The sequence below is a fragment of the Typha angustifolia genome, chromosome 10 (assembly GCF_048772165.1).
Source record: "Typha angustifolia cultivar Huaian chromosome 10, ASM4877216v1, whole genome shotgun sequence".
Lineage (NCBI taxonomy): Eukaryota > Viridiplantae > Streptophyta > Magnoliopsida > Poales > Typhaceae > Typha > Typha angustifolia.
In genome coordinates, this window is record NC_133248.1 from 7,265,377 (window position 1) to 7,337,465 (window position 72,089).

General features: G+C 35.1%; 4 protein-coding genes and 1 long non-coding RNA gene across 10 annotated transcripts; 1 reads left to right on the top strand and 4 right to left on the bottom strand.

Annotated features, from left to right (window-relative positions):
- Positions 1 to 3,631: 3,631 nt before the first annotated feature.
- LOC140768716 (uncharacterized) lies at positions 3,632 to 5,400 on the bottom strand. The gene is made up of 3 exons (XR_012105801.1): positions 4,825 to 5,400; positions 3,930 to 4,120; positions 3,632 to 3,828 (listed from the first exon to the last, which is right to left on the bottom strand). It is a non-coding gene; the product is annotated as an uncharacterized lncRNA (long non-coding RNA).
- Positions 5,401 to 6,120: 720 nt separating this feature from the next.
- LOC140769093 (protein farnesyltransferase/geranylgeranyltransferase type-1 subunit alpha) lies at positions 6,121 to 11,175 on the top strand. Of its 2 annotated transcripts, XR_012105850.1 has the most exons (6): positions 6,121 to 6,504; positions 8,336 to 8,445; positions 8,688 to 8,808; positions 9,109 to 9,204; positions 10,283 to 10,839; positions 10,938 to 11,175. XR_012105850.1 is itself a non-coding variant. In XM_073109655.1 (5 exons), the coding sequence occupies exons 1-5, from the start codon at positions 6,265 to 6,267 to the stop codon at positions 10,715 to 10,717; spliced, it is 1,002 nt and encodes a 333-aa protein (XP_072965756.1). In that variant the 5' UTR covers positions 6,121 to 6,264; the 3' UTR covers positions 10,718 to 11,175. The 2 variants fall into 2 exon arrangements, 1 of the variants encoding a protein (XP_072965756.1); XM_073109655.1 differs by having other exon boundaries at positions 10,283 to 11,175.
- Positions 11,176 to 11,637: 462 nt separating this feature from the next.
- LOC140769092 (ATPase family AAA domain-containing protein At1g05910) lies at positions 11,638 to 22,145 on the bottom strand. Of its 3 annotated transcripts, none has more exons than XM_073109651.1 (11): positions 21,988 to 22,145; positions 21,534 to 21,782; positions 19,532 to 19,636; positions 17,592 to 19,388; positions 17,321 to 17,509; positions 17,068 to 17,210; positions 16,268 to 16,513; positions 15,403 to 15,589; positions 15,135 to 15,200; positions 14,791 to 15,040; positions 11,638 to 12,216 (listed from the first exon to the last, which is right to left on the bottom strand). In XM_073109651.1, exons 2-11 carry the CDS (start codon positions 21,741 to 21,743, stop codon positions 11,810 to 11,812), a joined length of 3,600 nt encoding a protein of 1,199 aa, XP_072965752.1. In that variant the 5' UTR covers positions 21,744 to 21,782; positions 21,988 to 22,145; the 3' UTR covers positions 11,638 to 11,809. The 3 variants fall into 3 exon arrangements, with proteins under 3 accessions (XP_072965752.1, XP_072965753.1, XP_072965754.1); XM_073109652.1 differs by having other exon boundaries at positions 21,534 to 21,758; positions 21,988 to 22,136; XM_073109653.1 differs by lacking the exons at positions 21,534 to 21,782; positions 21,988 to 22,145 and having other exon boundaries at positions 19,492 to 19,633.
- Positions 22,146 to 33,598: 11,453 nt separating this feature from the next.
- LOC140768220 (protein SEMI-ROLLED LEAF 2) lies at positions 33,599 to 60,416 on the bottom strand. 3 transcript variants are annotated; one of them, XM_073108405.1, is made up of 20 exons: positions 60,276 to 60,416; positions 59,682 to 60,090; positions 58,412 to 58,486; positions 55,055 to 55,170; positions 52,147 to 52,261; positions 44,658 to 44,786; positions 43,470 to 43,517; positions 39,109 to 39,317; positions 38,821 to 39,017; positions 38,395 to 38,687; positions 38,139 to 38,288; positions 37,583 to 38,020; positions 37,317 to 37,466; positions 37,083 to 37,158; positions 36,525 to 36,652; positions 36,079 to 36,279; positions 35,830 to 35,967; positions 35,615 to 35,743; positions 34,161 to 34,361; positions 33,599 to 34,069 (listed from the first exon to the last, which is right to left on the bottom strand). In XM_073108405.1, exons 2-20 carry the CDS (start codon positions 59,814 to 59,816, stop codon positions 33,923 to 33,925), a joined length of 3,075 nt encoding a protein of 1,024 aa, XP_072964506.1. In that variant the 5' UTR covers positions 59,817 to 60,090; positions 60,276 to 60,416; the 3' UTR covers positions 33,599 to 33,922. The 3 variants fall into 3 exon arrangements, with proteins under 3 accessions (XP_072964506.1, XP_072964505.1, XP_072964507.1); XM_073108404.1 differs by having other exon boundaries at positions 33,599 to 34,072; XM_073108406.1 differs by lacking the exons at positions 58,412 to 58,486; positions 59,682 to 60,090; positions 60,276 to 60,416 and having other exon boundaries at positions 33,599 to 34,072; positions 55,068 to 55,170.
- An 8,183-nt stretch (positions 60,417 to 68,599) lies between these two features.
- Positions 68,600 to 69,454, bottom strand: LOC140768833 (uncharacterized). Its single transcript, XM_073109260.1, has one exon. The coding sequence runs from the start codon at positions 69,281 to 69,283 to the stop codon at positions 68,903 to 68,905; it is 381 nt and encodes a 126-aa protein (XP_072965361.1). The 5' UTR covers positions 69,284 to 69,454; the 3' UTR covers positions 68,600 to 68,902.
- Positions 69,455 to 72,089: the final 2,635 nt, after the last annotated feature.

Sequence of the window (72,089 nt, forward strand, 5' to 3'; positions counted from 1 at the left end):
TAGATAAAACTAATTATAACTTAATCTGATCACAGATTTATTTTTGCATTTGGATAGCGTCCGTATCACGCATATAAAGACTACAAGGCGGGTGCAAAGAGAAATTTTGATATCCCTCAATTGGAGGCAAGGATGTCTCGGTACTGATCGCGACATGCAACTCGAGTGCGATTCTGAAATCACTTTGTATCTCCAAGAATATGGCACGCTAATTTTTAGGAGAACTATGAAATTCTTCTAAAATTTTTTTCATGCTCTTTCCCGGTAGGATCGCTGAAAACCTCCAGTAAGGTGTCTCGGCATGATAAGGAAATGCAGATGAAGCACGTCGCTTTGATGTCGTTGGCTTGCATTTTCACTAGCTCAAAATAAGATGCGCGATACGCATATATGCGGCATCACTCAAGCATCATAATTACATTACTATCCCCAATCGCACACGCTTAATCAGCATACCTTTGCATAAAGAGTATCTTAACACGCTAACTTTTGTCACATGTATGCATACGGTGTCATGTTTTTATATCTACACAGTTACGTCTAGGAAAGAAGGATCATTTTAGCATATACATACCTCATACATAAACCACCATCCCGTCGAAGTGTTGGCGGTATGTCAGGTAGACCGATAAGAAAGGGGTATTTGGGTAATTTCATTTACCAAAGGGCATTTTGAGTGTACACCTATGACGTTTAATTTCACTTTGTATTAGACGAACCTTTTTCCCGAGCAATATATAATACTTGTCCTACACTATAAGGGCGGTTTGGAAATTTCATCCAACCCATGGGTATTCCCGAAATTTTATTTCGCATATGTCTAGACGATGAAGGACGATACCATGCATAATCTTTATCCTAAATTGTCCAATCAGGTGATCATCAGGTGATACTTAACGTTCGATTGCCGAATTTGTCCAACCGGGTAATCAGGTAACCACACTCGGTCACAGCATGTCTGAGTATGCGCTTTGTTTATCCGCATGGGAGCTTGTGATCATGCTGCATGCCGGCACTATCATTATGTAAACGTAGTTACATTACTACCGATTCCGTAGCTATACATTAATTCCCCCATTTGGCTCAAACTTCTCACTCCCCCGTAACTATTGGTAGCTACATTTTAACTTCCCATTTCTCTCCAACTTCTTAGTCTCCCATAACTATTCATAGCAGCTACCTTTTAACTTATGTCTTAGTAGGATTGGTCCGGTTGGCGAATTTTGTTACGTACAAGGAATAGCCCATTTGTCCATACGGTTTGCGTACGGTTGGTACAAATATAGATACTAAACACATAGACTGACAGCCTATGTACCTAACTAATTATTTCTATATATGCCCCAACCTTATGGCATATATATATGTATCCGTGAACACGACCACTCTTAGTACCGACCCGGTGATCCCAGCCATTTTCTAGCTACATCTCTCGTTCTCCATCAGGACATCATCACCACCAAAATGTCCATTTCCCTACGTGGATGGTTTGCTATTCTCGTGCTGGTTTCTCCCCTTCTCACTTTAGCTCGGCCCTACGGGCCGCCCAACGAGATGGCGCACCCAGCGGGATCGCCTTATTCCGAACCTTGGTGGAGCTCCTGGTTCCGTCAGAGCTTGCCTAAGTCGATGGTGCCACCGTCCGGCCCCACGAATTGCACTTTTAGCCCTCCGAGGGTTGGCAACCCTCCCCCTCGAGAAGCCGGAGAGCATCGCAGATATACCCCTCCGTTAGCCGACGTGCCGGAATGCCCATCAAAGAAAGAGTGATCCAAGTCGGGTGCGCCGTAGATGCATGCATTGATTTGTGCGTGCGTACCAAGTCTCCGCAAGTCCTTTGTCTTACCGAGGGCATGCAAAAACATGCACGGTGCTGACAAAAAATTTGCGTCGACCCAGTACTTCTACTGTACGATGCGTCCACGTATTTGTTGTAGCAAAAATCTTTGATTTAATGGAAGAGTATGGAATGATATCTTGCTTCTAAAGAACTTGACTACCGCAAGTTAAGGCGGTCCAAAATCGAAGAGTTTAGATAAAACTAATTATAACTTAATCTGATCACAGATTTATTTTTGCATTTGGATAGCGTCCGTATCACGCATATAAAGACTACAAGGCGGGTGCAAAGAGAAATTTTGATATCCCTCAATTGGAGGCAAGGATGTCTCGGTACTGATCGCGACATGCAACTCGAGTGCGATTCTGAAATCACTTTGTATCTCCAAGAATATGGCACGCTAATTTTTAGGAGAACTATGAAATTCTTCTAAAATTTTTTTCATGCTCTTTCCCGGTAGGATCGCTGAAAACCTCCAGTAAGGTGTCTCGGCATGATAAGGAAATGCAGATGAAGCACGTCGCTTTGATGTCGTTGGCTTGCATTTTCACTAGCTCAAAATAAGATGCGCGATACGCATATATGCGGCATCACTCAAGCATCATAATTACATTACTATCCCCAATCGCACACGCTTAATCAGCATACCTTTGCATAAAGAGTATCTTAACACGCTAACTTTTGTCACATGTATGCATACGGTGTCATGTTTTTATATCTACACAGTTACGTCTAGGAAAGAAGGATCATTTTAGCATATACATATCTCATACATAAACCACCATCCGGTCGCAGTGTTGGACCACCGTGGCTTGTTTTACTGGAGCAGATAATTAATTTCACTGCACACACGAGCAAACTGACCATGTGTTCTAGCTTGAGTATAACCGCTATTTTGAGGGGACACCCAACGTCAGAACATTATTCTTCACATGCTAAAATGGGATCCCACATTTTATCAGTATGGATGCATGAGCGACTGAGAATCGGATATAGACGAGAACCAAGAACTGAACCCAAACCGAAGCAATAAAGATTTTCTCACTGAAAGGTCGAAACTTTGGCCTCCAAGGAATAAGATTTAAAAAGTACCTAGGAAAGTCCAGAGGTCACTGGTGAGCACACTCATCATGTCATCTTCGAAACTAAACTTGAAGGTAAAGAAATCAGTAGCCATATCAATAACATCAAGTTGCCTAGCCGACTTTCATCTCGGAGCTGTTTTGTTACTTAGATACTGCAACGGTGGTGGCCTGCCGAGAAATTTGCCAATAAGGCTGAACCACCACTCAGCTCTACTATCTTTCAACCTTTCCGGATCAAGAGTAACTGAACTAGAAGTAGTGGCTTATAATTGTTGAAGGATAGTGTGCTACATGAGGACCTCGGGTTTGTGCGGTCACCAGGCCCTAGACCCTCTAAACTAGGGGTGGCAATCGGGTCGGGTTAAGCGGGTTCGGGTCGGGTCAAATTCGGGTCGGGTCAATTTTGCCTTGACACGAACACGACCCGATTAATAAATGGGTTGCATTTAGTAAACACGAACACGACCCGACTAATAAACGGGTAACACGACCCGACCCGCCTAACCCGTTTAATAAACGAGTCGGGTTAACGACACGCTAACACGACCCGTCTAACCCGTATACTTAAACGGGTTATATTAACCCGACACGTTAACACGACCCGTCTAACCCATTTAATATAAATTCTATATAAAATTTAATATTTACTGATTTATTCTATATAAATAATATATTGTATAAATAAAATAACATATTTTTAACTCCAAACTCATACAATATTAAAATTACAATTCACCATGACAAAAGTATATACAATGGAGTTTAAACTACTCTTAAATGATGTATCATACAAACAAAAAAAAAATATTTTCAAAAATTAATACAACATCAGAAATGCAATTCTTGATCAAATACTCTCAGCTCCTTCCTAAGTTCAGTTATTAGACCTTCCTTCTGCTTCTCCTGAAGAAATTAGTGGAAGCCAACTTATGATTAACACTAGAAAAAGAAATAAAAAGAATGTACAGGAAAAGTATTTAGCTCAGATGATGCGGGATGTATACCAAAGTAATGGCATCAGGTTGAGACTAAAATGTTCGAAGAACAGAACAGTATGCTTCTTGCTCAAGTCGTTGGACTTGGATCTCCATATTATTTTGTACCCAGGGGTATGAAATACCACCAACAATAGCTCTTCCATATGTCCTCTTGTGCCCCTATTCTGATGTGGTGGTGGAAAATCATCAATCAGTTCCTGCAAACAACATTGAGAAACAGAATAAACATCACAAAATTATACAAATTTAGCTGAAATATGGTAAACTCCTAAATTATTTTTGTAAAGTATTAGAGGGATTGAAACTTTCAGTAGTCACTATAATATGGCTTCAGTCAGTATGAGAATATAGGGTGTTGAGATAACAGAAAATGCAGGCAACATGGTACTAAAAAGTTAAACCCAAACATGGCAAAATTATGGGATCCAACTGCTGGTATGTTTCTAGCCTGCTCTTTACTCAGAATGCAAGCATTCACCCCTCAAATGAGTTGGTGCCAAAGGCATCTATCATAAGAGAGAACAGTCAGATGCTAGTCCCATAAACACTGAATCTAACTCATCTCCAAAAGAAACAATAACTCTCCTTGATCATTTACAACAGCAACGAATAATGGAATAGATCGGCCCATCAAGAACTGAAATGTCTTCGAGATCCATTAGATCTAGAAGGCTTCTAGAGAGCGGAACAATAAACTCCTTAAGAAACAAATAAGATGCTGTTTAAATCTAAACATATCTCCCATAAGGCATGGGTAATCTGCTTTCACAGCCACATATAAATACATATGGCATATTACAAATGGAACTAAAAAAGTTATTGTTAAAGGAGAAAATTCTGAAATCAGTATCAGCGCATATCAATCAAAATAACCATTGTAGACAAGCTTGGTAAAGGAAACCTTTTCACAAACTCCAGATGTGGGAGAAGTTACATGTGCCAACATGGCAGCGAAAAGTCATATCGACTCCATATCTGGCAATATGATCCTCCCGTCCCCCACATGAAAGGAAACACAAACCTGTATAATTTCTCATAAAACCTCCAAGAAATCCAGATCACCAGAATAGAAACCCTAGGGTCACCTTCGTGTTGCAAGGACTAGCGTTGGCCCGGTGCCATCCTTTTGGCGACGGTCCGACCGATGAAAAGGATGAACTCCTTGGCGGCGTTCCTCTTGAAGTAGCTGAAGTGGCTCACGTCGGAGGCGTTGGCCAGAACTACCGGATCCGTCGATCCGCCGGAGCAAGAGGAGTCCCCGGTGCTGGAGCATTTGAGGACCAGGAGAGATCCGACGAGGGTGAAGGGCTAAGCGCAGATGGTGAGGAGATCTGCCGGCGAACTCTTGGGGCAAACGACATGCAAAGACGGAGGTGGGAGGCACCGCGGACGAAGGCGATTGGAGAGATTCGACGGTATAGTGACTTAGGTGAGGCGGCTGGAGAGCGGAGAGCAGAGAGAACGGGAGATGAGTGATTTAGGTTTTAGTTACTTTATATATATATATGTATGGGTTGGCGGGTTGGCGGGTTTGACCCGACCCGACCTAACCCGCATACTTAAACGGGTCAAACGGGTCAAAACGGGTCAGCTATACAAACCCGAACACGACCCGATTATTAAACGGGTTAGACGGGTTAACCCGTTTATGACCTGAACCCGATTATACTAAACCCAAACCCGATTAAGAGTCGGGTTATCGTGTCGGGTTATCGGGTCGGGTCAAGATTTGCCACCCCTACTCTAAACAGCTGCGCCACGAGGCGAGAGCAGCGCATTCTTTTTTCCTTTTGGTCCCCTCCTTTGCTGGGAGACTAGGCCAAGAGAGAATCTTAGCGGTACAGGAGCAGTAAACTCCTTGAAGAGGAATGATAGTTACTCCTCCAGGGAGATTAAACTCTTCTAGAGGAAGAGGAGGCAATTGGTGGATTTAGTGGAAGGAATCGCCGGGGAAGCCATTTTGTTCCATAAATGTTGCTGTTCAAGCCAAATTATAAGCCAACTTTGTGTGTTGCAAGTAACATGTAGCTTGCATATAATCTAGATTCTAGATATAGATGTAGCTAATAGCTTCTTCTTTTTCAGTACGTGGCTTATATCCATTGGTTCAAATCCCTGCGCTGACTGCAACATCGAAGGTATCCATTGGTTCGAAACGCTGTTTGCTGGTTATATCTCAACATTTGAACACGGAAAGATCCCGTCCAATCTCACAGTCTCCCACCTTTCTCCCTTTCCTCTCTCTCCTCACCCTGCGTCTCTCCCACTTCTCCCAAAAGTCTGATCGAACCCCAAAAAAACTTTAACCCTTAATCCATCCTCAAAACCCTAGCTCACGTCAATGTCCTCCTCCGACGAAGACGATAACGAGCGAATCCCCATCTCCCAGCGTCCGGAGTGGTCGGATGTGGAGCCCGTGCCCCAAGACGACGGCCCTCATCCGGTGGTCTCCATCGCCTACCGCGACGAGTTCCGGGAGACCATGGACTACTTCCGTGCCGTCTACCTCGCCGACGAGCGCAGCCGCCGTGCCCTCGATCTCACCACCGAGGCCATCGAGATGAACCCGGGGAACTATACCGTGAGATGATATATTTATCATTCCCTTTCTTTGATCTTTGATTGGTTTTTTATTATGTTTGGATCTGGAATGTGAATGATTTTGCTTTCCCGATATCCTCAACCTTGGCATTTGACAAAATTAAAGTGAGAACTTTTCTTTCGCAAGAAGGAAAATCTAATCTAAATTTGTAAGTTACATCTAATAACTATATGCTGCGACCTTGTCTTGCGGTCAAATCAGTCTTTTGAATTGAATTGGGTCAAAGGATAGACACACCCATTTTAAAGAAAAGTAAGATTCAATTACTCTTATATATAGGTTTATAGCTAATTATCATTTTATCAATTTGCGGGGTAATCAATTTAAATGTATGGGAAAATAGAAAAAAATGGTTAGTGATGAATCACTTTCTGGTACATTGACAATAATTGTGATCACATTATTGTACAAGCATAATTGTGTATTGCATTGCATTTACCAGGTAGCAAAAATAAATAGTTAATAGCCATACATTGTAACAATTCATGAGTTGGATTTCGGAACATGATTAGAGATCATTTAGCAGAAGGATGACTCAAACCTCATTTCTAGTGGCAAGATAGATATGTTTATGATAATACTATGCAATTTGCAAACTGATGGGCTTACTAATATTATGTAAAGATGTCAAGGGCTTAAAACATGCACATTGAACAACGCTTAGAAGTTTCAAAGTAATGCCACATTAGTGAAACCATGTAAAGAGAAACCAGAAAATATGAATCACCGGAGGAGCTTTCAAAGAATAAAATCTTCTGACTGACAGTAGTGCTGAACGACAATCTGTGTGAGAATTTTGGGGGTTTGAGATTGGGATAGATGACTATAGATTTAGACAAAGGGCTTGGGACAAGATTAAGGCATACAAATAGATAGGACTAGTCCTTGTTTTGATGTCTTCCTGGTGAGGTTTGTGTGCCCTACAGAAATAGGAAATTGTGAGGACTTACGTTAAACCTATAATCTAGGATTATCTATTCTGGTTTTCTTTCTTTCCTTGTCTGCTGCAATTTTCGTTGGTCTCTTCTAGAGAGAACAGTTCTAGGTTTAGGTGGGAACAGTAACTCTAGATAGGTGGAGTATGCCTAGTTCATTAGTTGGAGAAAGTGATTGATGTTCGTTGGTCAGTGGGAGTGACTAGATGCCTTCAAATTCCATTGTCTTTGAGTTGTGAACACTTCAATCTAGAGATTCCTATAAAGAGAGAAATTTTCTTTTATCTATACTTCTGTTATTGGTCATTTCAAAATGATCAATAGCGGTGGATTCTCAACCCTTTGAGATAGGGGATAGCCAAAACGGAGTTGATGGACAAAGCCAATTGGTTTGCAATAACTGGGAGGTTTGCAATAACTGGGAGGTTTGCTTGCTTTTCAATTGAGCCACCACAAGAGATGATATAGATGTCTGCTAACCCATCTGGGAATGATGAATCGTCTGGATAGGCTGGCTGCTGTCTCCTCTTCTAATAGTTGGATTGAGTCGTTTCCCAAGTTTTTGAGGTATTTGCTAGGACATTTTATGCTAAAACATCTTTCTTTAAATGATCACTGAGCTATATACTTGAAATCTTTAGTATTCTGTAGAAAATGTCCACTTCTTTTTTAAGTGAAGAGTTAAAGTCCATCAGTTTCCTAGCTAGGACTCATGACAAGGTAAAGTGACAAGGTAAAGGATCATTCTGCTCTTTACTGCATTTGTCATCTTCGGGTTTTCCGTTTCTTCTTTAACTTCTACCTTTTTTTTCCCCACATATATTGTAATATTTTTTTATTTGACATTATTAAACAGTGTGTATCCATTTTTGTAGATTTGGCATTTCAGACGACTTGTACTTGAGGCGTTGAATGTTGATTTACTTGAAGAAAGGAACTTTGTTGACCAGATCGCTAAGGGCAATTCTAAAAATTATCAAATTTGGTGAGCTCTTTTATAGAAAATCTAGTGATTTTGCATAGTGATTTTGCATTATTAGTCAACAATCAAGGATTGTCCTATTACTGTCTTTGGCACTGGTTTGTTACAGCAAGTGAACTCTTACGTTTTATTGCTCTCCTTGTTCTGACTATCTAGCTGCAAGGTTGTAGAAAGCATAGCTGCATTCAGTTGACTAAAATGTTTAGCAGTTTCTTTGCTTATTAATATTAGGAGATACCTTGTAGGCATCATAGGCGGTGGGTTGCAGAGAAATTGGGACCAGAAGCTGCAAGTAAAGAACATGAATTTACAAGGAGGATACTTGCATGTGATGCGAAAAATTACCATGCCTGGTCTCATAGGCAGGTAACTTTCATTTCCCTCCACCTTATTCCACTAGTAAGTAATTACAAAAGATTTTTCAAATAACCAAGTCAATCCAGCCATCTAATGTGATGCATGTATACAGTACTTTGCCTTAATCTTATTTTCTTTTTCATCTACAGAACATTGATATCTACAATATTATATTTGAAGTAGCCCCTTGCTTTTCAATCTGTTAGCATCCTCCATCTAGATGAATGATTAAATTTATGGGGTATGACCCAATAATCTTCCTGTGGCTCTCGTTAAAAGTGAGAGATAAGATGAAATTCTTTGATGCAGTGGGTTCTTCAAGCTTTGGGTGGCTGGGAAAATGAGCTTGACTATTGCCAGAAGCTGCTTGAAGAAGATGTTTTCAATAATTCAGCTTGGAATCAGGTATTGTTGATTTTTTTTTTTTTTTTTTTTTTTTTGTGCTTGAACTTTTCTCCTTAAGAATTTCGAGAATTAGTCATTCCAAAGTATGCTTGAACTTTTTTCCTTAAATCTTTTTGTGTCAGACCTCTGTGTTCATGTTTTACAAGGATAGTCCAAAACAAAAATTTTAGTGTTAGAAAACAAAAAGGATGAAATGAATAATTTTGGCTTGGGATTCAACATTTTATGCTTCAGTATTTACACTATTGAAATCGGCAATGTCCAGCAGATTTCTTTATCTGTAACTGCTTGCAGTTAAGAATTCTAGTATGATTTTCCATGTTATATCAGTTGTATTTTACAGATACAAGGTTGTGCTCTTTAGTGTAGTGAATCCTGCCATTGATATGACTTTTACTTCAAAGATCCTGTTTATATGCTTATTTTTTCTTTATCTGGATGATGGGCTTTACTTGGTTGTCACTTTTGACCATTATTCAAGCATCAAAGTACTATGAAAAATTGAAAATCTAATGGTAATTGCCTCTGAATTTGTTCACCTAATTTGATTGAGTTTTTCGACTTTATATCTCAACTTTTTCAACCTTTTGCTAAATGATATTTGGTATTCAGGATATTGCAGTTGCAGGATTTCAGGATTATTTAACATGTTTTTACGTTCTTCAGTGATGTTCCTTTGATTTCCCGTGACTAGCTGGCTAAGTTACATTGAGCTATCTTTGCTTTTATTGCATGTCTTCACAAATTAAAATTATTTTCTTTCAATGGGACTATTAGGACTCATATTTAACCAAATTAACTTTAACGGGTATGATTTTCATGCTTTAGGTGTCATGCTAATACTCCATAGCAAGTGCCATCTCTGTTAGTCTCTGTCAGCCTGAGGATTTTTTGTTTTCACATTCATTTCATTGAGTTTAGATGTACATATGTTTGTAACAATTTAGTGATATTGTGTTAGGCAGAAAAAATTTATGCAGGTTAATGGACTCATATATATCTTTGCAAGTTTTGAGATATTCATGCTCTTCTTACATCAGAGAAAAATATATCACTAATTAATTCTACTTTGAACCAGAGGTACTTTGTTATTACAAGATCTCCGCTTCATGGGGGTCTTGAAACCATGCGTAATTCAGAAATTGATTACACAATTGAAGCCATCTTGGCACACCCTCAGAATGAGAGCCCCTGGAGGTACCTGCGAGGTTTATTCAAGGGAGACATCAGCTTGCTAGTGAGTGACAACCGAGTCTGTGAAGTATGTCTGAAGGTCCTGAAAAGCAACCAAAGCTATACGTTTGCATTGAGCCAGTTACTGGATCTTCTTTGTTACGGATTTCAACCTTCTAGTGAACTTAAAGGAGCTGTCGAGGCTCTGCGAGACTCCAGGTCGGGCTTGTCAGATGCCAATCTTGCAACTACTATTTGCTCAATCTTAGAGACTGCAGATCCTATGAGATTAAACTACTGGACGTGGCGGAGAAGTAACCTTCCTTCTCAGGTGTGCTGAAGGGATGAGATTAGATATCTGCCAGCTCCTATTCTCATATGGTTATTTCAGATATCTCCAAAGATATTGGTGACTGTTAATGACCAGTTCTCATCAATTGAGTCCTGAACTGGCAAGTATATGTAAGCTTTATTAAATTATTGTCGCTGTTGGTTTTAGGATTTGTATCTCCAGATTTAATGGAATGTATTGCCATAAGTTATCAAACACGTTTGGACAGGATCAATCATGGATTGCAGGATACTCATTGATGGGAAGTGAAGACTGTTACCTGAGATGCTATGGATCTTCTTGTCGTAATTCATCCATGCAGTGACAACTATCTGTATTGATTCTGGCATTGTGCAGCGTATGTATGTAATTCTTCTGTAGCTCTAGACTTGGAACTGTCAGATCCTTTTGTTTTCAGAAGGAAACCACATTTATGTTATAGCTTGTCAGATGGACATCATTCTGTACTTTGTTGCAACAACTGGGAAACTTCTCTTTTCTTTTTTACTTTTTCTTTAGCCATTTTCAATTTCTTTATCTCAGGAGGGCCCATAACCCAACTAAAATGTGAGATGCGGTTGGCAAGAAAGTGTAGTAACAGAAACAATTGAAGATCTAAAGAACGAGCGCCGAGAGTTTCTTGCAATGATTGTGATGTAGTATCAGAAAGTGATGAGGGCGATCATTTGACATTGCTCTTAACGGACTGATTGACTTGTCTTCCTCAGATATCTGCTACTTGACGGATAAATTAGTAGTTTTGACAGAAATAATAGGATCAGACGATTCCCAGTACCCGTTTTCAAATAGAAAAATAAACGCAATATAACTCACGAAATCCAATGCTGGTCTATCAGATTATGCAATATTGATTATCCTCAAATGCTCAGGAAGTAAGATATGCTTCTGAAAAAAGATGGAATAAGGAGTTGCAACACCGATCTGACATCTTTCTGATCACTTTACTCAACTTATTAGCAGACCTTAGCAGATATACACCTAAGATTTAAAAAAAAAAATACAGAGAAACATATCTATAATGAATACCTCCTAAGTAAAATGTGTAGGAATGAAAAAAAAAAAGGAACTTACTACTACTGCTTAAAAATTTTCATCATCCTCAACAAATCTCAAAAGATGCCTCACAATTGATTGCTTATAATCCTCTCCACTTTCTTTACCTCTTACTGCTACAACATTTTTCATTATCCGGGTATAAAGCCTCTCAAGCTGTGGCACTCCATAACCCTCAGTGCGATCCATGAGCCGTAGCTTCACAGACTCAATCTGCTCCAAAATCTCAGCATTAGCCATTACAACATCTTCAGAGTCATTGTTCGCCAGGGGGCTGGAAGCCACTTCAGATGCTTCTGGGAGTTCATTATTTGTAGCATTTTCAGGTTGTCTTGAAGAACCATTTGAATCAGGTTCTTGTGTTACTCCTGCTTGTGAAGAATTTGGCTTTGATAAATCCAGATCCGTAGCAGATTTATCATCTTTAGCTGACACTGCAACAATTTAGATGAACTTTAAACCAATAAAATGGCATCTTTCATTTTTATTAACTTCTAAACTAAAGTCATTCTAAAATTTAAAGGGGAAAAGGAAAGAAGAATAGCAAAGCAGGACAGTTAAAACATTTATCTAAAAAGTAAATGCAGAACCCCTGAATACACAATACTAAAGTCAAAAGATTGCATGGCAAGCAAATAAGGTAGTCAAGAATAAAGCAAGAACGGAGTAAATCTTAGAAAAATAGGATATGAGTAATACAAAAATACTGATGTGTAAATAAATAAAAAATGTACAAGTTTGTAAAACATATGATAATAGATGACCAAGAAAGGTCCCTAGTTTATTATTTAAGAATTCATCATGTATGATCAGAAATTCTGAGTTGACTGCTCATCATGTCAACAATGAATTATATTTATGAAAAAAAGCACCTCTCAATCCACAATATTATAGGAGAAAGATTATCTACAACTTGACATCAAAAGACGATTTCATGTAATGTAATATCCATATAATATATCATTAATTAGAAAAATGAAGTATCTACATTATATCCATCAATATCTCGTCCCCAGTACATTCTGACACAATACAGACATCACTCACATTGTCTAGCCTAATTATGGAGATTAATAGCATCCCTTTGATCATTCATTTGCCCATGGTATGTGGGCAGCATCTAGCAAATTGCCAAATGGCAGGCAACATGATCAGTAGTCACTTGCAACAAAAATGTCCAATCCATCTACAAGGCAAGAAGAATAATCTGGAAAAGCTTAAGTGGGTCTCCTAACATTTTAGTCTAGTATTATATCAACTAAAAGCAATATATTGAACCACATAGCAAGTGATTATATTTCATATCCTGTTAAATGCTATTCTTTCTTAATAAAACAAATAACTAAATAGATTGAACAAAACCTACTGCAATCACCAAGATTAAAGGTGCACACTCCACTTGTGATAGGTAAGGTGGACATAATTCCTTCTAGTAAGGTATATTAAATATTACAGTTACATAAACGAACAGATGTATACAGAATTAGTATATTAGTTTGGTCATGTATGCTTGTCTGTCTATATAGACAAATATATACATGCTTTCAGACAGAAAGATAAGATAAGCAACCTTACAAAGTGATGCAATATATAGTACTTTATAAGTATTAACTATATTGGTAGACGTACATACACATCTATAACACAACTATAATTTCAAACCAATCTATCCTAAATCGACCTTATATTTTCTTTTATTTTCTTTTTGCTCCTTTTTTTTGGAAGCTCAAAGAAACACTAGAACTCCTTAAAACTTGGAATGGACCTTTCAAATTTTGAACTTAGAATTTCAAAGAAAGGAAGTTATACAGGCAGCCCCGCAAGGCTGGAGATAGAATTGAAATTCTGATTTTACATGCTAATAAGCTAGCAGCAGAAGTTTGCTTGAATTGCATTCCTGAATGGACACAGTTACTAAAATTGATGAAACTGGTACCACTTTATTCAAATTCATTCTTAAATAGACAGTAGCACACCACATAAAGGTTGAAATAGATCATGGATCGTATTAGCTTCTGAACTTAGAAACTAATGTAGATACTTGAATTCCAAGGATAGCTGCAAAGTTTTAGAATTTGACAATGGCCTAATCTGGCATTGATTCATGCCTATATTTATATGGTTATGTACCCCATCCAATTAGCTGGTTCAGTCAGTCTGTTGAATTTATTAGATATCTACTCATAGACCAAACCTGACCTAATTTGTTTTTATGACAATGGTGTTTATACCAAAGTAATAGATCTTAGAATTCAAGCATGTAAATAGTTGAAATCAGTGAATATTGAAGCGACAATAGGATTTTTAATCCTATCTGTATGGGAAAAAGTCAACCAACTCTACTCAGCTCCATATGTCACAAGTAGATTTTGGACCTCAACTACCAAACAACCCTGCCCTTCCTCTTTGAATTCCCTTAGAAACAGTTAGGTCTAGAATCAAGATAAGACCAGAAGTAGTACTAGTCTAACAACTTTCAGTCAAATTTCCAATCAATCCAGTATAGGTGCAAAAAAATTAAAGAAAGAAAAAGAGTAAGAGATTTCCACAGCAACACTAGCCCACAAGTATAAGATAGAAACCATTTGTAACTCTTTTCGAGTAATTTTTGCTCCTACCAGTTGTCCAATCCGTCCATAACTCCATATAGGTTGATTCTTGCATATCAAAATCCACATTTTCCCAACTATGATTTTTTTAGTTTATTGCATGCGGCATGCCAACATATACTAAACCAAATCTTTATTATAATGTGAATCTCCTGTACAATGTAGCTTAAATCTTCATCACTAATGGCTCTCGAACAGACAATTCCATGCAATTATTGTGATTGAACACCTTAATTTCTGATATTAAGAATGAAATAATATTACATGTTCACAAATCTACCCAAACTACACGAAAAAGAAACCAAATACTAATCACACATCCATAGACACTAACAAGATAACTGATAGCTTTAACTTTACTGTTAGAATAAGGAAACAAGATCCAACAGAGTGAAATACCTGCTTGGTCGTTGTCAGTGCTTTTCTTTTGCCGCTTCAATACTTCATAACTTTGTGATAAGTTTACATCTGGCTGAACATTACGAAGCCTGGCACTTGTTCTAGTAACAGCAGCCAACTGAACAACAGGTGCTATTGAAAGAACCAAGTTGTCCATATCATCTTCCACATGAGTTGGTCCCCCTTGTGCTGCTATCTTATCACAAAATGAGACCAGCGCTGGGTCCATTTGTGACAACATCCCTTGGACCTGAAAGAAATGAAAAAAATCAACCTGACTTCAAAGTACAGAAATTTTACTCTAACTATGAGTATAATAAAAAGTACGAGAATTGAGAGGATACCACATCTCGAAGTTCGCAAGCTCTACTAACAATCCTAGCCCCATTGTAGTCATCTCCATTATAAGCCTGTGAATTTTGGCTCCAAAAATCAGCACCTAAGCCTCAGATACAAAACTATTATAAAGATACTAAAATTGAAATATTGAATCATAAGCAATTAATTATAGTGTTTCCTGAAGCTTCTTGAAACAAACTAAAGACTGAGAACTCTAACAACACATTTAAGGGAAAAGCAAAGACAATGCAGGTGTGACAAGAAAAAATGAACCTTTGCATTGGCTACAATAAGATCAATGTCTTTCATGAATGTTGCACGAGTTAGATATTGTCCACAGTCCACACGCTGCAACACTGTAGCCATATCCATTGGATTATGAACAATGGAACGATAATCAGGCGCATCTTCATCCATGACTGGGTAATGAAACACACTGAATCGCTTGTCATAGAGAATCCTGCTCATAATAAACAAAAAAGCATCCAAAGAACTTATCTCACTTGTTTCTGACACATAAAAATACTAAGATAATGAGACGCATGATGAACTATGTCACAAACAGAGAAGAAACACCTGATCTTACAAGAACATGTACATCTTCTTCAAAAAAAAGTAAGGTCAGAAAGACAAGCTAATGAAATGACAATGATCTCCTATCTCAGTTTTGTAGATACACCATAAACTACCAAATTACATTATAACATGTTTCATTTAGTTTTTATGGTGGGTCAATAAAACCACAATCTTTTCCTGGAAAAATATAGTGACCAGAAGTCTAGAACTTGACCATCATGTTATCGAATTTCCACATGCTCAGCAATATATGTTAGTTGAAGGAAAAAAATACAACTAATATTTAGTTGACGATGTAGCTAATGGAAGAATGTAGTAGTGATTGACTTATTCTGGAACCATAGTCTATGATGATTAAACACTGATGAAGAGCAAAAGAAATAGGATTATATTCATCTCCTCCTCTCTTTTCTGCCATTGAAGGGGGATAGGTGGAGAACAGAAAATGGGGTCAAGTGAGCTCTTAGGTTGACTTTAAACCAAATTCAAGCTAACTTTACCAGTAAAAAAAAACTAAAAATCAATATATGAATATTTAGACTAAGGGAATAAGGTTCCAGACCTGTTGCAGACATCTCGTAGACACATTCTCAACCGACGAAGGGCATGTTGCTCAGCTTCTGCCTTGGCCTTCAATTCCGAAGCCTTTGGACCACTGACTTCTTTTGGTGCTAAGGGGAGTTCTACTAGAGATTTGCGTTCATTCAATTTATCAGCAGATTCTTCCATTTGGAAAGACAAACTAGCTTGCAGCACCAGCTCAAAAAACTTGGACCTGTCATCCATCGTTGGTTGATCCACTTGATACCTAACAAATGAAGATCTAGTTGATGAGAAGGACAAAAAGGAAAACATGAAAAGGAAAAATAAAAGAAAAATAAAAATTTAAGTTCGCCGAAGAGATACAAGTACATTTATAACAGTAACATTGCTTCATGCAACTAGGAAATCAGAATTTTACCCCAAGGGTTTCTGACTCAAAAATCAGTATGTTGAATCTCCAAAAGGTGAGAAAACAGAAATCAGACTGATCCCAATCGAATCAACCAAAAAAAAAAGCCAAAACACATTTTGAGACATGCGACATATTATCAATAAAACTTAAAAGGATGTGGTAATATTGGTCTTTGACAACCTATTCATACCAATGCACCATCCACCATTAACTCAATCAAGTTTAGAATGTACATTAGCAGCTCAAATTAGACTTGTATACCTAATTAAATTTCAGTGTTTAGTTTCTGACATTAAAAAATCTCTGTTTATTACATTAGATGATTACGAGAAAAAATACTAGTGTAAATGACAATAAAGATTCTAGATTTTCATTTCTGAGCAGTCAATATAAGGTTGGGAGCATACACATTGCGGAAAGCAAATATGGAAGTAGAGTCTTCGTCCAGTTTGTTAAAAGAAACTGTAGATGTCCCCAATAGCAATATTGGTAGGTTGGATGGCAATTCCTCCAAGAGAGTCAGCAGGACAGCCTTAAGCTGCTCATGTGCCTGAATAAATGAACATAACAATCAGAACAGAAACAAGAAATCATCTTATGTTACTAATATTCATCACAATTTCAACATCTATAACTTTCAAGATGAGTTGGGGAACTCACAGTCTCCCACCAAAGATGGAACTGAGGCAAGTAAAGTATAGATGGGGTGGTTCTTCTTGCTTCACCAAATATATGCACTAAAGCTTCTTCAGGTGCCTTCGCACTTGGATCAGAAAGAAGAGATGGGAGTCCCAAAGAGTGAACAGGAAATTTCTCTAATTCATGCAGGACAGCAGGCCCAAGATTGTCCTGTTAAACCTAATTTTTTTTAGAAAACTCGGTGCTTGTAATTAATAATATTTTCACAAAGAAAAAGGAGTGAGAATTTTACCAGCCCAGCAGTTTCATCACCACATATCAATAGGCGAGGCCTATAAACAAGAGGAAGAGAAGAGCCATATGAAAAAACAGATAGCTTGCCAAGATCTAGGGATGAAAGACAAGGGAAAATATCAGACAAATGCTCCATTATTCTCCCCAGATGTCTTTGTAAACAAGGAGCAACAATTGGTGACAGCGGCCTGGAGTGCACAACTGCTCCCCTATGTGCGGCAGGAGTTATCGTAGACATGGCTTCTAAGAAATGATATTTTTCCACCTTTACGGAATCAACATCTATGATGAACTTTTCATCACTAGTATATACCTGAGGATACTTCTCACGGAACGCCCGAATTGCAGCTTCTGTGCATAGAGCTTTCAAATCTGCTCCACAGTATCCAACACAACTAGCTGCCAGTTCCATCTTTAGCTCTTTTGAAGGAGGGCCCTTCCACTTGCGTGTATGAATGTCTAATATTTGACCGCGTGCTTCACAACCAGGTAAAGGAAAATTAAACTCACGGTCAAACCGACCTGGACGGCGTAAAGCGCCATCAATAGCATCAATCCTATTAGTTGCTCCTATCAAAACAACTTGACCACGAGAGTCAAGACCATCCATCAAGGCAAGTAAAGTTGACACAATAGAGTTGTGAATCTGTTCCTGTTTGCTGGATCTAACAGGAGCAAGGCCATCTATCTCATCAAAAAAAATAATGGATGGCTGATTCCTTTGAGCTTCTTCAAAAAGCAACTTCAGCTGTCTCTCTGCCTCACCAACCCATTTGCTGAGAACATCAGCTCCCTTGCGCATGTAAAAGCTGACCTTCTGACCAGCTTTAGAAGCAGCACAAGCTAATGCTCTAGCAATTAGTGTTTTTCCTGTACCAGGAGGACCACACAGTAGAACCCCCCTTGGCGGAGTGATGTGATAGCTTGCGAAGAAATCAGGATATAGCAGAGGAAAGAATACCATTTCCTTTAATGCATCGATGTATTCGGACAACCCACCTATGTCATCAAAGCTCACACTTTCATCAACCTGTAAAGGCTGAATATCAGCCCCTCCCTTGGAACTTGGTCCAGCAGTTTGAACACCTGTCATCAGATAAGCAGTACTCTCACCTTGATGTCCCCACCCAGATGCAGCAACATTCAGCCCCCAAGCTGTTGCTCCTTGCATGTCTAAACCACCGGAAAGCCAAGGTGGCCCGCTTCTATTTCCACCGCGTGTCCATGGAATAGCAGGACCTTGATCCAGTTCATCCACAAGAAGAGAATCATCCGAATCATCCGGTATTGAGAAACGAGGGCGTTTGTGTACTCGCGACCCTCCCTTCTTCAAATACTTGTTATTCTTAGAACCCATCCCATGATGTAGTACCCTACGAGGAGAATGTGATCTCTGCTTTCCCTCCTTCTCAGGAGAGACTCTACGAACTTCTGCACGATTCCTTAGGTCATATCTCTTCCGTCCTTCCTGTTCTTCCTCACCCTCTTCATCCTCCCCATCATCCTCTGCTTCATCCCCTCCATCACCCTCATCTTCATTTGCACCATCCTCCTCAACATCATTTCCATCTTCTGTTTCATCTTGCCCGGCATGCGCTTCAGAACTTTCCTGCTCATCATCAGAGTCTTGATATGGTTGTTGCCTACGCTCCCTCAAGGATCTTCTAGGTCGTAAACCTTCACGACGGGGAAGGGACTTGGCATTAGTGATCTTTTTATTCCTCGGTGATGCTGATACTTCATCATGACTAGCATTACTTTCTACTTTGCTTTTAGAAGAGCGGTATCTTGGTGTCTGTGGAGAACAAGAACATTCAAAAATTTCAACAGAGTGCTTAAACCACAAAAGCACATAGTTTTACACTCCAGTTTCCTAAGATATCATACTGATAACTGACCTCTATAAATATTCCAAGCATGGAGAGTTTAAAATCTCACCATTAGATCATCATCTTCTGTTCTGGAGCTGTCTGTTTCATAGTCTTCCAGATTTATGGAAATCTTCCTTTTTCTGGTTGAACGGCGAAGATTTGCTGCAATGGACTATATAAAGAACAGTAGAAATTTAGAATCTATTAACGATATGCTACATATAAGAGAACTACAATTTCCAACTCTCAAGCAACACTTGTCCAGCTGGTGCTCTATACACAAGAGACACGTACAACACAAAGGCAAAGAGAACCAAGAAATAAAAGGATCGCATGATCAAATCATTCACAATCACATGTCGAAAACTTGTAAACAACAAGAAGTTTTACAGCTAGTTATAAGACCAAGAACATTAGCTCACTTCAGAAGAAGGAACTACATTAGTTATGGAGTTCAATAGATGCTAAACAGAATATCTAGCCAGGTGTTAAAGAAAGCTGGATCATGGCAATTCACAAGAAAAAAGATTCCAGAAGGTATCAATTCTTGATCAATACAAACTTTCCTGTGTTACAGCAGTTTTTGCTAGATTTAGTCAGTTGCTACAAAAATAATGTAGCTTTGACAAACTTTGGCAAGTTAACTAGTTTTGTTGAAAGACATATGTCTGGGATTTAAGGCCATATTCTGGGCATCTTTAATAATTTTACAAGACTAAATGACAGGGTTTTAATGATTAAGTATAGATGGTAGTAGTCACTTTAGTTGCCAAACTATCAGGAGCACTTTCAACTTCATGCATTTTCTTGTAGATGTTCTGACTTGTCAACATCTTAGAGTACCTAAATATGGCTGTGGGATATACACATCCATAGCCATCAAAAATATTGCCAATAATGATTTGCAAAACTTGACAAGTGCCAACTATGAAAAAGATAAGAGAATTCTTATTATCACTAGATTTTTCTCAATATTCTGAGAAATAAAATTAGCCAAAGTTCTTTTTGGTAGCTAAGTTAAGAAACAAGTGTATTCACTATAGGTATAACTGTAATAATTACACTTCACTCACTAATCCAGGAATAGAGTGAGTAGATTATTGATAGGACATCACCATTCCAAGCACTTCATATCTTTATTTCTCTTGTACCCACTAAAAAATTAAACTACCTCAACCCAAAAGAAATGACCCTTGTCCACATTCACTATCATTAAGTTAAAATCTCAAAGATGGAAATTGACATGCATGAAAACAAAATAAGAAACAGTCAACACAGTGTATACTGCAAAGTATATTGTTGCCCTAACAAGTATAACAACACAACTAGCACCGAATAAGACCTAAAGCTCTCGCCATTTATCAACAGCAAACAAGGAAAAGTAAATCCTCTTCCCTCTGTCATCCATTGCCATTACATAATCACCTATTTATGTGCCACATTAGGCAACAGAAATTTTCCAACATGCAACTTCATTGATCACCCCTGGTGACTTCAGAGAAAACAATGAAAAGATATTAAATTATAGCTAGTTCTGGCAACTTCCCTTAATATAAGAGCCCTACTGCAGTATATAACTACTCACCCTGCCAATTTAAGCACGTGCCAGTTCCACAATTACAAAGAAACAAACTAAAGTCATCATCTTGAGGGAATAACTCTGGCTCAGCATGTTACAATTGTTATTTCCCCATAACGAGAATATGAAATTATATTTACTAATCTCTCGGATATCCATTAGATACTGCAAGCTTTGAAAACCCTAGATATCAAACAATAGCATTTCATCCACTATTAATGATGTTTCATTGTAAATAAATGAAGGATCCTTAAAAAAAGAACAAAATTGCGATAAGTTACCACTATGATTAGTCACTACATAAAGAAAACACTGTACATACATGCGAATACCCAACACAACTACCATTCCATTCCCCTAACTTCCCGCAGATTACATAACAACCAACCATTTACAAGATAGAACGACCAACATTACCTACTTACACATTATAGGGGTAAAAAAAACAATTAAGCTACATCAATCCAAAAGACAATGCAAGAGCTCTTACATCGGAAGGGGGAGTCTGAGCCGGCGGGTTCCTCGGCCTCAGCAGCTTCTTCGCGATCTGAGACGCTGCCGTCCTCCTCTTGGACTTAATCTTCTTCCTAATCACCGGCTTGTAGTACAAATAAGTCCTACCGAAGAATTTCCGCCGCTGCCGGAGCCGGTCGCTCGTCCGCAGCGGCCTGTTGGCCGCGCCATCCGCCTTCGAATCCATCGACGACAACCACCTCTACCAAGACAACCCCACCATTACCTTATCAAAAGCCGAATCAAAGTCAAAAGAAGGCTCGATTTCCAAACCCTAACATCAAATCGTGCAACAAACTAGCAAAAACCGGGGGAAGCCACGACTCCTCCGATCCGATGATCAAATGAAGCGCCTTTTCGTAGGTCTTCGATTGGAAGCGGAAGATCAGAGAAAAGATTAGCGAAGATAAGGGATGAATCGAAACCCTAACCTCGGTAGCTCCACGATAGGAGAGCGGAATTGGCTTCCTTTTCTAGAGAGAGAGAGCAGCAGCAGGAGGAGAGAAGAGGAGAGAGAAAGCGACCTCTGCTTTGGGGCAGAGCTATGGAGGAGGGGGGGTTTTCTAGCCCCTCTTGTCTTCGTTCTCCCCCTCGGAGGAAACCCTTCTCCTCGACTCACGTGATCGGCACGTGAAGAATTACGCGGAAGGCCATTCTACGGACCTGATCGTTTTCTTCAACCTGCTGGTACTATCGGACGGTGGTAGATGACCCAATTGGTGGTGGTATTGAGTATTTTCGGCCCTCTGATGTTGATCAGACGGCTGAAGAGACTCGTAGAAAAAGATATCCGTTTTTCTGCATGAACTCGCTTGCCAATTGCCATGTCGGACTTCCACCAAATCAGCAAAGAAACGTTGTGATGGGTGATGACTGAGGACCGCTATTTCCCATGCAACTGGAATTTAAACTAAGAAAAACATCCTCCGTAACACCTACTTGGTGCAACTTATTAGAGACTATTTGCCTTTAAAATATGAGATATTTTTCTTCTTATTTTATATTTTCATTACAATTTTTTATTTATTTTACTATTTTATTTGCCTTCCCCTTATCTTTTAAAAGTTTTTGACAATTGTACTTTTCATTTAATAAAGTATAAAAATAAAGATAAAGACATTTTTTCTTCTTCATACCTAGAGTATTTCTAAAATAACATAGAGCATTTCTAAAAAAAATATAAAGTATTTAAAAAAAAAACTCTTCCTTAGTGATACTGTGTGTGGAAAGAATTATCACCATTTTTTTGACCTTTTATTCTCATCTCCATCTTCCTCTTTATTATTTGAAAAAGAAAAGTGCAATGTAACTTTATAATATTCGACCATTTTAAAAAATTTGTCAATTTGAGTAATAAAATTATCTTTTGTCCACTCATTTTGTTATATCTTTCAAACGATCAACTTTATTTACATACGTTTGAAAGCTTATTTAATTATCCAAAATTATCTCTAATAAATATTTTCAAATTCGTTCATTTAAATAATAAAAATCTACAATTTTACTTAATTATTCATATCTTTTTCATAAGAACTCTAATCAATATTATTTTATGTGTATTAAAAAGCTTATTTAATCCTCTACAATATCATCTTAAATAAGTATATTTAAATATGATCATCTCAGAAGTTTAAAATTTATCAAATATTATAACGTAGAAAAAAAAAAGAATTATGTTGCTACTAACAAATTACATTTAACTCAACATAAGTGAATAAATTTCACTATTTTTTCCATATCTTTTTCATATGTACTCCAATCAATATTAATATATACATTAAAAAGCTTATTTAGTCATGTATATACTTTATTAAATGAAAAGCAGAGTTGTCAAAAACTTAAAAAAAATAAGATGATGAGAAATTAGTTACAAAATATATAGAATTTACAATCGAATATAAAATGAGGAAAAGTGCAACCTAAAATATATCTCTAGTTTATAAGGCAAAAGTCACAAATAATGTATAAAAAAGTCTAACCATCTATAATATTTAAAAAAAGACTCAATTACTACTACAAATAGTCAAAGTACTACATTCTAGAAAATATGATAGAGATTGGAAGTTACTTGGTGACTAGAACGTAGCATATTTCTTAGCGAGAATTAATTCAATTGTATAATCTAATGATTAAGATATTATAAAATCAAGTGCTTTGTAAGTTCATTTTATTTTTAAAATTATAAATCAAGCCCTATATTTTATGATTTACACTTTGTTTTTGAGGATTTTATATTCAACTCTTCTTTTTTCCCTCTAATTTTTTTAACACCCTATGTTAACTTAACCTAACGGTAACTAAATAAAACAGTACCAACAAAAGAATATTTATTATAATATGCTAAATAATTTATTGAATACCAAATTACCCCTAGTCTCATCTCTAATTAATAAAAAAATTTAAAAAAAAAAACCCCTCTCATTGAGCTCCTTCTTCCTCAGTCAAGGAAAACAAAAAAAAATGAGAAAAGCCTCTCTCTGTTCATTATCTTCCTCACGCAGCTAAAGAAAAAAAAAATTATACAAACCCACCATTAAGCTCCACTTTCCTCAACCACCAAGTTACACCTCATCCTTTACCCACCTAGGCGAGCTCCTTTCCCTCGAAACTCTACAAGATAGAATAGAGAGCATGGAAAGGGGTGATAAGGTTTTTTCAGTAATTTGATAAGTATAATATATAAATTATATAACATAATTAATGTCAGTTAGTTAAAGTAATATTAGGGTGTTAAATTAAAATTATTGAAAAGAAGAAATAATCAGATTATAAAATCCTTAAAGACTGTGCAAATCACAAAATAGATAAAATGTATAGTGTGATTTATATTTTAATAATTTGTTTGATATGAAACTATCGTTGCGTAGTCGTAGCTCTCGTACCCTCTGGCTTAGAATTTAGGGGCCTCTCAATAGAGTTATTCTTTAAAAAGATACCGTTCCGAACATCTTCAGTGAAACCCACATTCATCCACCTTTCATGACCTTACCTTATTCAATTTTTCCGACCAAGTTTTTTTACCTTTAATTTTAAATTACATTTCAATAGGTTTTCAAATCATTCTTACAAGAAAGCTATTTGATCATTTTAGGGTATATTTATTTATGAGATAAAAAAGATGGAATTGGATTAGTTATCCCATCGGCCCCATATAATCTTATGTTTAATATAAAATTAATAGATAAGATTAGAATTCCAGACTAGCTATTTGATTTCACTCATCTCCACCTTTTAGTTTTCTAACATTTCTTGAACAAATTTTGTCTTACTTGGTAATTTCAAATGGTTACTTAAAGTGCTGTATTTTCATCTATATTATCGCATAATAAATTTGATCGTTTTGATGAAAATAATTATAAGTAGTGGAAGGAGAAACTAGAGCTTGTCTGTATAATGATGAAGATGCATTATGTGATGGAAAAGGAATATCTCATCTTGATTGAAAAGTCTATTATAGAAGAAAAAAATCACAAAACAAAAATAGGACAAAGATAATATTTGTGTCATAGTATTATTCTTAATCCCCTACCAACCACTTAATTAATATGTACTCCCATAAGAAGACATGAAGGAGATTTTGATAGCCTTAGAGAATAAGTATAAAACAGAAGACTCTAGTAATAAAACTATTTTATCTCCACTTACTTTGATTTTAAAATGGTTGACAATAAGCCTATTCTTTCTCAAATTCACTATTTATAATTTATTTTACAATAAATACTTTCTGAAGGTATTTTTGTAGACGAGAAACTTTAAGTTTGTGCTATCATTGTTAAATTATGCTAAGTTCAAAAGACTATCGCAAGTCTTCTAAGAGAGATAATGATAATTTTACTCTTAATATTAATGTCAATTTAGAATTAAGGAAGAGTCAAGACTTCGAGAGAATGCCGAAAAAATCACAAAAATGACAAAAGTTTTATAAATTACTGAAACAAACAACAAGAAAGAGAGAAACTTTGATTTGAAAATCCTTCTGGTGAGGAAAAAAAAACAGCAATAAAAAGAATATAATTTGTCATTACTATAAGAAGAATGGATATTACATAAATGACTATTGTATTCTTAAGAAGAAGCAATAATAATCCAACAACGTTGAAAAAAAAATCTAATTGTTGTCATGTCTAAGGCAAATTTGATAATCTCATGATCAAATTGGTAGAAGGATATAGACACAACTCATCATATTTATGAAGAGATAAATATTTTTTAATAAATATGAACTTGCAAATGATGATATTCGTTTTATATGAGTAATCCTTTATTTACTAAAGTAGTTAGAAAAGGTTTTGTGTAATTGAAGTTTGCATAGAAAAAAATTCCTACTCTACATGATGTAGTATACCATGCTCTCAATATTCAAAAGAATCTTGTTTTGAAATTGTTTGCTTTCTAAACATGGTTATAAGTTTGTGTTCGAATCAAATAAATTTATACGAACTAAGAAAAGCTTATTTGTTAGCAAGGGTTATGCTGAAAAATGTAATAGTTGCCCACCATATGGTCCTTTCAAATGACAAGCATCTAACCTAATTATGGATCTACATCCATCCAAAAATTCTCTAAATTGTGCATTATACATAATAAAAAGCCGTCTGAACACTAGCTGTACATCTAGAGTATGCCTATCAACTTGTAACATGGTACTTCTAGGATTTTGTTTTCTTAACACTTCACAATAATCCCATAGCTTAGCATATTGCTCAATATAGCTTCCTTCTATTTTCTGCAAAGCCTTTTTCTTTGCTCTATAAACTTACATTTTTGATACATTTAACATTCAGTCTCTCTTAATTATCTTCTTCGTAGAATTAACTTTTCAATCTGGATTGTAAGTTAGTTGTTCTATATATTTTTTTAAAAAGCCATATACTTGTTGCTGTTGGATTTTTTATACTCTTCCACATGAATGAGACCCTTTGAGACTTTTAATTTGATAAGTGGAACTATCTATTAATGGAGATGCATGACATTTAAATCCACATTTTTTCTTGCATATAACAGTCACTCAAGAGGACTTATTTTTAATGAATTTGTATTTATAATCTTCCTTGATGTGAAATTTCTTAAGAAGTAGCTTAAATGCTTGCACATTTAAAAAAAGTCATACCAATAGATAACCTAGGGCTTTTCAAGTCCTTCTCACCCATATATTCTTCATAATCAGATTGATCATCATTACTTGAGCCCCCCTCAAACCTTTTGCCTCTTGATTATTGGAAGAGTCATAAAAAACATCTAAGTTTTGGCCTCTTTTTCTTTTGGTAAAGATAGAGATAGATTTGGAAGAATGCAAATCACCAACATCCATAAATTCACCTTCACTTGATGATTCCTCTAAACCTGGTTCCTCTTCACTGTCACTGGATTTCTCATCATGACTATCATAACTATCTCACTTTTTATCACTATAACTATCATCTTCCCACAAATTATCAAAATATACATCTATTCCATGCTCAGATGCATGTGTTTCTAACTCAGAAGGTATAGTGTTTTAGGCTTAGATACATGTGTTTCTAGCTCAGTATGTTTTTCTACTAGCTTAGGTAGTTTATGTACTACCTCTATGGATTTTGTTGGGTCATCTATGTATAATAGTACTCCCTCTAATCTAATATGCATGCCAAACATGATTAGAACATTATTGTTATTAGTAATCTCTCTTAATCCACTATTCAGATCAACACAAGACAACTTGTAATACACATTAGCTTTAGTATAATTTAATTCTTTCAAAATATTCAACAGTTTTATATAGGACATCAAATCAGGGTCCACTATTATATATGATACATCTCCTCCAACATAATTGATATTGGGGCTACGAACTATCTTCCCCCCATAATTAATGATCAGTTTTTGATAAACAAAAGGCATATATTTTTATGTGAAATTAATTAGTATAAATATTGCATGCAAGATATTTTGCTACTAATTTAGGGGACAAAACTACCACAAAAGTGAACTAGATATCAGGTCAAACAAAATAGGGACCACAAATGCATTTTTCTACAACCATTATAGAAGAATAAATATTTTTCTGCCTCATCGTCACACTAAAAAAATCTAACATAGATCTAGATATTAGGGACCATAAAGAAAAAAAATAACCATATTTTTACAAGAAGGAATCAAACGGTTTTAAAATATTTTTCCAAGATCTAGATATTTTTCCAACAGACATTACACTACCTCCAAGATATTTGTACTAAAAAAATCAAATATGTTAGGGTACTAAAAAACTCAAATATTAGGTTGCCAAAGTATACCTTCAGACTACTTAGATAAAAATGTAGGCGATGACGATACAAAAGCGACGATGGGAGATTAGGGCACACAGGAGGCAGAATGCTTACATGAAAATGGAAAGAAAAATTAGATTTCGAAATGAAGACGAGAAAAGTAAAGTTGTTGTAGTTTCTTCCCCAATCAAATCACATCACATCGAAGGGTAAAATGGGTAATCTGCATTTTATCTCATAACAACCAGTAGAAATAGAGATTAATGCCACATGGTCAGAGATAAAAGAGCAATCAACCATTTTTCGTTGCCACCGTCCAATCTGTTACATCCCCTAGTAGTTTAGGGGGTCTAATTGTAGTGTTTTAAATGTTAGATGGTCACTTCGATACTACCCTATAGTACAAGGGATGTTACTATAATTAAACCTAAAATCAATATGTATTATAACTTAAGTACCCAAGAGTTATTTAACATTTGATGTATGCAATTTATTGCACACGTCCAGACATTGCTTTTACTATAAATAAATTGAGTAGATTCACTAATTATCTTAATTTTGAATATTGAAAAACAATATGTTTTGTATTAGGATATTTTGAAGAAACTAAATCATTTGTACAATACTATGGTGAAAATTTATTTATTATTGAAGAATATAGTGATGTAAACTGGAACTATGTAGATAATGGTTCTAAATCTACAAGTTGGCAATTTTCTCTCTTGGTGGTGCTATTATTTCTTGGGGATCTAATCCAAAAAACAGACTTGTATAACTTATGCTACTATGAGATTTGAGTTAGTAACTTTAGGAGAAAAAGACAAAGAGACTGAGTAGTTAATAAATTTTTTTGATTAATTTGTCAATATGGCCAAATCTTATGCCTTTTATTTTAATTCATTGTGATAGTCAAACCAAACTACTTTATCACAGACATATAACGAATCATATAATGAAAAGTTAAGACATATATATCTTAGACATACATAATTTTATGAGACAGCTATTAAAATATGAAGATCATGCACAAATTTAGCTTGACTAAAGACCTTAAAAAAGACCTAATTAGATAAATATCTTATGACATGGGTCTAAGACCAATTGAATAATATCACCAAAGGATTGCAATCCTACCTAAACTATAGACTTTCATGCTCTAAGGTCAAAGGGAAAAAATACATCTGAAGAGTAATAATATAGTACATTATCAACTTACTCAAAAATTATTTGATAAGTGTTATATTCTTATAATAAACAAGTGAGGTTGAGTTAAGCTCTTAATGAGTTGTATAATAGGTGTGTTTAATCTACAAGAATATCTAGAAGAACTCTATTTATGTGAGTGCGAAGTTAGGCCGCTTCTATTGGAGTTTTGATCAACTTCTAGCACAATATGAAGTTGGGTTCAACGTATGGCTATAAATGGGCCGCTAGAAAGAATATTGAGATTCTAATAAAGATATCTGTGATTATCTAGTTGTGTCATAAAGTTTGTTAATTTTTAAGGACTTTAAGTCTATTAACATCCTGATACAACTTTGAGAATTTTACACTATATAAAAATTCAAACCATATAATATTTTCACTTATGTATTGATATCTGTGTAACAACAAGCATATTTGAAATCAAAGTTATTATTATTTATTTTAAAATAAGTGGAGATTGTTAGAAATATTAATTTCTATGATATCTTAAAATAAATAAATAATTTTGTGAATGAATGTTTAGATAAGACATGTTTCATAACTATAACTAATTATTAGATATTTAAGAAACATCCTTTCAATTGCATCTTTTAGTTTTATAACTATTGTAATTATTTTCAGTTATCTAACTACGGGCACATTTTAGTTGGTGTCATTTTATTTTCTATAAATAAAAGATGGTGCTATTATTTTGATATATAAAAAAGAGCTATATGAATAAGCTATTCTAATATTTAGTTGAATACTACCATAACAAATAATAATTACTCTTAATATGACATAAAGTTGATATTAACGTATTAAAGAATAGTGAATTTATATTAGAAAATGGTGATGTATAATACCAAATGATAAAAATACCCTTGATTGGATGCAAAATAATAATAGTAATATGTATTTATATGAAATTATAATATTTTTTATTATAACCGTGGACTTAAAATACTCTTTTTACCCTCATTATATTGTATTTACTAAGAATTTTTTTGCATTTCTCAACTTAAAAGAGTGTTATATACTAAAATTATAATATTTTTTATTACAACCGCAGACTTAAAATGCTTCATATACTCACACTACCTTGTACTTAATAAGAACTTCTCTGTTATTCCCAACTTTCCCATATTTCCCAACTACCCCGTATTTCCCAAATTCCTCGCATTTCCTAACTTAAAATGCTGTCTTACGAGAGAAGAGAGAGAGAAGAAAGAAAGAGGAAATCTCAAATGGGTTAGAGAAAGGGTAAATTAGTCTAAATCAGTAAAAAAAAAATTAAAGTTATAATTTAATAATAGGAAAGCCTATTTTTACAAAAAATTAAATGACTTTTTGCTGCAAATCGCCCGAAGACATTAGCTTATGCCAATTTGCCTCTTTCTTTTAGGGTGAGGCTCTATTGGTTGAAACTGATATCTTGAATAGAATTCCTTCTAAATCTATTTCTAAAACACTGTATCAGATTTAGACTAGTAAAAAACTCAATTTGAGTCATCGTCGTCCTCAAATTGGGGCTGTGATGCACATGTTCAATTACTTTCACAATTTCTAGGAAATTATATCGTAGAGCAATTGAATATATAAAAATACGTTAACTCAACTCATTCTAAAGGCTGTGTTTTTCTTCGTCAACATGATAAATGTGAAGTAACAGAGATAGAATCTAATGATGTTGAGTTCATAGAAGATAATTTTCTTAAAAAATAAAAAACACAAGCAGTAAAATTTTTTTAGGAATTTCTTGGTTTGGATCTTCCTTCTCTTATCATTGACAACAGAAATAATTGTATGAATGTTGATGTATGTGGGAGCATTCCAAAGAGTATATCTTTGAATGTTGAAGTAAATTAGATTATAAGAGGTAAATATATAAAGAAATATTTTGATATTGAAGGGAGAAGAGAGACATTTCTTTCAATTTATGTTAATGAGGCAAATTCTCATATAAAAGCTCTTCAATCACTTAAATCTGAAGAATAGAAAGTTGTTATGCCAAATGAATTAGATTCTATGATAAAAATGATGTACATTAGTTTGCAAATTTACTTGACAAACTAAGTCCTCAAAATAAAAAGAATAGTTGATGGTATAGCTCAACCGATAGTAAAAAGCTCCACACAAATTAAAAGAATAGATTATGAAGAAATATTTTCTCTTAGAGTGTGAATTTTGTCTATTTGGTATATTTAAATTTGGAGTTACAATCGAATGGATGTAAAGACAGCTTTCCCAAATAGTGATATTGAGAAAGATATACATACAAAATTTGTGCAAATTTATGGCATTTTGTATGGATGTGGAGCACTTTTTGCAAATTTAGAGCATCCAAATTTGAGTAAGTAGTTCAAATTTGAGTTCTAGTAGATATTTGAGTATGAATTGACAATAAATTAAAACAAATATAGATTAGTAAGTATATGCTCAAACGAATTGTCATGCGCATGACACAGCATAACATTACATATGTCTTGGCACTTGCCGTCCATGTTGTAAGAGGAGATACTCTACCACTGGCCCTATGCAAGAGGGAGAGAGAAAGGGGAGAGGGAGGTTATCATGCCCCTTTCCCAATGATCGTCATGACTTTCACGCTCCTTTCATCACCAATGCCCTAGATGGAGGTGCAGATCAAAGAAGATGATAGAAAGTGATAATTGGTTGACAAATCAAGATCCTCTTTGTGGATCTTTTCACCTTGATCTGATAAGAGCTCTCATCTTCAACCTCCATAAGGACATGTAAGAGAGAGAAAGAAGAGGGTCGTGTGGTGACAGTGACGATAACGACACTGATGAAGAGAGAGAAGGGCAACGACTTCGTAGTGACTCTCATTGCTGTTACTCGCCTCCTCTGGCCACTTCACTCAATATTAAGAGGTGAGAGGAAGGGTGCTATGTCGTGCCACATGTTTGTACCACAAAGACAACAATCTTTGTGAACTTGTATATAGTTTGTGAAGACGATAATAACAAATTGGTTTAGAAAAATAATGGTAAGAAAAAGATGATGAAGAAAAATAGCATCTAATATATTTATTTTAAATAAATATTGTTTTCTTCTGAGAAAGGACAAACTAGTATTAAATATAAGAGTCTCATTCTAAGCTCAAAAATAAAGCAAAACACTTCGATCAAAAAAAAATATAGACATGATAAGATATTGACCCGGTTAGAAGTCCAGATCCTGAGTCATTGGTTCAACCCACGGGCCATTTGGTTTATTTATAATTATTTTAAATAAATAAAATAGTTTGAAATAATTTTAAAATAAGAAAAAAAAATCTATAAAAGCTATATAATTGAATGTCTTCCATTATTTAGCGATTGTTAACTAACATTTAGGTTTAAGTATATAAAATTATATGACTTGTACAAAATCATATTTTAGTACACTTTTAATTTAAAAATATAATTATAGCATTAAATTACCCTAGGGTAAATAATAGAATAGTTGAATATTAAGGCTAAGTAGATATTTTTGTTTAAAAAGCAACCCAGTCGATTCAACGAAATCAGATTGAATTGCACGGTTTGCTGGTTGAACTAATAGGTCAACTTATTTTTACCTGTGTCAATTGCATTTCTAGTCCGCTAACAAAATCAGACTAGCTTAATGATCAGTTTACTAGTTCGACCATCTCCGAAAAGAGTCAATTATGTGATTTTGCAAAGGAAAGTGAAAATAAGGTAAATGTGCAAAACAAAATGAAAACATTTTTTTTGCACAAAATGCTAAGTGAGTAATTTATACATTTTTATACATTTTATAGGAGGTAGTTTTCTAAAATAGATAAACGAACAGATTGTGATATATAAAATTTCTTCTTTTGTGTGCTTCAAATTCCATTAGGAAGTAGAGGCCATTAAGAACCATTTCTGATATACAAATCATCTTAAGGGCCATTTGGCTACATTTATCTAGGAAAACTGCATCTATACTTATAAAATATATTACAAAAATTAGTTTTAACTTATAGAATAAATGAAATATTATTTTCAATAACTAAGATAGGCTTACAGCATCTTGGCATTCATCCAATTAAGTGAGTGTCGAAACACGTTCTCACAACCTTTAAATAAAACAAAGGGGGAATTATACGAGCCTTTTATTTACATTGATTTTTTTAGTTAATACTATAAATACTATATCTTAAAACACATGAAACCAAACGACCCTTAGTTTCTTGGTGAGAACATCAGGGTCTCACTTGTTTTGACTTTAGACATTGTTCATAAAGGACAATATTTGATTGCATAACTAAGATGGTCAAAATTTAGACAGTATAATAATATACAAGTATCTAGACATGTATGCATCTATGATATATTAGTGTAAAGCCAAAACTTGATGCAGTTCTTATACTGTTATACAGATATTCATATGCAGTGGACATGCCAAAATTCATCAATAATGAATAACCTTTTCAAGATCAATCAATTCTGTATGCTAGTGAGCCTCCCTTATGATGAGACACAAAAATGTAGATCTGAAAGTAGATATTTGATCACCTGGAATTCTCCAAGTTTGATATTTTGAAGTATGATACTTGTTTAAATGAGGAGCATCCAAGGAAGATATTTATGAACAAAAGGAATTCTGAGAAAACTTTGCTTTTCTACCATTATATCAAACCTTGTTTACATTTATACAAACAACACTGATGGAGGATTCAACAATAAAATGCAAGAGATATTATTTTATTTTCAGCCATAAGAAAGATTACAACTTGCCCCCATTGTCTCTTTTGCAAATGAATCTATGGGGAGAAGGTATACATCAAGTCCTTTCCACTTATACATGTAAAAGAATAGAAGCAGGAGAAGAAGAAGAAGAAGAAGAAAAAGATAAGCAAAGAAATGACGCGACACCTCTTTTGGTCACTGTGTTATCATGTATCGTGCACCACGCATGAATCTATTTACCATCCAGCAGCTTTCAAGAATTTATCATATGGGCTTGAAGGTGGAAGCCTGAAGGACTGCTCAGACTCACTAGATAGTGAATCACATCGACGTATGTGCTCCTTCTCAATTGATGTTGACTCAGCCTCAGGGTGGTGTAATGTCTGCTGAAATGTAATCAAGGGGTCCAGAAATAGTCAGAAAAGAAGGAAAAATGCAGAGTTATAGAACAGAATATGTTTCAAACAGACATGCCTCATTTGGATCTACTGAAACACTTAAGTTTTCTTCAGTTGAACCTTTGGAGCTTTCTTGCTGATGCTTGAAGCTTAAGAGAACTGACATCTTCTGTTGTTTCCCAACAACAAGAGCTTCACACTGGCTTTTCATTTGGTCGTATGGTACTGGGTTAATAGAAGCTGGTAGATCTGTGACTTGCCGTGCAGTCTCACGAATCTGCAGGAAAGTGAAGTCCAAGATTGCATGAAATGGACAAAGCTAGATGAGAATGCACAACATGATTTAAAAAATTTCCCTCCAAGAAATCCACAGAGGAATGTAAAAATTCCTTGCTGCTCCACTCTACCAGCAAGAACAATATAAACTCAAAATGAACTCGTTGTAACACATAATAACTTTCTCATTCTTCTTGAGTGAAAATTTCTAAGTGATGCACTGCTCTCTTTACACCCACATTGTGTGCGTGCAAGTGATTATATAGAAGATTGACTGGCCAGAGGAAAGCCCCTAGTTAGTTAGAACAGGGAATGGCAATGGACCCCGATTGCTCAGACAGGTGACCAGATTTATCATACTTGAACCCAAAGTTCATATTGAGCTTATCAAGTTTGGTCCAGGCTGGGTGTTATATACCTGCCAACCTGATATCCAGCTTCAAGGGTTATATACTACACATGACGCATGACTAGTTATCTAGTCAGAGATAATCCTAGAGTTGATTATTTGGAAATGGGTATTCACATAGACATTCCTTGCCTAATTCTTGTGATATTCATGAGGAAACTTTTGTAAAGTTTGCAAGAAAGTGTTCAGCAGGAAGACCTACAGAATGGCATTTTTGCATCTAAATAGTTGGCAGCAGCCGTACCATTCCAGAAAACAGTTCTGAAGTAGGCAAACGGCTTAGTTTCTCCTGACATGGAACTCATTATGTTGGTCTTTTATTTCTGGCAACTATGTAATCAGTAGTAAAAAGCAAGGTATCAGAAAGAAAACAGAATAGATGCATTTACTTTTGTTATTTCATAATTTTACATGAATATCATGGTAGAATGGTAGAAAAGAATTGAGTAATCAACAGGTCATCTTAGTGACCATTTCAAATTCCAATTAAGAAAGTAACAGAATGTGGGGAATTCGACTAACAACCCCAGTATTTTACTGATACACCTTTTAGTAGGCTGGCTAGGATTGCACCATTGGCACTAAACTTATATAACGACACAGATGCTTGTAAGTTATACAAGGATCGGAAAATATCTGTTGTCTGATTCATGCAGAGTGAAGAAATGAGTCATGGAGCTTATTGATTGTGAGGTGATAATAAACCAGCACACATTGCATATATAAAATTAAAGTGTTGTAAACTACCTATTATTTCACAATGAGAAATTATTTAACAGGTTTACTAGTTTTTTCTTAACATTATTTTATATATTGGTAATGCTGGATTTTAATATATCACATACCGATTCTATTAATTGATTGACACTTAGAACATCAAGTGCATTTATAGATTCTGATGTTCTCCTATCAGATTGATTTCCACTTGCATCTAGGTCAGGATCTTCATCTTCAGCAAGAGCAGGAACACTATCCTGTAGACAGAGAAGATTAACTACAGATCAAACTCATGACAGTTATATGGCTTTGTAAAGTATACTAGAAGTAAAAGAGAAATGACCTCATCAAGATAATCACTTTCTTTTTGCATGTATGGCAAACAAGGGTGAGGAGTCTCCATGAATAATGGGGCACCAAGTAGAAAAGTATCATCTGGCGTGAATTCCTGAAGGAGCTGCTCTTTTATGCCAATCAACTTCTACAATTTGATATCAGAAGGAACTAATTCTTAAAATTTGCTAACAGATGATTTATTGACAAATGCAACATAAAACCTTGTTTACATTTATATAATATATGACAAGGTTACCTCTGGCGTTTTTTCAAATTTCTCCAACAAGCGTGATATCACAGTTTCTTTCAATTGCTTATCATCCTTCTTTATTGTTGCAAGGAAGTTTGTTGCAGCAATCTCATCTTCCTCTGAACCATAAACTAAGATATTGCCCGAAGGTTCTACATAAGTGGCACACAGTCTGCTATCTTCAATCAAATGAAGATGATGATTAACCTGTAATATGATCTACATAGTTATATCAGAGGAAAATCAATTTATTAATGACACATGAAAGGGACCATCCATAAATATAGCACTATGAAGCTGCAATTTCCTCACAGGTAGGATTATTAAACTAACTTGTGAAGCTTTGTCTATGAAAAGTGACAAATTATTGTTCAATGAACCACAGGTTATCACCTATTTCAAAAAAAAAAAAAAAAAAAAAAAAAAAAGAACCACAGGTTATCACCACAAACCATTTTCTCTGTCATCATTGCTTTCACATCTGGAATAATATCAGGAAGATCACCAGCTTTGGCTGAAGATATAAGCATTGCTAATGCCAAGGTATGCAAGGACCTTTTGCGAGATGGCTGCAAAAAATCTTCATTTACGATGAAAGGTAAGAAGAAAATAATTAGGCGTACCAACTGTAAAACTTGAGGAATTAAGGATTTTTAGATGTTTGTTGACTCATATTTATGTACATGATCTTAAGGACAAATTGATAATACTAACTGTTGATTGCAAATGCATCTGAGAAATATGAAACTGTTGACTAGGAAAGAAAGGTACAAATACTGAAGATGCAAATTCATAAAATATGAAGTCAATCAGTGATTAATATCTAAGAAAACTTTACATAATTACGCAGCAGAAGTTGAAGATCTTTAACAAACCTACCAGGAAAAGGATAATATAAAGATGAGAGAAGACAATGTTGACATTTCCTTAACAAATAACATAGAGCTACTTTAAAATTTCATGATTTTCTCCAAAGAGAAATAATTAAACATCAGGACGAAGGAACTTACTTTCATGGTCAAGAGATAATCTCCTGATGGAAAATGCCAACTGAAAACAACGAACTAGCACCAAATGACTAGAGTTCTGCAGGAAACTTGGTAAAGTCATGCAAAAGTTATAAACAAGTTAAACACACACACACACACACACACACACACAGAGAGAGAGAGAGAGAGAGATGTATATTCAAATAAAAAAACCATGACTCATTAAACAGCAAAGGTTGCCCACAAGTAACTTACTTTGGTCCGCGAAAACAATAAAGCAAGGCTATATGTGTGTGCCATTGCCTCATAATTTGCAGGCGTATTATCTCCTGATGATGCCTGAGTCCAAATTGATGAAAGAAGTAGACCCACTTGATGTCTACTTAATCGCATATATCTTAAATCCTGGACGAACAGATGAATGGGCAGAAAAGATGGCAAATCAGCATGAAAACTAACATGACAAAAAGAAAAGGAGGATATCAGACTATGGAAGCATCTAGGAATTCAGCAATCCGTACTTCATCTTCAAGTTTCAAAATATTTGTTCCTTCATATACAGGACATGAGGCGGATAGTTCAGCATTATGGTGCCGCTTGCAAGGTGGACAAATTGTACAACACTGTATATCCTCATCAATATGCTGGCAACCGTTCTCTTTCATACTTTCCATTTCAGCATCTGATTTATTGATTCTTAAGGGTTCCTTGTAATTGCAACTGTTCTGCTCCATCTTCTCATTTATTGTCCAAGAAGAAGAGAAAGCTGAGAGAGCTACCAAAAGTGTTCCCTGTGGATCATAGTCCTTTAACACAATTGGAAGATTTTTAACTGACCAAGGAAAACTAAATGAGGGCACGAGAATTGCAGATAGAACCCGATGTGAACCAACTCTAGTTCTATGGTCTGGGTGTGCCATTGCTGAAAGAAGTTGGTAAAACAAAGCTTCTGGAAAATCCTGAAACATATATGTTAGAAGTTACATACATTTACTTAGAATATGGGTTCTTTAATTGGAAACTAGAAACATTGTCCTCTGATATAGTAGAGATATTTGAAACTGGTAAAGAACTTGCCTTCTTGTGATATGATAAGTTAGGGATAGAAGCTACTATTTGTGCAGTACGATAAATAGATGAAATTGTCGTTCTTGCTGCAATAGCAGTAGCAGGTAAATTCTCAAGCGCAACAGCCATCTTTTCAAGAATAGGTCCAACATCCCCTACCTTTGCATCAGATATTGTAATCAACACAAACTAGCATTTATTCTTAAAGAAAGAAACTTATTATGGAACTCAATTGGTTTAAAAAAATGGGATTAATTAAAGTTACCTTCTCTGTTAGTTGAACAAGCAATTCCTCCAATGCAGAATGGAGAGCAGAGTTCCGTTTACTGGAATCAGCCCCAATCTTTGATGCATCAACAGAACATTGCATGCATTTGCGCAAATGCCTTATCAAGTCACTTATTGCATTAGTTATAGATACTGAAGCTTGAGGTTTTGTCTGTCGTGCAAGTTGTGTCGCAACCTTCACAATGTTGATTTGCATGATGGGCTGCTTGGTGATATTCTTGTGGTCTAGGTGTTTAATTGTGGTAGATAACAATAAATGACTGTTTTGCCCTGAAGGTTCAACAAAAAAGCTTAGCATCAAAAAGAAAATTATGTAACTGGTTGCTGTTATTAGACACTTCCAATCCAAAAAAAATATGAAAACCATAAAACAGTAATGCAAGGTAAGCAGACATTTCTTCACCTGAATTCTCCATCAAGGCTTGCATTTCAGACAAAATGGAAGACGCAATCCCATCATAAGGAGACCAAAAGTTCCTACTATCAAAGTAGCGGAACAGGGGCTCCAAAACACGCCGTAAAGTTGTTGCCTCTTGGGCAATTTTGGTCATATTATACAAGCATACTCTGGCCCAGTATGCAGGATCTCTGCTCACATCCCTGTTAACAAATTTAAGCTGTTACACATGGAATAAACAAAATAAAATTGGTAAAGTCCACAAAAAACTATTGCGTAAAGATGAAGTCTCACACTGTAGAATCCAATGTAACATTAAAACTATCACGTACTGAGACAGAGATAACATTCTTCCTGGTTTCATCAAATGATGAACGATGACCTTCCATTCTTGTAACTTCCTTCATGCAGTAAGTTTGGGACTGATTGTGATATATCTCTTTCTTTCCATTCTCTAAGACCAGTTGATGAGCCTCATAATTATCTAATGTCACTGAGACAATCTATTTCCACCAACAAAGTGGAAAATCGACATGAAACAAGAATGAGAAACTGAATAAAGATGAAGCTTTTGATAGCGAATATAACAGGGAAAGTTTTTTAAACATGCATGAGCTGACAGACTGTCCCAACTTGGAAATAATTAATTCAAGATTCCAAGTAAATGATTCCGTGAATGATAAGGATATTTATCATTTATTCAAAAGAATAAAAACATGAAGAATTGACTTCAGTATGGAGAAACCATATAGTAGTATATTGTAAGGAGAGCCAACTTCAGTTCAGTAATGAGAAACCACTTGATGCTGCTGCAACCTTTAGTCAATTATCTTCAATATCAACCGTCCATCCACAGTGCATGGATCTTGTATCTGCACACTGCAACTCATAGGATGAGAAAGATTGCATCTTTCTTTGCAGATTTAGTGCAAAACAGGTACCAATGTTTCAAAAAAAGGTGAAACAGGCACCTAGGCACCAACCTAAGGTGGGGCAGTCACTCGTACGCATAGTAAACGGTGTTATTAATTGGCATTATGTGAGGCAGGCAATTTGGCAGTGCTTAGCAATTAAGCAGGCAATGTGTCCAATGAGGCTTTAGGTGGGTAAATGGATCTGGTTCTTAAGATCCAAATCCATTAAATTTGATTAGTGATGCACTAATCCTAATTGGACATGTATTGGTTCACCCTCAATGCAGGACGTTCTGACTTCCCTTCCATCCCAGATATTTCATCCACAAGGTTGCACTTGCCAAGTGTGGTGGCATTCGTCATCGCTATGCTCACTGCAGGCTACTGTGAATGCATTCATCGCTGGGTTAACACGGAGTATGGTTGGAGATGTTTCAGATGCAATGGACATAATGACTTCAAGGAGAAATTCTATATTTGCATCATCATGTGCTTCTAGTTCTAGAAGATCAAATAACATTGATAAAGCATTTTTAGCTCTGAGGATGACAAAAATGAAGAGTTGAAGTGAATCTAGACTTAAACGATAATGATTCTAATGATGAGATATCCAATGAAGAGTTTTATAGTGTTCAAGCTAAAAAAATTTAGGCCAGCATGATAATAATCTGTTTGTTGCTCTTTTTTTCACAAATATAAATGTTATGATTTTATAGTGTTTGGTCCTATATCTTAGTTTTCTTTGAGTGCTACAAATCAAGGTTCTCAATATCAGGATAAAGATTGGAACCCTTCGTCCCAAAAACAACGATAAATATCAGCATATTTAAAATACAACAAAATTCTAAAAAAATTAAAAAAGATATGAAATAAAATTTAATTACTTATATATGAACTTACGAAGTCTAAAACTTAAAAAAAAAAAACTATTTCTCAATCTCTATCTCTTTCTCACATTCTCCCACTCACTCTCTTTCTCTCCCTCTATCTCACACAAATAAAAGATCCCTTTCTTTCTCTCTCCCACTCTTTCTCTCTCATCTCCTTCTCCTTATCTCTCAATCATCCTTTGATCTCTTATTCTCACTTCAAACAAAAATCTCACTGAAAGCCCTCTCCATCTCTGACTCTCCCCCTCTTTCCCTCACACTTCCCCTTTCCCACTCTCCCAAGCAAATTGATAATTCTCAAATGTATATCCAGTTTCCATCAACATTTGGCGAACTCCTTGGATGGAGGTCTGACTCCATCAACCTCTGAATACCCTTGAGTCCGTAATTTTTTCTTATCTCTCTCTCTCCAATGAGCTACCCATCATCTCCCCCCCCCCCCCCCTCCCCCTCACTCTTTTCTTTTCTTATCTCCATTACTTTCTTTTTCTTACTCTCCTCTCTCTTTTCCTCTCTTTCTCTCTCAGTTTCGGTTTGTTTTGACTAAAACTCGATCGATTTGGCCGATACCCACCTAAACTAGCCAATAGATTGGTTTCAAGTGGGATGGGCAATCTCAATCCGGTTTGGACGATCTAGATCCACCGAAACTGAGAACCTTGCTACAAATATTATCATTGGACTTTTAAGACCATCTTTTGGATATATTACTAGTGCTCAATTTTTATTCTATGATGAGTATATATAGTTTCCTATGGATATATATTATATTTGAATTATTTCTCATATGTATGGTTGCCTTGGTTCTAGGAGCCTGTCTAAACTCCCGCCTAATGCTTAGGCACTAAACAAATCATTGGCTGCCAGTTTGCTACCTTTAGTCTTTTAAAACATTGACAGGTACCTAATTTAATAACCCAAATACTAGGATTTGCACCATCCATTTGGATTAGGTAAAGCCTAACAAGAAAATTATTGGGATGGCAATTGGTTTAGGCAAAAGGGGTGGCATCTAGTTTAGGAGAAATAGGATGTAGATTGTAGAGTGATTAACGTAAAATGATTAATGGCAATTAGCCTAAGCACTAGCTTTGTCCTAGTGCACCTATTTTTAGGAGAAAATGTCTGCATCGTCTTTTATAATTACTGAGTTTGCCACATACTGCAAATTTCTCTATATAAGTAACAAATAGTGTGAATTTCAAAGTATAATTTAATCTGATTAATATTAATTAACATATAATTACATATCTAATTTTTTTTTAATTTTTTTATATATAAATGCTAAACTGCCTTGTCACCTGCCTTTTCACTAGCCTTCTGCCTTGGCACTAGGTGGTGAGGTGACTGCTCGCCACCCGCGACTATCTTTCAAAATATTGGTCTCACTATTGCCCCTTAATTGAGTCCAATGAAGAGATCTCCAAAGTCCAAGACCCATCCAAATCTCAATCCTAATCCCATTTTTAAGTCCCGAACCCAAGCCATATCATAATCCTAATCCTAATCCTATTTCTTTCCTCATATTAATTCGCCAAAGCTCAGTTTCATCCCTAGACGCATCCAAAGCCATTCCCCTCATAGTCACTTCCAAATCTAAGCCCCTTTACAATTCCAATCCCATTCTCCTATTACTTCAGCAAAGCTCAAGCTCTTCCCAATCCCAATCAGGCAGTAATCAAGGATCCGAAACGAAAATTTCCCTTTCCTAACGAAAGAGTGGACAATAAGAGATGGGGGGTCCCATCCAAAACCACTATTACAACCTGCTGGAGTTGGCTAGTTGGGGCAAGTTGAAGAAACATCAAAAGGGAGTTGGAAGTTAAGAGTTCTTTTATATCCTAAGTATCAAACCAAGCTCGCAATGGCCATTGATGGTGCTTCTGTGGAAGCTATGGGCAATTTGGTAAATTAATGGCCCCAAAACAGCACAACACCTCTAACACATCACCACATTAATTTTGAAAGGAAAATCTAACAATTTTGAAGTGGTCTGGACCATATAAGGGTTATAAGATTAAGTGCTTAAGCTAAAAGTCTAGAGGGTAACTTGAAATCAAGCCTAATCAAACAGGGAAAAGTGCATTGTCCCCTTCAGTCTAAGATCCAAGTTTCAGGAACAGGGGCGAGATCCAGTCCTTTTAAAATCATGCTTCTGGTAGAAAGAGTAATTGCAGAACAACATAAAGGCCTACAAAGAACCCAAAGGATCCCAACTAACTTGGGAGATCGGATAAAGCCACATCTTAACATTTTATAACTAGAAATCTCCAAATGAAGCATTTTTAAGATCAATTTTGACCAAAATATAAAACCTTTCCTATACCAGAGAAAAAGAAAAGGAGGACGTTTTCTCTTTTACCTCCTTTCTTCTCGGTTTTAGCTTAGGTATGAACAACTTATTATTGCTCCCAATTTCATATCGAGTAAGAGTCTAAACTATAGATATCTCTGATTAGTATGGGAAAACTCCTTGGTTATGGACTAGTATAAATTTCATGATAGATCCCATTTGTGAAGGTTAAAGCACTAATTGCTACTCTAATTAGTTGTTAGAGCTTCCTATCCTTTAGTCCTATCATCTAAAGCATGTTGGTCTACAATTATAAGCTTGATTTATTTCTAGTTGTCTTTTAATGTTTGTTCTACCAATTTGAAGGACAAATGTGGTCTCCTGATAGACAGCTTGCAGACAAGTAGCATATTGGTTATGTAGCATCTGGAAAAAGGTTACTACTAGGTTGACACTGCTTGAATGTAAATCTCCACATGAATAACTAAATAGAACAAATGAGAAAATTCAGATGACATTTTGTACTATTCATGAAATGCATAAAAGGGAAAAACTCACATCATCAAATTCCATTGAGATGTGGGAGTAGTCACCCATGAATTTTACCTGGATACAATGGAAAAAAGGTAGAGATAAAAATTCAGTAAGAGAATGACATGCTTGAGATATAACTACGCAAGATCTACTCAGAACATTTATACTCAAAATCCATATGACTGATGAATAAAAAGTATTACGTGCACTTACTCCAAGAATATCAACACCTCTATATATTTCTTTCATTTATGCATTATCTTTTAAAGAGCTTGAAGATCATTGGCCAAAACCTCAATCATTATAACAGCAACAAGGGAGGACTTCCCACAAGCCCATGCAAATAAAATTTTAAAACTACAATTCTAAAGAAATGCTTAATACCAAAAAAAGAAAAAAAATATTGCTAACAGATCATGCAGTCAAAGCTACTCTTGTCAAAGCATGATCAACTACAAAATAGTACAAATTCTGACAAAATCTACTACATTATGCTATGATTCCACCCAACTACGATAACATCCTGATTTGACAATAAAGAAAAGAAAAAGAAAGACTAACTAAATGTCACTGACAGCATAGAGGTCTGTAGATGCACCATTTTATCTATAATATATAAAATAATAAAAATATACATGCTATTGAACATCCATTAATATATTTCTTGTGGCCACAGAAATAAAACAAGTAGCACACTGCATTCAATTAATCATGGCAAGAAGTTTCAGCAGAAACCAGCTCATACCAGGGGAGTTTTGGCCATTTCCAACCGAAATGGTCGATATGGGCCATTCTAAGAAAATAATGGAATAACACGATCCACTTCATTTACGTGGTGGATCTACTTCCCTTACGTAATGGGTCTGTTAATAAATTAGTGAGATCAGCAAAGACATACTCTACTAGAAAGTAGATACAATGTTCTATGGTTTCTTCTCCATGACAATGAGATACAGTTAGGGCATGCCAGAATGAGACTGCACGAATGGCATGCATGTCGAAAGGAAATACTTAGTCTTGCCATTGTTGTTCAAAGTTATAAATAGATTAGTTAAATTTATTGTTTCAGTTCAGTTAAACATGTAACCACCTTAATTGTAATATATCTGTAATGTTCTTTAATAAACTGATACCACAAAAGACTGGTTTTGACAAAACAAAGACAAATCTTTGTGTAACGAATGTAGTTCAAGTTTCAGTAAGTTAAAGTACCACAGAAGCAAGAGCTTGCAATCCTGCAGACCGCAGACTGAGTCCTCTATCATCTTCCCCTACTTCTTGACAAAGTTGACAAAGTTTTGGTATGAGGCCTTCTACATTAAACATGTATGTGCTATCCCCCTGTTAAAGAAACATGCAATTAAATAGTAATCCAGTCTGCAAGTATCAGTAAAGGAACATGCTGTTGATCAGTAATCCAATCATGAACCACATCCACTAGTGGTAAGAGTATGCTCCATGAATAACTACATTATTTCAATGTTCATGAAATCTTGATGCATGAATTACCAAATTACAGCTTACTTAGGGTTTTAAGAAAGAAGCCCTAGAAAAAAAAGACTATGACCAGGAAAGGAACTTCAATATCAATCGATAACTAACTTTAGGCCTCGTTTTATTGCATAATATGAAATTCGAGAATAATGAATCTAGGGAGATATTATACACACTTTAAGAGCACCTCTTATCCTTATTCACCTTTTGGTGTTTGGTAGAAAGAGATAAATAAAGGCACAATGATTCTCTTTGATAAGATAATTAAAATTGTAAAGGTTGGTCAAAGGATAACAATTAAGGATGATTTCTTTTTTATGTCAATTACCAAATTGACCCTATGATATATTAGTTTTATAAATTATATAATTATATACTTAAAAAAATAATGATTAATAAATTAATCTATTTAGGAATAAAAGCATAAATAACTTTTCATATATGATAATTGGCCTTGTCAAATGTGATGTTACAATTTTAATATCATTATAAATTATAGTAATTACGAATCATATCAATAGATAGTTTATGTTAGTATTTGAGAATTTGCATTGATAATATACGAATTTATAATAAAAGAATATTACATTTCACGACCTGCATTTTCATGAATTTACAATTCAGACCCTACCTTCAAGTAATTACATTTCAAGGCCCATCTTTTCGACTTTATTCTTAGAAAATACTATAAGTTAACCATATCTAATGGAAGGTATCAACAGAAGCATATTCTATTAGATTTTCTAAAAAGTACCTTATCTTATCTCTCTAAAGGGGAGTCCTTTCTAAAATCTACATATATGATGAGGTATTAATGAAAAATCAAGGTTTAGACTGACAGAATATTCCATTTTTTATACCTATATGTAATGGAGGATGCTTTCGGATAATGTCCAAACATAGAGTTCCAAATGTAAATACTAGATATAGGGGGCGTAAATCATAAATTTGTGTGAAATTTAACCTTCCCTAGTTATTATTTGTATAGAGGAAGCCAAAGAGGCACTTAGAATCATATGAAATACTCCAGCATGTGCTTAAAACAAGGTTCCCAGTTTCGGCCAATCCTGAGTGGGATCAACTGAAACGGATCGAGATCGGCCCTAGCCGAAACCAGCCAGTTTCAGCCGTTTCGGCCGAAACGGGTGGGAACGGGTCAGATCCCCCCACCCACCTGTCTCTCTTTCTCCCTTTTCTCTCTCTCTTTTCTTTTTTTCTCTCTTTCTCTCTTTTTTTTCTCTCTTTCTCACATATCTCTTTCTCATCACAACTGAGTAGATCTCTGGTGACCTCAACTTCCAACGACGTTCTCCGACAAAGATCCGACGACCTCGACCTCCGGCCACCTCGGGTGAGTTTCTTTTTCAGTTTCTAATTCTTTTCTTTTCTTTCTTTCTTTCTTTCTTTCTTTTTTCATTGTGCACAAGTAGGTGCTGTTGTGGTGAAGTAGCTTCACCACAGCTGCAAGAGGTACAACATTTGCTACTGCTACTACTTATGCTACTCAGCACCTGTAGTAGCAGCTCACCTGCTACTGCAAGTGCGCAGTAAATAGCAGCACCCTGCTGCTGCTAAGAACTTGAGAGTTGAGAGGCGGAAATGGGTGGAAACTGAAAATTAGAAAGAAGTAAAATAAATAAATAAATAAATTGAGAGGGTTTTATTTTCATAAATTTTCAATTATTTTATATATTATTTTAATTTTTGTTTATATTTTTTAGTTGCAGAGTTAAAATATCAATAGCTCTAAAAGAGAAGTCATATGATACTGACATTGGATGGCAACATTACAACACTATTGGACAAGATAAAATATATGTTAAATGCAACTGGTGTAGAAAAGAAATAAGTGGTGGTGTCAGCCATTTGAAAGAACATTTAGCTGGAAAAGAAAAAAATGTAGCAGCTTGCACTCAAGTGTCCTTGGAAGTTAGAAAACAGATGTTAGCTCATTTAATTGACAAAAAGAAAGATAAACAATTTACACAATAAAGAGAGTCAATGGTTCGTAAAGAATTGATGCATAATCCTATACACATTGATGATGATAACAATGAGCAGAGTGAGGAGGATGATGAGGAGAGCAATGAAAGAGAGCAAAAATATGTATAGAGAAGAGGAAGAGATGAGAAGAAACATTGGTGGTAACTTTCAGAGATCTAGATCAGTTAATATATAGGGAGAGAGAATATAAGGGTAGCAATTCTACCATAGGACTCCTAATATTACAGTAGAATCTGAAAATATTAGACCAATGAATACATATCTTCAAAAAAAAAAGGGTCGTACACAGACTTCCATCAAAATAGCTCTCAAAGTAATTAAAATGCAAAGAAACACATTGATAGGGCTATTTCTAAATTTTTCTTCTACAACCATATTTTTTTCAATGTAGCTGATAGTTGCATTATTATCATACTATGGTGGATGCTATACAATCAGTAGGGCCTAATGTTCCACCTCCTAATTCAAATGATATTGCTACTAAATATCTTGACTCAGAGGTAGATGAACTTTATAAACAGTATTGGGATAAATTTAATTGTATACTGATGTGTAATGGGTAGAGTACACAAAATAGAAGAAATATAATTAATTTCTTAGTGTACTCTGTAGATGCTACTGTTCATTTTAAAAATGCAAATTATATTTGTCAGTTAATGAATAAGATGGTATAAAAAATCAGTGAAAAAAAAGTAATCCAAGTAGTTACTAATAATGGGGCAAATTATAAAGCTGCTAGAAATTTACTTATAATAAAAAGATCTCAATTATATTGGACGCCATGTGCTGCACATTGTATTGATCAAATATTAGAGGATATTGCAAAAGAGCCTGAAATTGACATGGTCATACATGAAAGTCAGAGGTTGATAAATTTTATATATAACTATGGTTGGGTTCTTAATTTACTCAAGCAGATGACTAGTGGTAGGGAGATCATCAGACCCAGCTTTACTAAATTTGTCACTTATTTTTTAGCCTTGGAGAGCATCATGCGCTATAAAGATGATATTATGCGAATATTTACATCACAAGAGTAATCTATAAAAATTAAGAATATGAAACCTAAAAATAAATCTTTAGGTGAAACTTTGAAAAATATGGCTCTTGGAAATAAATTTTGGGATAATATTATAATTGTCACCGCAATATTTGAGCCTCTTATCAAAGTATTAAAACTTGTAGACAGTGATAACAAGTCTGAGATGGGTTTTTTATATGAGGCAATGGACATAGTAAAATAATCAATAAAAAAATATAAGCCAAAGTTATAGAAAGTGATGGAAGATGATTGATTTTAAATGAAAAAAACAACTATATAGAGATATACACGTAGCTGGTAGGCATGCTTTTAAGTTTTAAGTTTTAATTTACTAATTTACTTTTATTTATGAATATTTAAAAACTTGAATGCTTATAAATTTTAAATTTCTACGGGATATTTTTTTAATTCAAGATTTCAATTCTCTACAAATATCAATAATGAGAGTGAAGTCTTGTTGGGAGTTAGGAAGGTAACCAGCAGGCTTGAGCCTGATATTCATAAACAAATTCTTTACAATAAAGAAGTGAGTTATAATTCAATTAAATAATTTTATTATTATTTGTTTCAAGTTTTAATTTTCAATATAATCAGTATGCAATAATATATTTTTGATTTCAAATAGAAAGATAGATTGAGAGCTGGATAATTCAATACTCCTAAAGTTGCTACAACTATAGTTCCTAAAGTTGGGCAGCGAGGGTCTTTCCTTTAGCTGAAGCCCGAACGGAGTTGCGGTATCAGTATCGGCGGAGGTTAGCGAGGTATGGTTGGCATTATTTAGATTGCCCATCAAGTATTTGATCTTACTGATAAAAGCTCATCATCTATGGAGCATCACAAACAATGGCAGAGGCATTGAAGCCCAAAAAATATCATTATTACAGCATTCCATATCAGAGAATCAAGGAAAAATTTATAGGATAATTCCAAGTTAGCATAGCTTTATCGGTTAGAATATCTATGATTAACGAGGAAACAACAAATGTCCAATAAGATGAGAATGTTGAGACATTTTACATAACCAATTGATTGAAAAGCTTAAGTTGTTAATTAACTAACCAATAATATTCATCATCCTTTAACATGTTCCCTATACATTGCATGTGGACAAATGATTGATACGAATGTGCAACCCACAAATTGCACCAAAATAGATAATAAAGTATAAGGAATAATGAGGCTAGATGAGATTTGAACTCATGGCCTCTAGAAATTTGGCGATAACGCCATATTAAATAACCACTTTATAGAAATATTAGTGTACCCAGAAATTTAAAATAAGAATATAAAAAAATCGACAAGCGCCATGCGTCCCAGCCTACCACCCCCGTCCTCTCTTTCTTCTTCTTCTTCTTCTTCTCATTCCGTGCATCGCCACCAGCCACTCCTCTATTTCCCTCCACCCCACCATCACTCTCTCCCTCTCCTCTCGTGTTGCCGACGCCGGAGCCGATGAAGCCCCGGACCCGAAGCCGACAAAGCCAACCATGGGACCCCCTCGGTAAGCCCCTGCTCGTTAAATTTCAACAAATCGACCCCTCCCTCTCATCGTCATCGGAGTCCTCGGCGGCCAACGACTTCTCATCTAGCCATCGGTCTGAGAGCTCCAGCGAAGGGGGGGCCTCGCCCTACTCCTCCGTAAGCGGGGAGGATGGACGGCGACTCCACCACGGCTCAGGCTAGGCCCAGCCACTGTCAAGCCGAGTCCTCCTCTTCCTCTTTCCCCTCCCCTCCCCTCCCCTCCAATTCACCACCCACCACGGGTGATGGTCGCGAGCCGCCGGCCTCGAGGGTGGGCTGCCGGCTACATGGGCCACCAACAACATCGAGGCCTTCCCCCTGTCTCCTTCCCTTAAAAAGAGATGGTGAGGGAGGGTGTGGGTTTGTTTAACCCCCACCCACATCCCTTGGTGGGCTACGGTTTGAACCGCAGCCCATAAGCTATACCCCCCTTGCCTGTTGGGTTGGGCTCAAGCACAACCCAACATCCACCTATGCACCAGCCTAGGCTTAATGAGGTTATTTGGACCCTATAAGCCCCATTTCCCTATCCCCAGCTTATTAATTAGCCTAACCACTCCCCTAAAGACAACTTCTTATCACCTAAATACTGTAAATTTTAGAATGACATGGAACTCACCCCAGAGAACCCTTGACTCATGTGCTATGCCTAAACCTAAGTTCTCTAATAAGATAATTAATTCTATTAATTCGCTAACCTTACGTATGGCTTTACTTGCGTGAATTGTTAGTATAGATACTGCGCGAGGAGGATTTTAAGATTCTGAAGGAGTCGACTAGTTGAGGGGAACTAGAGTACTATAAAAACCCTCAAGTGAGTAGAGTTTATACGAGTTTAGAACCATGTAGTTGCTGCTATTATACTTTTCCTGATGTTATGAGAATAATAGTGTTAACATATACATTTAGTATAACTATTATGTATCCCAGTATACGTAGTTGTTGATAGTATACTTTTTATGATATTATAGAAATATTAGTATTAACACATGCATTTAGTGTACCATGATATATCTTGACATGTGCAGTTGTTGATAATATACTCTTCATGATGTTATAGATTATGACACTGCATGGTCAGAACTAGATTATAATAATAGTAAAAACCTGATTATGAGACAAAGATATATCTCTAGGGGTATCCAACGACGCGAGGTTATGGCGTCCACTAATAAGCTGAGGACTCTTCACTATTCTGCTAAGGGTGATGATTTAGAGATAGCGAGATATGGGCCTACGACCAAGATCCTTAGTCTGATGGCTACAGACAACCGGTTACACACATTGTCACCATGCATGTTTGGCTGACAATAACGCTAAATGTGTATATATCCCTCCTCGATGTATGAGATGATGGATGATTATGTGATGGATAATTTCTAGTGAAAATATATAAATTATGTGGTAAATGGCTCGGTGAGCTACGATAAATCATTATTTAATACTTTGGTGAGCATGTAATGACTAAACCTCCTTGACTTGCATGAATACGAAGAAAACTACTCTTTTTACTCCTAAGCATAATATGTAAATGCTATGATTGAGATTTGTAAGAGATTATATCAAGCTTTATACTTATGTAAGTTTATCCTGATATGATTAGGACTTGGTATATTCAAGGATAGTACCGCGTAGTCTATATTGGTTGCATTAATTTAGTAACTCATTATAAGTCATTTAAATAAGCTTATTCTATTATTAGCAACTATAGGCATGCATTAGAATATGCACCTATAACTTTATTGTTATAGATTGTATAAATTCTACTCGCTGGGCCACCTCTTGGTGACATCATTTTAGAGTTAGGGGAAGCAGGTTTGGGTAGCGAGAAGTAGCTGCCTTTACTTCATTTAAAGTTATTTCCGTTAGTTGTATTGAGCCCCTGCGATGGTGTTATGATTGGAGTTGTATTTTGGACATTAGAGTTGTATTTTGAATGTATATCTTTGTAGGCTTATTGTGGCCTGTGAAACTTATATCCGAACTCATATTTGCTTAAGATTATTTATAGTACGAACTTATATTTCTATGTGCCTTGTGAAAATATATTATTAATAGATCATGTGACGCATCGCGTGGGAGGGTTTACCTACGCAATATACACGTGTATCTAGAGATTTGGGTATTTCAATTAGGTTGTTAAGAAATGGACCGACAATGTATATCTCCTTTAGGCCCTTAACAAGATGGATGATTGGTTTTAACAAATACAGTTAAAAGTTAGCAGCATTGAGCATAAGTTGTCAATATCATTGAGTGAGAGGAATATATAATGACTTGCAAAGAGAAGTTAGAAAGGTAGATATGATGGTACTTAAACATATATCGAGAACCTTGCATAAGATAGCTAAATAGAGGAAAAGGTTCCTTAGCTGTCCCCAAAAAGCTATGAAGGTTTTGTTCCCGTTATCCTTGTTCTTCTCATATGTAGTAGTCTCTTTAAATACTTATAAGTTATAAATTGGTTATAACATAGCATTAACACTAAACTGGCACATAGTTTATGATGAGGATATCATATTATTTACATTCATGGACAACAAAAGCACGAAGCCATAAATTATGTCATGCAAAAGCTATTTGCTCAAATACTAGTAGCATCACAAATGGAGATCTCAAAAAAACCACACAACTTACCTGATTGTTGAGAAAGTCAATAAGAAGAAGACAACCAATGATACGGATATCATCTTGGCGTGTTTGTTCAAGAAGGGTTCGCACAATGCACAGTGAGCTCATTGACAATAAAGGCCTGCATCCATATAATTGATGAAAAGACGAAGGAGCCATAAGCAAATTGAAGAACTATCAAAATAAGGACATAATGAGGTGAATAGAAACTATATGTCATCTTCCAGCTTACTTTGATATATGTCACATCAAAACGTACCAAATAATTTACTTTTTCCTTCTAAACATCTACTAATAAATGCACCATAGAACTAGCAATTAGTTCCAGTAACATTGCAATCATAAATTTGTAATAATTTAAAGGATATTCCACAGAGCTTCGAAGGAAAATCGGTAAAGTTTAATGCATGTACTGGGTGTCCCCCTACATTAAGAATTAAAAGTACATGCCTGTAATTTTCCACCAAAAGTAGTTGCGGTTTACCATAATGGTTATATGGACACAATAAAGAGCATCTCTATGTGGTCCAAAACAGGGAGAAAGTTGCAACAGGCAAGTTGTGGGGAGTCTTATAAGCCCCCAAAAGATAGTAATTTATTCAATCCTACCTCCCACAAATATGAAAAGCATCAAACACTCACATTCTCTACATTTCAACTTTGAGACTCTCTAGTCTCACCTTTTTCTTACTATTAGCCAGATGGATATTTCTAAACACACAAATCGTTCTTAAACTGACAACAAAACCAAAATTTAAATCAGAACACCAAAAAACTACGGCAAAACAAAATATCAACCCCAAAACCAGTTTTTTATCCTTGCTAAAGTTCTCCTTCAGAGAGAAATAGCAAGGCAATAATAGAGTAAGATCATTTTATTAGAAAAAAGGTGAATAAAAGGAGAGACAATATAACTCTATAAGGTATACAGGGTAGAAACAGAGAATCTTACATGGAACAATTCCTAAGAGATGCTTCAGAACCTATAAAAATCAACAAGAAATAGGGAAGATAGCCCTTAGGTGGGCTCGTAAATTTTGAGATTTAACAAGAAGAAAGATTCTTGCTCAAGAAACTTATGAACATTTAAGAAATCTAATTTACTTCACAATGATGAATTACATAGAATGTACTCCAAATAGGTTAGCTGTTTCTAACTCACTAGACATGCCCAAATCTCTTGTTGTAGAATTTATCCTCCCTCAAGAACCTATTGTTGTAAAAGTCATTGATCTTTGTTAAAACATTTGAGAAAGATAAGGCAGCACACCAATGATTTTGTTGTTCTTAGATCTCAGACCTAAAAATTAGTTCAGATCATTATTACATGGAAAATGAATAAAACATCAATCATGTACAAATTTACTATGTAAAGAAAATAGTCGATTCCCCTCTGCAAAACCAACAAGCCTGAATTCAAAATCATCAACGCCACATATTCTCCAAGCAACCTTCATCCAAGACAGCAGGGAAGATTTTCTAGTAATGCTTCATGAAGTCCCACAGCTATTATGAGAAACCCACAGCAAGGAACTGACCAGACGATTAGCCCATTATAGTTTAGTAAACTCAAAATTCCTCTGCTGGGCAGGGAATCAAAGAGATGCTGCTGTGAAAAAAGCTACACAGCTTATGCATGGAGATGCGGAAGAGAACCCAGCGGATTTAGACTGACAATGGAAGCAATGGAGGCGCTTTTACCTAGCTAATTGCTATCTCTTTGTGGTTGATTTTAATTATTCTGGTATTGTATCACCAAGGGTGAAATTTTTATCTGTGTGGTTGTGTGGATATTTTGTTGGTGATATTACTGGTTGTTGTTTAGCTGATAGTAGGATTTCTGATACTTTCTTGGGTGATGGTTTATTTGTTGGAATTCCTAAGCTGTGTTTGGTGTCAGATAGACTTGTGGATTAATCTCTTCTAGATTAATTCTGTTTTAAATTTCAATGAAATGAGGGCTACGGCTTGTTTGTCAAAAAAAACCTCAAAAGTCAGAACACGATAACAGAATACAACAGTTGAACCTATATAAGTAACCACAAAAGTCATTTTCAATTGCAAGTAAAAACCATTAATTGTAGACCAAATTTACAAGTTACACAAAATCAAACAATCAATATCTCATCCAAAATTAAGTCCTTAAAATGTTGATTCTCCTTGAACTGCTTTGTTGAACCTTTACCTAATATATCAGTACAAAAACAAGATATTTACGTGAAAAACCTAAGCTATGTGGCTCAATCATCATGTACAAATTTCATCCCATACCTAAAGTACCAAAGCTTCAAGAAAAAAGAAAATACCATACAAATATATTTCTACCTATATCATATTGTACATTGTTTTGTGCCTTCTGCCAGACTAGGAACTTGGTGACTATCAAACTGCTAAAATTACATTTGAGTGAGACGCCACTGAAGCCTGCCTCTATGTTCATTGTTACTTGTAATTTGTGATAACATTAATTTAACTTCATTTACAAAGGAAAATTGGAAACTTACACCTTAGTGCAGTGAAACCAAGCCCTATTTTCATGTCATTAAGCTGAAGATGGACTAGGATCAAAGTTATAAAGCACAAATAGCTTTTCAAAAAATATTAATATCATCTGGTGATTACCAAATCCATATTACATCATTCTAGAAAAAGTCCAACTAAGAAAGATAGCATCTTCATACTACAAAGAATTGTTCATGTTTCTGATGCCAATAATTACACACCAAAGAGAATTGCAATTTATATCCTTTTGATATAATTAACCATAACTAAATAAAAATGTGCTCTTTTTCTCGTGAACTTCTGTAAATAGTCTACCGACAAATTGATTAGCAGAAATATCAAAAATATGATTCTGACAGAATAAATATGTCAAAATTCAGCACGAGTTTCGGCAAACAAGCACTAAACTTACATCTGCTCCTTACATGAAGACAGCAATTTCCTATAGATGTATGGTACAACTCTTGCCAAAAAGAAGTGTTCATTCCGCAATTCTTTATAACATCTCTGTTCTAGGTACTCAGTGATCTACAAAAAAGAATATTGTAATAAGCAACCAAAGCATCATTTTTTTTAGTAATACTTAAAACATTTTATATAGCCGCAATATAAGGAAATAACCATGCAATATAGGGTAATGTAGAGTATTGCAGAGTTATAAGCCCACACTCTATGTAAGATAACTATGCACTAGATAAATATAAAGAAGCACTGCGGGATAATGTAGGGTTATAAGCTCGCACTCTATATAAAATAACTATACACTATATGATATAAAGAGGCACTGTAAAGTAATGCAGGAATATAAGGCCGCACTCTATGCAAAATAATCATGCACTATAGGATATAAAGAGATACTATTAAGTAATGCAGGGTTATAAGCTCGCACTCTATGTAAGATAAATATATATTAGAAAATATAAAAAGACATTACAGGATAAAGTAGAATTATAAGTCCACACTATATAAAATAGTCATACACTAGAGAATATAAAGAAGCCTGTAGGATAATACGGATTATAAACCACACTATATGTAAAATAACTATGTACTATAGGATATGAAGAGGCATTGTAGGGTAATGCAGAGTTATAAACCCGCACTCTATGTAAAATAACCATACACTACAAGAATATAAAGAAGCACTATGAAATAATGCGGGGTTATAAGCCCGTGCTCTATGTAAAATAACTATGTAGTAGAGAGGCATTGCGGGGTAATATAAAATTATAAGCTCGCATTCTGTGTAAAATAACCATGCAATAGAAAAAATAAAGAATAGAAGATGAGAGAGAAAACCTAAACTATAATTGAGATGACTAGCATTTAAGAGAGAGATAGTTGGGAGAGAGAAAAAAAATTTAACTATAACTGAGGTGATGTGGAATTAAGTGTCATCTAATGAGGGTAAATAGTAATTGTGAGTTATTATTAAATTATTTTTAAAAGTTGTTTAAAATAAAATAAGAGAGAATGATGAATTATTATACCAAAATAAGGTAAGTTGTTTAATGACTATACCAAAATAAGAAAACTTATTCTAAAATAAGTTTATTTCTATTCCACAAGTGAATGGAAGCTTAGATTGTTTTCCTAAGATGGAAATGATGTCAGTCAAATCATAAATTGGATCCCGCAAAAATCTAACTCAAGATATCACTAATTGATGTCTTCAACACCGTCTTGAATCAGCTTAAGCTAAGCTTGTTTATTAAGAACCTACTAATTGAACTCAAGATTGGCTCCTTTAACAAATGAGTAAGATTGAATAATGGGAATTATATTTTTATTTATTTTTTATTTTCAAATATATTTTTATCTATAAAGTTAGATTTGATTATAGAGTGTCAATTTGGTTAAAACTTAAAAACTTAGGAGATATAAGTTAAAAGAGTCCTAGTTTAGTTATATATTAGATTAGAAAAGATATAAATAAGATCAATTTATAATTTGACGTAATCTCATCTCTATATATAGAAGTGATGAGAATTTCGAAGAACAAGGAAAAAAAAAGGATGAAAATTTAAGAAATAATATTTTTGTGGAGGATTCCACATTTATCCCTCTTCCCCTTCTCCTTCCTCTCCTCGTACTCCCTTCTTCTCTTTTTTGTGGTGGACTTTACATTTCCTTTATCCCCCATAATCTATATGGGTTTGACTTTTTTCACCTATAATTTGGTTCATATCTATCTATTTATGCTAGTATAAAAACGGTACTATTAGATAAAGAAATTTATAGACAACCTATCTTTTCTCCATGAAGATCGTATAGGCATGTTTCATCGTCCGTAGACCACATCATTGAGCCAAGCCACGAGCTCGAGTAGCAGTGAGGTCATGAGCTTATTTGTCTACCTTAATGCATATTTCCAAAGAATATGTGTGGATAACCATTTCCAATTATATTCTTGAAGTCATGAACAACCTAGAAGAAGATAGAAATATAGTGCTGCAAAAGCATGTAGACAAATTGTTGTGGTTTAGGATTGAGAAAACATGCCAATATGGAACAATGTAAAGAAATACATCGATCCACCCATAAGAAGAAAAGAAAGAAGGTTTATAGGAGATAAGGAAGAAGATTTATAGGGGATAAGGAAGAAGGTTTATAGGGGATAAAAGAAGTGTGAAATCCACCACAAAAGATAGGAAGAGAAGAAGAAATGGATAAATAAGAAAGATAAAAAGATAACCCATCAGCTATAAGGGGAAGAAGGTTCATATGGGATAAAAGAAGTGTGGAATTCACTATAAAAGAGAGGATAAGAGGAAAAAGATAAATGTGGAATCCTCCGCAAGATAATTTTTAATTTTTCATGATTTTTCTCTTCATTTTAAGAACTCCTGTCATCACTATATATAGAGATAAAATATTACAACAAATCACAACTTAAACTTATGTAGATCTTTTTTAATCTAATCTATGACTAAGCTAGTACTCTTTTATCCTATAAATCAATCAAATCCTAACAAATATTATTACAAAACAAACTAAACAATCAAATCTCCTAGATTTTAGGATTTTCACAAAATAGAAGCTCTAAAACAAAATCTAGTTTTTAGTTAATATAATACATCCAAAAATAAAAACAAAAATCTAATTCTCATCACAGATTCTCTTATTCATAAGAGCTTTATTCCACTAATAATTAGATAGAAGTTCATTATAAGAACTAAAGAAGTACGAAGGGCTGGGCAGAGTAAAGTAGATGAAAGAGATCAATTGAAATAGTTGGAGACATGGGAAAAAAAATATTATGCACCAAATTTCCTCATTTTAAATGCACACCATGCAATTATGACTTGTCAAAGATGGATACACTACACATCAATAGCTCCAACACAAATAACAATGTGTGGGCATTGGGCAAGCATAGTCCTTATTCACCAAGCTAAGCGGCGCATTGGTTTTGATAAAATGAAAGTTGCATCATAGCAATCAGAAACTTAAGTAATTGTTCTCACTTCTCAATGAAATATAACATTGACCAATATCATATAACTAAATTTCTCTAAGAAACTTTAAAATTTTGCATATTGCTCCATATTTTTCTGTAAAAGTCAGGTTAAACTAGTGCACTCAAATGAAAGTATGTACTCAAATGAAAGAATGTAACTAAATGTTCATCTCTTTTCAGAGGCAGGTAATGCTAATGACAAGATTGTGAGACACTGCAAAGTCTACATACATGAAACAGAGTAAATTGGTTTGATACATTCAATTGAGAAAAGTACATTTGTAGAAGTATAATATAATCACAGCGTACCTTTGGAATACGGGTTGGATTCTTTTTAGCATATTCACAGAGCTTACTAATCATCCTATCATCTGGTTCTCTGTCCTATAAATTTCAAGGGAATCAGTCAGAAACTTCCATATTCTTAGCGCATGTCAAAAATATGCATTAAAAGAAGATAAGGATCCACAAAGGTAATTTTAAACTTTTTATAAAGTTCCAGATCTGATGCAACAATGTTGACAAAATGGATAAACACAGACTCTTTTAATATGCAAATCCACAACCAGAAAGCATCCAAAACAGTTTCTTATAGAGTAAAAGTAACTCTAGAGAAAGAACATAACAGGAGACTGATATAGACAATATGTGTTGGTCTATCATGTTAAAATCAGCTGTTATAGTTTGCTTGAATGGTTTAAACAAGAAAAGGTGAATATTTAGCAATACATGGAGAATCACAGGCATTTATGAGGTTTCAAAAAATCAAGAAAATAGGGAAAACAATCCTGTTAGATGACTTAAAATAATGTAACATAGGCAGCAAATGAGAAATGCCAGATTTCCATTGCTTCATTTCTTTTATGATTTGAAATGATGCTACCTCATGAACAGACAGTTAAGAAACAATCTATTGTCATCATTGCATGTGAATCTGGTAAATACTTGAAAGGTCATGTCATGTCACAGTTCAACAGGAGCTGTAGGGCAAGTTTCAACAGATAACTCTGCAGATTCAAACAATTATAAGATGAAAGTAACTTTTCTTTTTTAAGCATGAGGAATATGTCGGGATTATTATAATAATAGTGTTTAGATTCACAAGGAGACATTTGCGGTTAATTGGCATTTCATATCCTAACTTGTCTATGCATCAAATTGAAAAGGATGACCTCAGTTAAGTATGCAGACTTGGACTTTTCCTATTTTACAACAATAGTAAAATATAGTTCTGAAAAGATGTCATAATATCACCATGACTCGAGATGTACATAGATTCATGAGCTATGGCCCAACCTGAAATGGGCTATCTCTGTAAAAACTCAATTTGCTAACTAAGCATCAAAATAAATGTAAAAGACGAGATAAGCTGAGATAAATCATAAACACATGTTCATTTAAGATATTGTACTTCGTCTTGGCTTACAACTTACAACAAGTTCTAGATCTTCATCACCAGAAGCAAGGGAAATGAACTGTATGAATTAATTCACTCACGATACATATGTAAAGCCTAATACATCAAATTCTTATCAAAAGACAAACAATTACAACCTTCACTGACCAGTTGAAAATTTACCTGAGACCGAGGGAAAATATCCCCAAGGAGTTTCTTGTAGCGTTTGACAGGCTGACGTGATCGCGCTCGCAGTGACGGGCAGAAGATGCAAAGACTTCCGCAGGCAGGCAAAACCCGCCTAGACATAACCCCCATTTTCTTCTCCTTTTCCTTTTCTTACTCCTTTAATCCCTCAAATGGTGGAAATCAAAAGGCCGAAAAAAAAAATCCTAATGGGCTATTTATGATCTCCAAGAAATTCCCAGCAATGCCAGATCAAATCCCCCTCATGTATAGATACAAAAACTATACTCAAATCGGAACCCCACCCAGAACTTGGAATCCGAGAAATTACAAAAGCAAAGAGAACCAATGTCAAAAACTTTTTATTCGATCGAATCCTATCCTTAATTTCCAAAACGGGATCAGCCTGCCAAAGAAAGGTACATGATTTCAGCGTGGGTTTATACTAGATATCTGTATAAAAGATCTATTGAAGAATTTTAAAAAAAAAATCTTTTTCTCCTGGGTCTTCTCGAGAACGCAAATTCTTCTCCGGATTATGATACCGAGAAGGAACGAAAGGAATCAAAATCGAGAGCAGCGCGAACTCACCTCGATGCTGCCTCCAAGAGAAGGCAGAGGCTTTAGATCCCTCGATGTCTCTACTTTATTCGGATCGATTTATATAGAGATCGTATAAGATCAGCGGCATACTGATGAATGGCGATTAACAATTAAGAACCGAACCGTTACCAACTCTATTATATATATATATATATATATATATATATATATATATATATATAATAGAAGTCAATATGATATGTTAAATATGTCTATAAAGTTTTCAGGCTCCACGGAGCGTCGGTTTTTAAGAAGATGCCCCGACAGCCGCAATGAATTTACTAAAGTGCCCTTAATAGATTATATGCAGTATTTTTTTTTAAACATTTCCTTTGGACTTTTCAAAAAAAGAAAAACTTTGAAAATTTTACAAATTACACCCTATATTTTATCTATTTTGTGATTAACACTCTGTCTTTGAGGTTTTGTAACCTAACTCCTACTTTTTCTCTATAATTCTCGTTTAACACCCTCCATTAATTTAAACGGTACTAGCAAACAAATATTCCGTTATAATATATGAAATAATTTACAAATACCTAAGTTACTAATGCCTTCTTTAAAGAAGGGACGGAGAAGAGAAAAAATAATAATAAGAGTAATTTAATAATTTGGTTAATATTAGTTAGTCAAACTAACATTAAAGTGTTAAACAAAAATTATAGAGAAAAAACAAGAGTCAAGTTATAAAATCGTCAAAGACGGGGTGTAAATTACAAAACAAGTAAAATATAAGACATGATAGGTAGTATACCTAAAAACTTTAAAAGGTTAGGTACAAACTTCATTTAAAGCGCTATATATAGAAAAAAAAATTTATTAGGCTCTACCAATAAGCACTCTCGATGCCCTACCCGCAATTCTCTGAGTTTATCGGTATAAGTAAGATTGGACTCTTGAAATTCAATACATTCATTTTTTATTTAGATGCATATTTTTTTTTTATGCACACAATTTATATAAGAGATCCGCATAAGAATTATTTCTTTTTTGTGTTTTTATATAAAAATGCCCCTGATATTTGTATTAAAAGACTTTTTATTTTGTAACACTATTATGTTTGTTTCACTCCCTAAAATTCTACCCTTACTATTTTTTTTTTAATGTGTTCACCTAATTATAGGCTACACAAAAAGATTCCCTCTTTCTCATATATAAATTAGACAAGTAAATTAATATTTTCAAACCTTGGTCACAATAAATCTAAATTATATAATATTTTGACAAAAAATTTACTAAATATTAACTCTTATCATTCAATAGAGGAATTAAACCTACAACCTTTGTCATTGACCGATAGAATCTTACTACTACGAAATATAACTCTCTTATTAGTTTTCACTATCTACGAAGTCTTTGATCTTAAATAAGAAATACTTCTTACAATAATAGCCATATGATGATGTATAATTATATATATTTGGCTAATTTCAATCTAAAAATAAGGTGATCCAGTAAATTGGAAATCTATTTCATGTATATCAGAAAAATAAGGAATATGCATAGCATGGTTGATTTATATCTATTTTTCTATTTTAAAAGTGTAGAAAGTGAAGAAGAAAAAAATTAAATCATTGATAAATGCTTGGTATTGTAGATGAATTTATCAGATTTCTTAAAGTGCAACTCCAAAGTCCAAACAATTGCATACAATAATTAATGGTGACAAATGGGGTTATTGAAATTGAAAAATTGACAAGAAACATTTGTTTATTTTGGAGGCAAGTGTGATTTTTTTTTAATTTATTTTTATTCTTGTTTACTTTTAAATTTTTATTTTTAATATCAGCATATTTATTTTAGTATTGTTAAGGAAAATATTCACTTGAAATTTACAAAGGGACTTATTTCTTCTTACTTGCATGAGTCATCTCTAATCAAATTATTTTTTATCTAGCTTCTTATAAAGTAAGAAAAATAGTAAAGGAAAATATATTTTGTTTCATATTTGACCATTTTATAGTTGCCCAATAGTAGAACTCTTACTGTTTGGCAATTGTAAAGGAAAATATAAGGGCGATTTTGAAGGAAAACGAAAATTGTGTAAACGTGCAAAATAAAAAATTAGTTTAGTTTTTCATGCAAATGCTCAAAAAGAAAAGAAGCACATTTTACTTTAAAAAAGAATTTACTGTAGATATTATTTATGAACTATGAGATATTTCTTTTATTTCTTTTCCGATGTACCTAGAAATAGCAGTGACAATTCAATGATCTACAACTTTATCAAGAGTTTCGGACTAAGCCGAGCACATTAAATTTCTCAACTATTAATGATTTTCACTCTTATTGATCTCCTTAATTTAAAATCACTGAGGCTTTATTTGGTTTGAGACTAAGCTCCGAACTTACTTAGTTAGTCTTATTTTTTTTAGTCTTAATTTTTTTAAGAGTAAACTTGATTAAATATAAAAAAAAATTAAAAAAAATGTTTAGTTAAGAATTCTTTGAACCAGTTTAGGGATCACTATATACAAAACAAATAAAGCCTCAAAGTCCTTCCTTTAGCTTACGGGTCCAATATGTTTGGCTCTCTAAAATTCTAATATGTTTGGCACATGACCACATTATATACCAATATGCCCTATATTCTCTTTTTGCTCCTCTTTCTCATGTCTCTCCCAAATTCTAATCTAGCCGGAAATCTCATTACCATAATCATCATTACTAACACTCTATGGTTTCTCCTCTCTCGCTCAAACCCACGGACCTTTCACTAATCGTTTTAATTAGGTTTTCTATTCTCCGAAACTCTAACATTAAATATAAATCTCACTACCACCAACCCCTATAATTAAAGGTCTAGAAGTAAGAGAGGTAATTTTTTATTTTTAAGTATTCATAAAAATAGTATTATAGAAAATCTATGTTTATATTTTTTAGTATTTTTAACAATAAAATACTTAAACTTTTAGTATTTTATGTATTTTCCTTTTCTAGTAAATCGCTGAAATGTTCAACATTGTACTTGATAATATACTGATCTGATCAAATATTTTACTTTTGTTTAGATAAAATACTAAACAGTTTAGTATTTTATTTATGACCATAGTGAAATATACTTATTTTAGTATTAAGTTTGGGATGTAAGCCATTTCCGCGAATAAAAATTAAAACCAAGTTTAGTTTGATCAAAAACTCTTTAAATTTTTGTGGTTCATATTTGTCTTTAGGGTTCATCATATTGTTATATGAAGTTTGCTAACAAAAATTTGATAGCAAAAATTCTCATGTACTATATGTCCAATTATTCAGCTCTTTGGTCCAAGATGAAAGTTAGGTACATTGATAATATGGATAATTGATAAGGATTTTAGAATTGTCTTGCCAGATTATTCATCACAAGCCTAGGAAAATTACATTGCTAGTATATCTTCTAATAAGATGTTTTATAATATGTATTCATATTGATAGTGTGAAAAATAATCTTGTATTCATATTAATTGTTTTATTTGGCTAACTTCTTTTGAAATTGCTTGTAGAATGAACATGACACAAAGATGTGTTATTGGAACTATAGTGAAAGAAGTACAAGTATGGTTATAACATGTTTTTTTGGAATAGAACTGCTCAGCTTGAAAATATACTCTATTTGGATTTTGGAACACATCAAGAAAAATATTCAATGTTTGGGACATTTTGTTTGGAGTGCTTGTTATGATGATGATATTTTTATCATACTTAAGTGTTTATTTAAAGCTGCAATGTTATATTTTAATATTGTTGCTTGGAGTTGATCTTTATCATCTTCTTTTCTTGTTCTGCATTCAAATTATCAAAGCAGATTGCTTTTAAAATTTGAAGATAAATTGAGAGTGTCAAAATATTACATGATCATTTAAGTGACAGATTGACCTCCGTATGGCTTGTTGATTCTTATCCTACTCATTTCTGAGTTCAGGCTAAAATATAAGTCTATCGAGCAGAGTCGAGCTAGGATCAACCGTTAGATGAGGGATCCTAGGTGGATAGATTTTTTGCTCTCCATTTTTTTGAGTTCTTTAAATAATTGTGGAAGAATCTTTGTAGTTCTTATTACTACGAAAATCTCCAAGCGAAACTCCTATTCGAAACTAAATTTTTTATCGTTTAGATATTGTTAGATGCCATCCGTATGTCACTTAAGAGTTTTTTTTTTTTTTCAAAACTTGATGGGTATTGTAAAAAAAATACACTATAGTAATTTACTAAGCTCATTTCGAGCTCGAGCTTGAGTATAGTTAGGATTAACTCTTTATACGCCCAACTATTACAAAAAATGATAATTTTCTGGAAGGGCAAAACAGTCCTTTGGGAGATCTAAATTAAGCACTCCCAAGATGATGGATCTGCTTGAATGCACTTTGGAAAGTAAAAGATTCTTCTACTTAAAAGGGGGGACCCCCTGCATCAGCAATAATAAATGGTACCCTATGGGATTGGTTGGCTTTATTGCCAACATATACTTAAAAGACTGAAAGTGCTTAATATTATTTTCCATGTATACCCCCCTCAAAATTTCCTTATTTTTATGAATATATTTCTAAATTTTTTATTTACATGTATGCCCCTTACAAACTATGGATTAATAAGCAATCCATAGTTTGTAAGGCTAAGATGAAAGTAGGGAAAAGAAGTATTAGATTTTTTAAGCAAACTAGTCCTCTTTTGGAATTTTTCTTTAACTGTTATGAACTTATCAATATTTTATCTAAGAAAAAAAATACTAATAAATTCAGTTTCTTCTTCTTATATATAAGACGATGATTTAATCATCAATTTTTTTATAATAATAAAAAGATTAAGATAAACTTAGCTGAATCTATTAGTGTTCTGTCTGAAAAATTCTAAATAATCATAGATAATTAGCATTTTATTTAGTTAAATTATAAATGCAAACGCTAAATTTATTGACGCTTCTATTTAAAATAAAATATTTATATTATCAGTATTTTACTAGCCGGCTATTTTAATAAAAAAAATCCCTTTCTAATGGACTTTCACTTCAAGAAAAAGGGGGGTAGATCAGTAAATTCTTAAAAAAAATGGCATTGATCTGCCATGATCATACCCACCATACCCATGCATGGGACAGCTAGAAAAGGGTAATCAAGGGGTCTCTCTTTTGGGTGAAAACTAGGCTGTCATGCCATGAGAAAGATGAGTAACCTTTCGGGTAACACAAGCATGGCATGCATGAGCATCCGGGGGAGACATTAATGGCGTACATTGGAACGCTTTAAAATTCTCTGCAGCTGGGAGGTGATTGATTCCCTGCAGCCCCAAATGTGTGAATTTCCTGATAATTATTAATTGCCAACCGTTAACTGGCTTCCGAATGGTGGCATGGGCAGAAAAGTTTCACGCATTCAGGGCTGCAGATGATCCCCGGGCGATGATGGTGGTGGGATGAGCAGGGAAATGCTGCATGGCTGGAGCAAGAAGAGAATAGATGAGTTATTATGATCTCACGTTTACTTCTCCCTATGCAACCAATGCTCACAAAGTTCTCACCATTGTTTATAATCCGACATGAGGTAGGTACGTAGATCTCTGGAGCTTAATTGCAACAATTTTTTTTTTTTTTTCCGCAACCTGGCGCAGGAGTGCGCGGAGCTAGCAAAAGAGTTTGGGGAAGTTAGGCTTTCCCACGTAGGGAGGGAAGCCAATGCAGTGGCGGACTGGGCAGCAGCGAAGGCGAGGGTGGCCTCTGGCTACTACTACGCAGAGCGGCTAAGTCAGGTTCCATCTGAGCTTTGTAATCTTCTAATCGTCGACGCGGCAACGTCTCGACCGTCTATTAATATATAGCTGGTCACAGCTCTTAGACTTTCAAAAAAAAAAAAAAAACAATTTCTTTTTTTTATAATAATATTATGAAGAAATTATTTAGTTATTTAATAGTTTGGTTTTATTTAATTGATGGCTCGACAGTATAGTTAGTTTGGAAGAGCAACTTGACAACGCAACGGCTTGAAATAGATCTCAGTGGCATTTAATTTGTAACAAGTATATGGCAACGCATATGGCTTGAAACTTAGATTAAGCATCTAAAAGCTTAGTGGAACCTAAGTACTTCTATATCTAGGGAGAGTTAACTCTTTGTCTCGCCCATATTTAACATTTGAGCTCGTAAATGTTTAAAACTTTTTTTTTTTTTTTGGTTCTTGAGATATTGAAAATATCTAGAACTTCAAGCTAATATAAATACGATTTATTTATTAAATAAGTCATACTATCATAAATAGATTGAATAATTGCAAAGAGAAATAATTGTGCCGTAAGAGTAATTTTATTTTTTATATTTGGATATTCTTAATTATCTATTATATATCTATATCACTCTCAATGTCTCATTTTTTTTCTCTAAAACTAAGAATAAAAAAGGCCAATAGTTAAAATTGTTGGCATGACATTTCTTTAATAGGAAAAAAGAATTAAAAGTATAACTAATAGAAAGTATAGTTGAGAGGGGTTTATATAATGGAGGAGTCGACGTGCTACAAAAAAAGAAGATAAATAAGATGATCTATGTAAAAATGGTGGAGAATTTGGCAGTTCTTTTTTCCCCAAAGTAATACTATAGGAAAAATATTTATCAAAGTACAGTACTATTAAAACTATTATAATTATTGCTAGCTTGCCTCCAGAGAAATTGCCCGACGTCTTAGATAGCGATTTTTAGGTGATTAATGAAAATTATTATTATTTCTATATAATATGCTCATAGGGAAATATATATATATATATATATATATTCATGAATTGCTCTCTTAGAAAGCAACTTATAAATTTATTATCAATATACTAATATGTTGCAAAACGATGGTTTTCAATATAAAATACTTTTAGGAAAAATAATTTATAAATTCTTATATAAAAATTTGATATTCAAATTGAAGAAGTTACCGTCATTTCTTTTAGTAATTTGATCCTAATATTTTATTTTCAAAACGTATAACTCGTCGTAAAAATTATGACTCTCTAAACTTTTTATATATTATTATATATATAATAAAACTTCCGCTACAATCAACATACTCAAAATAAACTTTTGTTTACAAAGTTATGCCCTTCCAAAAAATAATTTATAGTATATTAGTATTTTGATAAGTAAATCATCTTTTTATAGGGCAATTTATAAATTATTTTCTAGAAGAGCATTTTATATAAACAAAATAGTGGTTTGATAAATTTAATAAAAATTACTGTTTAAGACAACAATTATTTGAAAAAGAAAAACTTGACAATTTGGGGGATCTAACTGTAATTATTTTATACCCTTTTCCAGTGTGTTCACATATCATTACAAAAAACAGCTCACTTTTGGGTGAAGAGTCGTATGGAGTTTACCTCTTGGATATTTGGCCAATGGAGGTTGATGTCTTGTCTATGTTTTATCTGGGAGCTATGCCTACCCTGTCAAAAGAAAACAAAAGAATCTCCTCTTTTCTTCTTTTCCTTTGTAGAGTGAATTGCTTACATCCTGTGCTCTTCTGCAGTTTAAATTTTTTCACAGATCAACCCAGTCAAAACTTAGGAGTTAGCAACTGGGAAGATGTCAAAAATTACCTTCACCCTTCTCTTGCCTTCAATTTTCCTCTCCTTCTTACCCTTTAGAAATCTGATAACAAGAGAACCCCTCTCGTCGCGACTTTGGACTAGGCTAAACTAGGGCCGGGCACCGATCTGGCCCCGTGCAAACTTGACTTGGAAGTGCCTCCATATGGGCCATAATCTTGCCTCCAGCTAGGTTCACAAGCTCTACCCATCAACTCCCAACAACCGTTATAAAGGCTCCATATATTTTGGTTAGTTACATCTTGATCCCTCAACTATTATTATGTATTTTTTATATTTTCTCAAAAAAATTTAAATGTATTGCTAAGCCTCACCGCTAATATTTTATTAAAAATATCAATAAAAATAACTTTAAAATTTTACTAACTCACTCTATAGTAATTTTTCTAAATATTAAACTCTAAAATAATATTATTTAATTCTTTCAAAATCTATTTCTTATAGGAGAGGGGAAGAAAAAGTAAGAGCATTTCAGCCATCTAGTTAATTAGTTGATTTTCAAATATTTTTCTGACCAAATGAATTTCTAATAGAGAGATCTTCATAATATAATTAGATAATTAAGAGAATGTATGTCTAATTTTCTTTCTCCTCTCTTTGTACTCAATTTTCTAACTTATTATTATTTTTTCTCTTGTCATCTCCCTCCTCTATCTTTTTCTATAGACTGTAGTCTTTGGTGGCAACAATGAGCTAAAATTTTCATGGCTAACATAGAGTAACAGGGAAAACTTCAACCACATGAGAATGATTATTAATTTATTTTTCTCGTGAAAATAAATATGAATACATAAAGCAAGTCATATAGCATCAAATGTGACATTAAGCATTTATTTTTCCTCCCTATTCGAACCTTCTTAAAGTCAAAAAGAATAAATCTTTTCATCACATAATAAGTATAAAAGTTCACCTTTACTTCCCGGAAAAAGTATTGTCCTGAAAAAGAAAATCCTCAGATCCACCTAAAATTACATTATCGCCACTGGCACCAAATCCAAACCCTAACCTTAATCTCTCTTCGGCCGGAGATAGAGATAAGAGAGGATCCGAATCGATCAGGGCCACCGGAGCTTATCGGCGCCACCGACACGAACCCCACCTTGCTCGACGGATCGGAACAGGGAGGCGAGCGGCCGGCGGTAGTGGTGGGGCCGCGAGAGTTCGACGTCGAGGTCGACGATGAGGTCGGCGATGCCGATCTCGCGGAGGCGGAAGGCAAGCTTCTCCCCTACGCGGGCGGCGACGCGGGCATCCCAGGCGCTGCGGGAGCGCGGGAAGCGGTCGAGGCGGGCGCGCTGCTCGGCGGCGAACTCTTGCTCGCATGACGACGCCATCGCAACGATCGACGACTCCGACGGCGGCGGCGCCATCACCTCCGCTGTCAGCTTCCGGCAGCTGAGGACCAGGCGGAGGAGATGGTGCCGTGACTTCTCCATTGGTGAGGAGGAGAGAGAGAGATGGGATTCAGATGCCTTTCTGATAGGGTACACGGATCCGGCAAGGATGCGGCCAACTAGAGATGGAATAAATTGGAGATTTTATCATGTTTAGATTAGTTTATCTCTTAACCAGTTTTCCAACTTTTACCTTGTTTAGTATTTGCTTAGCTTCGAAAAATTTAGGGGAAAATTGCATCTTACCCCCTTCGCTCAAATTCACAAAATATCTGACTACTTTTAACTAAAGCATTTAATCAAGTGATGAGTTGATCTTAACTGAAATATAAATTATATATATATATATATTTTATCATATTTAACTAAATTAGAGGTGAAATTCCAAGATTTTTTTAAAATTACGGAGGATTGGATAATCTTTTCTAACGTAGTTAAAATAATATTAATTAGATTTTAAACAACAAATTGTATGTTTTTATTATATCTTTGTCTTCTAAAATTAGATTGGAGAGCTTATACAATGCCCTACAACTTTGTCTCCAGAAATGATCTTCGAATTTGATATTTAATTTGGTTAAATAAGATAAAAAAGATAATAGTTGCTTTAGTCAATACTATAGAGCCAAGATTGAGCTAGAGTTAGGGGTGACAATCAGATTGGTTTAAGCAGGTTCAGATTGGGTCAGATTTGGGTTGGGTCAACTTTACCCTAATATGAACACGACTCGATTAATAAATGGGTTGTATTTATTAGACACGAACATGACCCGTCTAACCCGTTTAAAACGGGACGTGTTAACACAATACAAGTAACACAATTCGTTTAACCCGTTTAATAAACGGGTCGTGTTAACACGACATAATAACACAATCCGTCTAACTCGATTACCCTATATAAAATTTAAAATTTATTCTATATAAATAATGTGGTTAACAAACAAATAAACCTACTTTCATCATAAAGCTCATTCAAACATAAAAATTACAATTCTATTAATTTTAGCTAGATCCGAGCACAAAGAAGAGCAGCTGTCGCTGCTTCAGGGGGAGCGCTGACAACAGCCACCGAGAGGAGCGCCGACGATAGCCACTGGGAGGAGTTGCTAGATCTGAAGTTGACGGGGAGAAGGGAACAAAGCTCCCAGCTATGCGATTAACACGACCTCATTCTTGAACTCATCGTTGCCTTGAGTTGAAGTTTTTGAGAGTCTTTTCACAAGTAATGTATTCTCCCTCCCTTAGTTGACCCTGTAATCAATAGCACACAACTATTTACAATTTGTCTTACTTATTCAGATATGAATCTTTATGATGCTAAACAAAGGAATTAATGACCTTGTAAACTGGGCCAAATCCACCCTCTCCAAGCTTGTTGTCTACCGAGAAGGTGTTGGTGGCGGCTTCTGTAATGAGGCGAAGGCAGTAGATGAGGGTGGAGGCGGTAGATGGAGGTGAAGGCTATAGACAAAGGCAGAGGTGGCAGATGGAGGCACTTCATCGAAGGTGGCAGATGGAGGTAGAGGTAGTAGACGAAGGCGGAGGCAGTAGACAGAAGCGAAGGCGGTAAATGGAAGAGAAGGCAGAGGCGGTAGATGGAGGCAAAGACGGGGGCGAAGGCAGTGGCGACAGACGGAAGCAAAGATAGGGGCGAAGGCGAAGGTGGCAGATGGAGGCAGGCGAATTTTTTCCCCCTTTCGTTAAGGTGGTTGGAGAGGAGTGGAGAGTGGAAAGGTAATGTTAGGGTAAATGTAGTTAGATCTAGGGTTTTTTTAATTATATATATATATATATTAAACGAGTCAAACAGGTTAGCGGGTTAACCCGATCCGACCCAACCTGTATGCTTATACGAGTCAAACGGGTCAAAACGGGTCAGTAGTATAAACCCGAACACGACCATATTATTAAACGAGTTAGGCGGGTTGACTTGTTTACGACCTGAGCCCGATTATACTAAACCCAACCCAATTAAGAGCCGGGTTATCGTGTCGAGCTATCGTGTCAGGTCAAATTTTGCCACACTTAGCTATATATATATATATATAATACTAGACCTAAAGTTCCTATCCTAACATTCACAAATCCCTCGCATCGCGTCCTCCTCCAACTTTTTCTCCACCATCGACAAGACTGCTTCCTAGCGAGCTTCCTTCTCCAAGCTAAATAAATCATTAGCACAACCTACTCAAGTCGCTGAGCTTCTTCAAACGGTCATGGTGGAGCAATGTTGTGGAAATGACTGACCCATGGTAGTGGTGCTATGATGCTTTCACTCTTTGGAGCTCGCTTGAGAACTTCGCATTGTCATGTGGCACCTTCGATAGTCGAAGCTCGGCCTTGCAAGTAGGCCTTAAACACATGGCGAACCTTAACATTGTTCCACTGTCGTGATGGTGCCGGTGGAGATCGTGGCCAACTTGCTGCATCGGCATCAACGTCGGGCACCATAGAGAAGACTCCATTGAGTAGTCGTTGTCGATTCGAGCCAAAACGAAGTCCTCGACGCCTTCCATTTCCTTCTTGTTGTCGATATAAGGGGTTCTTGAGAAGAGGATGTTGGATCAACCACCAAAGGCATAAACAGAGATGGATTGGGAAAACACCGATAGAGGCAATAATAGTGGAGGAGGAGGAGATCAACAAGGCACCGTTCTCGGTAGTGATGGGAGCAAAGAGGTGATATGAGAGGCAACTTGAATTATTAGTTTTATTTAATTTAGCTTTGTTGAGCTTAATAAGCTGGCTTGGCAGCTTGAATAGTGATGCGTTAAAATTTGAAATTGGCGTGAAGCCTTTTTATTTGCTAATCTGATATTATTTTTATTGTTAGAGGTGTCTGATTGTT

What these genes read in the sequence shown, in the direction of transcription:
- LOC140769093 (XM_073109655.1), top strand. Translation starts at nt 6,265, where the DNA reads ATGTCCTCCTCCGACGAAGACGATAACGAGCGAATCCCCATCTCCCAG. An exon ending in TCTAAAAATTATCAAATTTG is followed by an intron (nt 8,446 to 8,687) that starts GTGAGCTCTTTT and finishes GATACCTTGTAG; the next exon opens with GCATCATAGGCGGTGGGTTG. An exon ending in ATGCCTGGTCTCATAGGCAG is followed by an intron (nt 8,809 to 9,108) that starts GTAACTTTCATT and finishes TCTTTGATGCAG; the next exon opens with TGGGTTCTTCAAGCTTTGGG.
- LOC140769092 (XM_073109651.1), bottom strand. Translation starts at nt 21,743, where the DNA reads ATGGATTCGAAGGCGGATGGCGCGGCCAACAGGCCGCTGCGGACGAGC. An exon ending in CTACGAGATGTCTGCAACAG is followed by an intron (nt 15,590 to 16,267) that starts GTCTGGAACCTT and finishes TATTATGAGCAG; the next exon opens with GATTCTCTATGACAAGCGAT. An exon ending in CTTGCGAACTTCGAGATGTG is followed by an intron (nt 15,041 to 15,134) that starts GTATCCTCTCAA and finishes CATTTCTTTCAG; the next exon opens with GTCCAAGGGATGTTGTCACA.
- LOC140768220 (XM_073108404.1), bottom strand. Translation starts at nt 59,816, where the DNA reads ATGGGGGTTATGTCTAGGCGGGTTTTGCCTGCCTGCGGAAGTCTTTGC. An exon ending in TCTCAATGGAATTTGATGAT is followed by an intron (nt 39,318 to 43,469) that starts GTGAGTTTTTCC and finishes TGGTGGAAATAG; the next exon opens with ATTGTCTCAGTGACATTAGA. An exon ending in TTGTTCAACTAACAGAGAAG is followed by an intron (nt 38,289 to 38,394) that starts GTAACTTTAATT and finishes TCTGATGCAAAG; the next exon opens with GTAGGGGATGTTGGACCTAT.
- LOC140768833 (XM_073109260.1), bottom strand. Translation starts at nt 69,283, where the DNA reads ATGGAGAAGTCACGGCACCATCTCCTCCGCCTGGTCCTCAGCTGCCGG.